The sequence below is a fragment of the Grampus griseus genome (assembly GCF_964374135.1).
Source record: "Grampus griseus genome assembly, chromosome: 1".
In the NCBI taxonomy this organism is placed as follows: Eukaryota; Metazoa; Chordata; class Mammalia; order Artiodactyla; family Delphinidae; genus Grampus; species Grampus griseus.
In genome coordinates, this window is record NC_139017.1 from 67,828,063 (window position 1) to 67,900,151 (window position 72,089).

Here is a 72,089-nt window from a genome sequence, read left to right on the forward strand (position 1 = left end):
TGTTTCTCCTTGGATTTATCCCGTATGGGACTCTGTGTGCTTCCTGGACTTGATTAACTATTTCCTTTCCCATATTAGGGAAGTTTTCAACTATAATCTCTTCAAATATTTTCTCAGTCCATTTCTTTTTTTCTTCTTATTCTGGGACCCCTATAATTTAAATGTAGGTGCGTTTAATTTTGTCCCAGAAGTCTCTGAGACTGTCCTCAATTCTTTTCATTCTTTATTCTGCTCTGCAGTGGTTATTTCCACTATTTTATCTTCCAGATCACTTATCCATTCTTCTGCCTCAATTATTCTGCTATTTATTCCTTCTAGAGAATTTTTTCAATTTCATTTATTTTGTTGTTTATCATTGTTTGTTTGCTCTTTAGTTCTCCTAGGTCCTTGTTAAACGTTTCTTGTATTTTCTTCATTCTATTTCCAAGATTTTGGATCATCTTTACTATCATTACTCTGAATTCTTTTTCAGGTAGACTGCCTCTTTCCTCTTCATTTATTTGGTGTGGTGGGTTTTTACCTTGCTCTTTCTTCTGCTGTGTGTTTCTCTGTCTTCTCATTTTGCTTAACTTATTATGTTTGGGGTCCCCTTTTCGTAGGCTGCAGGTTCGTAGTTCCCATTGTTTTTGGTGTCTGCCCCAAGTGGCTAAGGTTGGTTCAGTGGGTTATGTAGGCTTACTGGTGGAGGGTACTAGTGCCTGTGTTCTGGTGGATGAGGCTGGATCTTGTCTTTCTGGTGGGCACGACCACGTCTGGTGGTGTGTTTTGGGGTGTCTGTGACCTTATTATGATTTTAGGCAGCTTCTCCGCTAATGGGTGGGTTGTGGTCCTGTCTTGCTAGTTGTTTGGCATAAGGTGTCCAGCACTGTAGTTTGCTTGTCGTTGAGTGGAACTGGGTCTCAGCATAGGGATGGAGATCTCTGGGAGAGCTTTCACCGTTTGATGTTATGTGGAGCCAGATCTCTGGTGGATCGAAGTCCTGAACTCAGCTCTCCCACCTCAGAGGCACAGGACTTACCTGCCCAGAGCACCAAGATCCTGTCAGCCACATGGCTCAGAAGAAAAGGGAGAAAAAGAAAGAAAATAAAATTTAAAATTTATTAAAATAAAAAATAATTATTAAAAATATAAAAAATTAAAAAGTAATAAAAAAAGAAATAAAAAAGGAACGAAAGAGGAGAGCAACCAAACCAAAAAAACAAATCCACCAATGATAACAAGTGCTAAAAACTATCCAAAAAACAAAAACAAAACACAAACAATAACAAAAAAACTGACAGACAGAACCCTAGGACAAATGGTAAAAGGAAAACTATACAGACAAAATCACACAAAGAAGCCTACACATACACGGTCACAAAAGGAGAAAAAAGAAAAATATATATATTGCTTCTTCCAAAGTCACCACCTCAATTTTGGGATGATCTGTTGTCTATTCAGGTATTCCACAGATTCAGGGTACATCAAGTTCCTTGTGGAGGTTTAATCCGCTGCTCCTGGGGCTGCTGGGAGTAATTTCCATTTCTCTTCTTTGCACAGCTCCTGGGGTTCAGCTTTGGATTTGGCCCCACCTCTGAGTGTAGGTCACCTGAGGACGTCTATTCCCGCCCAGACAGGACGGGGTTAAAGTAGCAGGTGTTTAGGGGACTCTGGCTCATTCAGGCCGGGGGGAGGGAGGGGTACGTAGTGTGGGGCGAGCCTGTGGTGGCAGAGGCCAGCGTGATGTTGCAACAGCCTGACGTGTGCCGTGTGTTCTCCCAGGGAAGATGTCCCTGGATCATGGGACCCTGGCAATGGTGGGCTGCACAGGGTCCCAGGAGGGGAGGTGTGGATAGTGACTTCTGCTTACACACAGGCTTCTTGGTGGCTGCAGCAGCAGCGTTAGCGTTTTATGCCCGCACTGATAGCCGTGGCTTGCGCCCGTCTCTAGAGCTCGTTTAAGCGGTGCACCCCGAAACAATGAATCCCCTCCCCTCGCGCACCCTGAAACAATGGTCTCTTGCCTCTTCGGTAGGTCAAGACCTATTCCCGAACTCCCTCCTGGCTAGCTGTGGAGCACTAGCCCCCTTCAGGCTGTGTTCACGCCGCCAACCCCAGTCCTCTCCCTGGAATCCGACCTCCGAAGCCAGAGCCTCAGCTCCCAGCCCCCGCCCGCCCTGGCGGGTGAGCAGACAAGCCTCTCGGGCTGGTAAGTGCTGGTCCGCACCGATCCTCTGTGCGGGAATCTCTCCTCTTTGCCCTCTGCACCCTTGTTGCTGCGCTCTCCTCTGTGGCTCTGAAGCTTCACCCCCGCCATCCCCACCCCCGTCTCCGCCAGTGAAGGGCCTTCCTAGTGTGTGGAAACCTTTTCTCCTTCACAGCTCCCTCCCAGAGGCGCAGGTCCCATCCCTATTCTTTTGTCTCTGTTTTTTCTTTTTTCTTTTGCCCTACCCAGGAACGTGGGGAGTTTCTTGCCTTTTGGGAGGTCTGAGGTCTTCTGCCAGTGTTCAGTAGGTGTTTTGCAGGAGTTGCTCCACATGCAGGTGTATTTCTGATGTATTTGTGGGGATGACGGTGATCTCCACGCCTTACTCTTCCGCCATCTTGAAGGTCTTTCCATTTATGATAAAGGGATGAACAGCCAGAGAAAGAGGTGGAGGGCGAGGTCTGGGAGGGTCCAGAGTCCAGGAGCTTCTGTCACCGTGGAGTTTAGGGTCCACCACTCTCCCAAATTGTGGACGGGTTCCCCAACCCAGAAGTTCTTGGAACCCCTTCATTTAGGGTTTTTATGGAGCTTCCATTAGGCACTACTGATTAAATTCTTGTCCATCGGTAACAGCTCAATCCCCTGCCCCTCTGCCCTCCGTGGAGGCTGGATCAACAGATATTTGTAATGGAGTTCCTGGCAGGACTTTTCCAAATGCCTCTCATTTAGAGCTACAAGAAAGAGACCTCACATTCTAAATAGAGCTGCAAATAAATCATGGATAGCACAATGTCTAGGTTTAGTCATGGGTGACTGAACTGACTTTGCTACCCCAGCAATCACCCCAGCACTCTTCATCCCCCTTCTATATAAGCAGAAGACTAGGGAGAGAAGAGAAAATCATCAGGATCAAGATGGTTGGAGTTTGGAGAGACCTGTGACTTTCTCCTCCCCTCCTCAGGAGTGTGGTCCCCTTTCCACAATGCCAGATGAAGGGGGCCCTGAAAGTACTACATGAGAGATTTAAGATGTGCAAAGGAAGTGTAGATTAACATCTTACTCTCTAGTTGGGCAGTAGGTCCATTGATCTTCCCTGAGGTAGAAACACGACATTGGAGCTAGATGAAGAAGCAGCCTGTACACTTACTCCTTGACATGTATGAGCTTCCACAGTGGACTCTGCAGACAGTACCAGGTTTCAGTTGTCTTGGCCACCAGGAAGGCAGGTCTCAGAAGCAGGAGGTTGTATGGTACATCATCAGTGGGAGTTGAGTCGGGGGAGGGCAGGAAGAGGCGAAGCCAGAGAACATCTCCCACATCAGCACTCTTCTGTGGAGAACTCCTCACCCCCACCACTGCCAAGACTTTCAAACCCATGCTCCACCAAAGAGCCAATATTCAGGTATCTGTCAGAGAAGGCATCTACAGTGGATTAGTATTATCCGGAGAAACAGAGATAACCAACAGAAGCCAAGTAACTAAGGAAGAGTTTGACCCTTTCCTCCCTGACCTAAAACCACTTGAGAAGCTGGAAATGGGCGAGGTAAAATAGGAGGGGTGTGGGGGAGTTTAAACCATATCCCCCTCCCTATTATAGACTTTTTGGACCATGAGGCAAGCCTGAGCTGGAGTGACAGGAAGAGGTTAAAGGGGAGTTTTACATTGAACTGTACTGTTAAGTTACTAGAAGTGATGAAAATGAAACTGAGGGATTTTCCCAAAACATCCTTAAGTGACAGAAGGCAGTTTGACATAGTCCTGATGTAAATGGGGGGAAAAGCACATTCTTTGATGTTAGTGTCCAAACAACCAAGTTCAGACTATTTTAAAAAGTGGTTATATGTATTTATTGAGCAGCTGCTATGATTCAAACACCATTCTAGATATAGCATGTAGAAAGACAGACACAGTTCTTGCCTTCATGCAGATTACATTCTACTCTTAGTTCCCCACCAGGGATCATACCTGCGCCCCCTGCACTGGAAGTGTTGAGTCAGCACAAAGGAAAATTGGTAATTTAATTTCAATTATGACAATGCGACAAGTGTTAGATATGACAACTGCTAGACAGATGAGCTTGTGAGAGCTGAGCATATGCAAACCAGGATGACTGGATCTGGTTTTGAGGGTCAGAGAGAGCTTCCCCTTGGAATCAGAGGCTGAAAAATGAGCAGACATTAGATAGGTCAGGGACGGGTGTGTGGAGGAGCCTTTAAGAAAGAGGAAAGGAGCATGAAGCAGGGATGCTCTGGAAGAAAAAACTAACCTGGCTGCTGGAGAGGTCTGAATTTAAAAGTATCTAAAATAAGCTATTGCCACATTTCTAGGTGGAAAATAGAGAGCTATCTTGGGCGGTGGCTCTTGAAAAATAAACCCATTCTCAAAGAATCAAATGTTCCTTAGCACAATAATTCTGGGACTTTAATTTCACAAAAGTCAGGGTCAGATCAATAAGAAAAGTCTCATTTTTCTGGGACTTCCCTGGTGGTCCAGAGGTTGGGACTCCACACTTCCAGTGCAGGGGGCACAGGTGTGATCCCTGGCAGGGAACTAAGATTCCATATGCCACACAGCACCCCCCCCAAAAAAAATCTCATTTTCCTAATGTGACTGATGTCTGCATATTTCTTAGGAATACTAGTGAGAAAATCAGCTTCAAAATTTCACTGACAAGGCGACTCAATGAGAATGCAATGGACCCATTTTCTCCCTCACCCTTTAGACTAGAATTTACCTTTCTCCACTTCAAAATCAACTTTGATTGAGCAAAGGAGAATTTCAAGCAATGTCAGGGCAAAGCCAGGGCATTTGTATTTGCAAAAGATGAGAAAGGACTGAAAGGGCAGAAACTGTGCCTCATGTATCAGCTGGTTGTATGCAAGACACCCAAACAAAAAAGGTGGGAGAGAATCTCACTGAAGGGTTTTGGAGTAAATTGAAGAATCAAAAGAAAAGCTAAACACTGGCATCTAGGTGGCAAGATTTAATGGGCAAATTTTTAGGGTTCCCCACCAAGGTGAATCAGCTTCGCTTGCAGACTTTGTGACATTCTGCTTTATATGTAAATTCCTATGACTGCTGTTTTTGCTAAAGTTCCTTGGGCTTTTGAGATCCCGTGGACAATTCAGTAAAGAAATTTATATACATCCATAGTAGGCTGGGATGTTCTTTTTATGAGAAAAACTGGAAAGGCAAGAGGTACTCTGAAAAGAGCCAGTGATCCCTCTCCAATCTCTTGTGAGGGCTCTGGAGAGGTGAGGCTGGAGGAGAATCAGCCCCATCCTCTTATGAATTTCCAAGTAGAGTCAGAGATAGTTATTGGTACCATCGGACAGATCCATAGACCAGCACCTATAGAGACACTGCTCTAATTCCCACCTCCTCCTGCCTTGCATCAGCACCAAAGATACAAAACTGAATTCAGGAAACCATAATTCATGAGAAGTTTGCCACTCCTGAGATTCAGAATGAGAGAAGACCAGTGTGTCTGGGAAAGCTAGAGAAAGTGTAGCAGGAGACAAGACTGATGGGGTAACAGGGACCATATCATGCAGGGTCTTGGGAATTTTATCCTAAAAACATTAGCAAGCCATTGCTTGGCTTTGAGCAGGAAAGTTGCACAGCCAGTTTTGTGCTTTGATAGGTTGTTCTCGCTGATGTATGGGAAATTTCAAGGATGTTACAGGTATTGATAGAAGTGTTTCTATGTGAAATTTCTGCAGGGTGAGTTGGCAAGTTAGAAAATTGTGAAATTTGAAATATTTCATTGAAAAATTCTGAATATTAATTTGGGTTTATTTTATAAAATTTTTTCTAGATATGAGATAATTAATGTAATGCAATACCAAGGTTTTATAGGTAGATGTGTGGGCCTCAGAAATGATCCTGATAAATATATATACTTATATAAATTTTATTATGTATTTATATATGATAATAAAATAATATAAATATATTTATATGCTAAATAATAGTATATTTCTATACAAAGGGGAGAGAAAATAGGTTCAAAGTGTTGTGGCTCAAATGGATAAAATTAGGGAAGGATTTGAAACAAAACTTTAAAAGTCAGTATTTTCTCCCAGTCACTATTTCTCATTATCTTTCCTTATTGGAATATTACATATGTTCTGAAAAGTGCTTGGTAAATTTCTACAAAGTAAACATGCCTGTAAAATTAGCAGCCAGACCAAGAAACTTGCGTTTAACTTTTAATAAATGTGAGGGATAAATTCTATTGTGACACTGTTCTCAGAGAAAATGAGATGAGCACGTAATGTTGGTAGATGTCCTCCCCATTCTCCTTGACTGCCGAGCAAATGTTCATGCAAGCACGTACACCTTCACCTTCTTCCCATACATCTGATTACAAATATGTCCTCTCTTCCATGATCAAACCATTCTCTGGGTGGCAGAGACTCCTAATTGCTTATTAAATAAATATTTATCTTCCTTTTTTTTCTCAAACTAACAAACCCTGATGTTTAGTTGGATGTGTTCCGTTCATCTAAAGGGTGCATTTCCCAACTCCTTTACACATAGCTAAGTTTTAGCCATTGCTATATAAGCAGAAATTGTGTGGGATTTCTGAGAATGAATGGGAAAGTATTTTTCATTTCTTCCTTCATCCTGCTGCCTGGGACAAAAATGAATGGATGGAGCTTCAATAGCCATCTTGGACTATGAGAACAAGGGTTACAACATAAGGATAGTAGAACCACCATATCCTAGAGCTATCCCAGATATTCTAGAGCTATCCAAAGAATCACCATACTAAAATAAACTGCCTACCTCTTGTCTTCTTTTAGTTTATTTGAGGAAATAATAAACATGTACCTTGCTTAAAGCACTCTTTTTCAGCCTTCTTCAACTCATCTAATCCTAACGCTAACTGATTTGCCATGTGTAGCCTCAAATGGATGTACCTACTTCCCAAGAGGAACCAACTAAAAGTTACAGCCAACTCTTGTACACGGAAGTCACGTCATGGTTACTGACTTTTCTGAGTTCAGTTGTCCAAATGATAATTATTCTTCTTTTATTTCTCTGTATTATAGACCGAGCTCACCTGTGGATAGAAATTCTAAATAAAATATTAACAAATGGAATTCCTTAACCCAATAAGATATACCATAGGTTTATCCCAGGAATGCAAAGATGGTTTCACTTTGAACAATCTATTTATGCAGTTAATCACAATGGCTCATTAAAGGGGAAAAAGCATACAATCACTTCAATAAACAAAGAAAAGATGTAAAAATTTTATGACAATTAAAAAAATCAACCTAGTAGATGAGAATCCTCTTAATAGAATGAGAATTTCACACCCCCCCAAATAGTAGATGTTAGCAAAAATGGCAGAGTATGGACCTCCGAAAACTCTCTCATCTGTAAAAGCAATGAGAAAACTGGGGGTGGGGTGGGGGTGGGGAATGATCAGAATCAACTTTTTCAGAATTCTAGAAATTAACCAAAGGCTTACAACAATTCAAGGAATGTTTATTCAAGAAAAATGGCTGAATCCCAGTAAGAACAGTGAGCTCTGTGGCATTTTAACCTGCCCCGTTCCCACTCCACTCTAGCCTCTCTCTTGCCTCTAAAACCAAAAGTCCACAATCATGGTGAAAACTAACAAACAGCCTGGAAGCCACTGGAGGGGTAGAAAGGGATTGGAACTCTTTCAAAACTTCATTCCCAGAGAACTGTCATTATTTGATCTGTCTGGTGGTTCCTTGAAAGACCCCATCTGCAAGGCTGTCTTTATTAAACCTGGCTAGAAAATCACACAGTGTGAAAGTCTTTCCCCTGGGGGTGTTTGTCAAAAACAATAGAGGTAATTAATTAATTCTGCAGCTCTATGAGGTGTGGATAACAGTGTTCTTCTTACCATTTTTCTGTCAAATCAATCAAGAAGAGAAGAGGGCTGTCATGAATAACAGATAAGTAGGGGCTACAGGTTGGCTGTGGCTCTGGATGGTCTGTCCCACAAATGTCTTTCCATTCCAGTTCCCAGGCAATAGGAACAGCTCCTTTCTTTGCTGTGCTATATTCTCTGGTAGAGGGCAGAAATCAGAGCAGAAGGGTCTTTTTAAAACACAAGTTTGACTGTGACATCTCCATGCCTACAGTCTTCAAGGATAAACTGTTTAGAGGGCCTCAAGGTTACTAATTAATGTCTACATGACTTGGCTTCTGTGGATGTCTCTTATCTATTTTGTAACCTGGCTCCTCCCTTGCAGCAAGTGCTGTAACCTTCCTGAACTACTTGCAGTTCCCAAAACTCACTCAGCACCTTTGCTCAATCTTTTGTACTTCCTGGAATCTCCCCTCCTCCTCCTTGTTTGCCTAACAAACTCCTACTCATTTGTTAAGATTCAAACTAATTGTTGCTTCTCCAAAGCCCCCAAACCACTTCTTAGGGATGAGTTTCTCTCTTTCCCCATACATCACCTCTTTCCATACCCTGTGTGATGGAGATGATTATTACAGAGAAGACTTGGAAATCATCAGCAGGGAAGCCCAGAAAATTTGCATTTCCCCATATTTTCTTCAATTTTAGAAGACCAAGAGAGGGAAGTGATATACCCAAGGCCACGTAACAAGTTACCAGCAGAGTTGAGGCTAGAAGTCAAAAATGTTCTCTCCTTCCTTTGGGATTTCCTGATGCCCACTAGGCACTCCCTTGGGCTCGACCCATTACCTATTTTATGTTCATAAAGGTCTCCTGGATTCTCCCAGACCCCAGAGCAGTAAATTCTGCAGGGTCTGCTAAGATGGGAAAATTGAAGGGCCTATTGGTACCTAGAGAAAGCACTGGAATGGACATGTTTGGTATCCATGCTTATACTTAAGACCTGGAACCACACACGATGGGAGCCTCTGGAAGGCTGCATGGTATGAGGGAAAGAGCATAACTTTTGGAGCCAGACAGTCTTGGGTTTGAGTTCCAAATCCACCAGTTTTAGAACTTCAGGAAAAGTAAACTTTCTAGTCTCAGTTTCCTCATGTAAAACAAGTGGATGATCTTTTCACCAGGATTAAATAGGATAACCTCAATAAATCATCCAGAACAAGGTCTTAGCCTAAGTTTTTCCAAATGTAGAATAAAAAGGAATTGATTACATGATCTCTGTGCCCCCAAATAATACCTTCTTTCTATTCTTCTTGCTTTTATCAATTTTCCCATTCAGGTCTGTGGACTCCACAGAAACCCTGCCCATGGGTGTGACCTGCACAACAGAGATCTGGCTCTCAGAGGAAGTGAAGAGGGGTCAGGAGGTACCTGGGGAAATGTAAATTTGGTGGCTTAATAGGACTTCTCTGGGTCTGATGATTTCCAAGATGCCACTGAGGTAAAATTTCAGTGATGATGTGGAGGGGAGAGGCCAGCCCTACCTCAAAGAATGGTTGCAATTAGTATGTTCATTCCACAAACACTTTTAACACCTACTGTATAGTAGGCATTGTTAAATTGGGGAAACATATATATAAATAGAGCAAAATGAAACTCAGTTAAGGAATGGGTACACTGACCCAAGAGACCTGATTTCTGGTCATGGCTTTAAAAAACTGGCCACGTGGCTTCTGGCAAATCCTTCAGAGGTGGTAACCTCTAAACCTCAGCTTTCTGAGCGTGAGATGAGGAAGTTTGAAAGGTGGCTTCTAAGGTTTACTTGGTTTTGTTGTTTCTGTTTTTCTCCAGATTATACCTCTCCTCTGAAATTCAGCTCTATATATTCAAGTACTCCTTGGAAATCTCCATCTGGGTGAACCAAAACCACTTCAACTGTACCCATCCCAAGCCAACAAAGTAATCTTACGCCCTTGCTCCTAATTTTGATCCAAAGTTATCTCCATCTCCTATACTTCCTATCTTAGAGAATGACATTGCTATATGCCTGGAAACGACACCATAAGTCTAAACGTCACTTTAGAGGTCCTTCTCCTTTAGACCCCATATCCTAACAGTCACCAAACGCTACCAAACCCAACTATAAAATGTCTGCAATGGACCTCCTTCTCTCCCACCTCACTGCCACTTCTTAGTGGAGACCATTTTTTCTGCTAATCATTTCCCAGCCTCTAGTTTTACCTAAATTTCTCCCACACTATGGCCAAAGTAAGCTTTCTAAACAGAAATATGACCTGGTCACTGACCAACTTAAAACTTTTGGTGGCTCCCATCAAGAGAATGAAAGCCTTTCCAAAAATGTTTTTAACCCTTTGTATGTGAAAAGGAGCTTTGATCAGGTGGGAAGAGGGACATTGCCTCCTGTTAGAAGGCCTAGGTTCACTACGTCAAGTATCATTAGGAATCAGTGAGAGAAAAGAACAATAGGAAGGGGAGGGAAGTAGCAAATATTGAGTGACCATGCTATATCAAATACTGTGCTTTATATACCCTATGTTGTTTTAACATTCAAAAAATATATGCTATATCTTAGGTCAGTTCTTCCCAACATAGACTGAGATGGAGATGTGTATGCAGGAAGTTTGTTGGGGAGTACTTGTGGAATCAATGCCTGTGGGAAGCAAAGGATGTAGGACTGAGCAGACAAAGGAGTTGAGCTCTGAATGCAGTTACAGCAAAAACTTCAGCTGGCTCCATGAGGAACTCTTGACCTGGGATGCTCCTGAAGGGCTGCTCTAAACTGAGGCAGAGGGACTGGTCTTCTATATCCTTTCATTGACCAACTGACCAGTTGTTAGATGTGGGTGGCCTTCAGGGAAGGGACTGGCTGAGGGCAGCTCTGGAAGTGGGACTCAGCTGAGAGCTGTCAGTCACCAATGCTTCCAGCAACTGGGGAATGATTGCTTTTGTTCGAGGAGGTCTGAGCAGCACATTACAGTATATACTAGGTAACTTGTAGTGCACTATATTATAGGTAGAAAAGCTGCGTTCCATCAACAAGGTGACTTATCCTAGAGGTTATACAAGTAGTGAGTGAAAACTCTATGGTTCAAATTCATATTTTTCTGATCCCATTCTCCTTTGACTACATACACCTTTGCAATTTGGAAAAAAATTTCCACTAGTGTAAAGTCAAACTCGAACCCTCAGGTACTTGGGTGGCAGTATAAGCTGTCACACACATTAATCCTTTGAGGAAGAATTTGAGCAATAGTGAGGTCAAGTATTGAAAGTCCTAGATACAAATACCATACAATATCACTTACATGTGGAATCTAAAAAAATGCTACAAATGAACTTATTTACAAAACAGAAACAGACTCACAGACTTCGAAAACAAATGTATGTTTACCAAAGGGGAAACTTGGGGTAGAGGGATAAATTAGGAGTTTGGGATTAACATATATACACTACTATATATAAAATAATCAACAGGGACATACTGTATAGCACAGGGAACTCTACTCAATATTCTGTAAAAACCTACATGGGAAAAGAATCTGAAAAAGAGTGGATATATGTATATGTATAACTGAATCACTTAGCTGTGCACCTGAAACTAACACAACATTGTAAATCAACTATACCCCAATATAAAATAAAAATTCAATTGAAGGAAAAGAAAGTCCTAGATAGAGATTTCTGAGAAAAGACAGAGTAAGAATCAGGACCTATGGAGATTCGATGTGAAACTGAGGACAAGGAAAGCAGAACCATGCTTATGGCATGCCCAGAATGAGTCTTTGTAGAAAACTGGCAGCTGAAAAATGTTAGCAAGGCAGCAATCACAGACCTGGACCAGTGGCCAGAAATGTCCTGGGAGATGGAGAGCCCAAAGGGCTAATGGGAGTGGGACAGAGGGAGGGGGAGAAAGAGGGAGCCTAAGGTCAAAATGGAGGCAGTTCCTAAGAAGAGGACAGGAAGTACTAAGGAAGTCAAGAGTCATAGATACTTATGGATAAATATATAGAATACAGGGTACAGAGTCCAGAAAGAATGTGATAGAATGAGGGCATAGGGTCATAGCCGTTCTCTTCCCCTGATCTCTCCTTATGTGGCCTTCTTTTCCCTAGACATTAAGGGCTTTGATAATGGCTTTGCTAGGAAGCATGTATTCCAAGCCAGTGTGGCAGGAGGTGGTAGAACTTATATTCAGGTGCTATACTTGTCACTTATTTACTGTGTGACCTCAAGCAAGTTATTTAACTCTCTAAGCTTCAATTTCCTCATCTGTCAATTGGGGATAATAATTGTAATGTCTAGGCCTGGTGCAGAGCTCTTAGGAGAAATAAGCTGTTTCTATTTTAGAATTCTCATATTCTTCCACGCCCATGACCTAACACACCTGTGTGGACAAACCAAATTTAGAACCCAGGCTCTTAAGTAGATTCTTGTATTTTAAAGAGTTCAGTAAACAACACAGGAAGCAATATGATTGCCTGTCTTTCTCCCAGCCTTCTGTCCCAGTGTGGGTCTCCCCAAGGGGGAAGAGTGGACACTTTGGGATTCAGCGGGGAACATCTGCAGAAGTTCCTGCTGTCGGCTCTAGCTGGTGGGAAATTTGAGAAGGACAGCTGGAGCTCAAGTTGCCATCTGAGCAAGTAGGACTTAATATCTCAGCCACTTGAGGCCCAATGAGACCAAGATTTAGCATTTTAATGTTTGTTTCCCTGCTCTGTCATCAGAACTGGGAGCTATGAGCCATGCTTCCTAAATATAAGACAACATAGATAGAGGCCTCCTCTTTTTTTTTCTTTTTAGAGGCCTCCTCTTAATTGACTTATTCATGCCCAGAAAAATATCATAGGATGGGAACTTCTCCTTACTGTTTTAACTCTGTTATCTTGCTTAACAGCACAAAGTTTAGAAACAGAAAAACTAAAGAAGGCAACCTCTGTCTTCGGGTACAGTCTGTACTTCTTTTACCCCATAGAATGCCTTCCAAAACCTAACAATTTAAACAATCCTTTGCTCTTCCTTTGCTCTCTTTTCAAGGCAAGATAATTAACATGAAATTCTTTAAGAAATCTCTGTTCATAAACTAAACAGCACATATAACAATACATTTTATGTATTATGTTAAATTAAAAAAACACAAAACTGTTTGCACACCAGTCGTTTTAGTTACATATGTGCTTATAGAATAAGTAGTCCACTGAGGCAAGAAAGTACTTAACTTAAGTCACTGCACAGTAAGGAGTATTCCTCCCACTGTCTCCACCCTGTCTTGACTGTAATTATTTGGAAGTAGCCCAACTATCAGACGTTTACTTATGATGATACCCAAAGGCATTTTTGACTTGAAATTGCTTAATACAGCAAAAGAATAAATTAAGTTGACCAACCCACACTACAATGAGAACTCTATAGGTATTTTATACAGTTACAGTTAAAATAAAAAATAAATGCAATTATTATACTGTGTGATTTTGATACGGACTTCAAAACCTCCCACACATGAATTTTGCAAAACTGAATCAGGTGTGGCTATGGGTTCAGTTCATATTTTCATTCTGCTTTACATTTTCAGTTCTGATTCATATTTTATTTTATTGTTCTTATTCTGTTTTATACACTGATATTTTTCTTTATCAAATGTGATGGTCTGTGCTGAGAATTTTCAATTGTTTTATAACAGGGCTTTAAAATGCTGATTGCAGAAGATCTACATTTCTGTCTTCAATTGCTAAAAGTTCTTAATGGTCCATGATGTGCTTTGTCTCTAATTTATGCTGCAGATTTACCATTGGTCTTATGAAGAAACCCAGGAATGACATCCCTTTCTGGGGTGCCTGAGGCATTCTGTTCCAGGTGTCTGAGTATTGCCCTTGATCTTGACCACAAGTAGTACTTCCTGTGCATCACCTGCTGCAGCTACATGAGGTTTGTCATTTAATCACTTATGCCTACTTTCCAGAAATAATGAAAATGACAGATGCCAAATGCAGTATGGTCATCATACTCCAGACACTGCACTGAACACCTTACTTGCATTAGTGTCATTTAGTTCTCCCAACAATCCTATGAGATGGTTCATCTTAACTCTGTTACTGCTGAAGAAAGAAAGGCTTAGAGAGATTAAACAGCTTGCCAAGGTCACATGACCTATAACTAACAGACTGGGGACTTAACCCCAGGTCTCCCTGACCACAGAGCCAGAGTTCTGAACCAGTCACTCTAGTACCTTATAAACAAAGATTTACAAACTTGAAAACAGTTGTGACAAGATTGGAAAACTATGGAAGATTTTATTTTCTTTCTTTTAAAATTTTCTTCACTGCTGTATTACATTTGCAATTTTTAAAAGAGGAGACAGAACCCTAATATTTAAAAATCCCATATTCTAAATGTCCTGCTCTTAACTAGAAATGATATCTGATAAAGTAATTTGAGTGGTGGATAATTAAATGTGTTAGTCCTTTTATGATTACATCATTAAAGGATGTTTGGAGTCATTATGTTTTAAGCCAACAGAATGGTTTTCTCAGGGTAGTGTTGGGGCAGGCAAGTGGATGGAGCAAAGGAAGTTACTGGACACTTCCTCTACCATGTTTCATCTGGGGCTGTCCCCACAATTCATTGCACTCTCCAGTGATCCCAGCTAGAGTTCTTCACTGAAGCTTATTAGTCTACAGCTTGTTGTTTTGTTTTTGATTGTTTGTTTTCTTGCCTTTAAGAGCCCTTCTTTTATTGGGAAATAAATACAGAGTCAAATAGGTGGGCCAGGCAACATCTGTATTTCTGGGGGCTAAGAGGAAGGAGTCTGACTTTCTCAGAACTCAGTATCCTAGTTTCCCTATCCCTCTTCCCTGGACTCACTTCAAGTCAGCCCACTTCTTTGGCATGACAGCACAGGAATCCCTGTTCTGGGCTGCATACATGACCCATGAGCATCTCAGAGGATCATTGAATGACTTCGTGGAGCATGCAGTCCTCATTCCCCAGCTGTCTCTGTCTCCCAGGGAAGGTTTGGTTGGTTGGGGACTGGAACTATTCAGAGACAAAGGAGAATCCAGCTCTGTGCCAGCCTTTTCAGGAAGAGTGTTCAGTGGATATACCAAAGAGTCTTCTAGAATGGCCAAAGATGCAGCCTTGGTTTGAGCTTTGTACAGAGGGAAGAACAAGGCTGAATGTGGTTAGTCAGGGTTTCTAGGGTACTTCGCAAATTGTCATATTTACCACTCTTGTCTAAGAAGATAGATCAGAGTTATGGGAGGTAGTTTTTGGTGCACAGAAATGGTTTGAGGTTGGTGGCTCAACAGTCATGGTTACTGGTCCCTAAACGCTGTTCCTTCCTAGAACGTGTGGAATGGTAAGGACGCTTCCCTCTCTCAAGTAGCTTATGGCAGCAGAAAGCAAGCTAGCAAACTACGTGGCTTGCCGTGCAGGGTAATTTGAGGGACATTAAAAAGTACCCCCAACCCTACCAAGAATGTTTCTCAAAGAGCTGTGGAGACTGCGGGGACATGAGAAGTTCAGGGTCAAGTCCCAGGAAGGCCCCATAAGGGGAGAGATTCCACATATTGGCTCTGGGGTCTGGAAGGATGGCAGGAGCATCAGGAAAGTGACAAGTGTTCGGAGAGAAAATCCTCAGATTACAGATGCTCATGAATCTCTCTCCTTAACCTCCAAACTCCAGTGTTCTGAACCAGATCTGAACCCTGGAGGAGGCACTGATGTGGGAAACCTGATAAAAGCCTTGGAGTGGGCTTTCTGAGTAGTACAGATTGGGTAAGGTCCGGAAAGCACTGCCAGTGGGCATCATCACAGGCCATACTGGGCTATGTCCCCAGCTCCCCTCCTTGAACCTGGGCACAGCTATCTGCTCAGGAAGGTGACTTCCTGAATTCTCAGGGGAAAGATGCTGGATAAAACCTGGGCCTAGATCTGAGAGAGAGCCACCTCATAGTCTCATTTTCGCCCCCATCTCCGCTCAACCTTACAACCCCAGCCCACGGCAGGGCTGTTTGGTACACTGGTCTGCTCAGCCTCCATATCAGACACCTGTCCCCATGGGCTTCCTCATCTCACCCAGCAGGGTTGACCCCAGGGTATTTTTCCCAGTGCTTTCCCCAGGCCAGTTTTAGACTCTGCAATCAGATCTCCTAGGAGATGTTTCAGAGTTTGGGGGAATTTTATACTTTCATTTTGTTTTTGTGGGGTTTTTGTTTTTTGATTTTCTTTTACTTATCCAGATAAGTGTACTCATCATGGGCTCCAAGTGGCCAGGTGGTCTGGACTGCTTCTCAGTGACCCTTCACTGTGGGGCTGGCCTATATTATAGGGACCTTTGGTCAGAGACCGTGATGAGAACCGTCATTGGCTGGGAAGATGGGATGCTCAGGGGCAGCCCAGACCCAGGCACCTTCAGGCAGGTCACTTTGCCATCCTAGGCCTTAAAATGTCAGAAGAGAGAGCAGAAAGTCTCAGGGGAATATTTAGACTCTCTTGTTTAGGAATAGGAGATGACCTCATTGTGCAGCCCACCTGAGATTGTTTAGGGAGGGGTTTTTCCCACAGACACACGTCCTCTTTGCTCTCAAGGAGAGGTTCCACATAGCCAAAGGGAAGGAAGTGGTGCTTTGTCACAAGTGATGAAGATGTGGGTCAGGAAATGGTGCTCACCCGGGATGCTCTTGTTGCCTATACATTTCTCTGTGCCAGATGGAATGTTCCACGGATAATGGGTTGTTGACCAACACAAGTTTGAAGATTGGTTAAGGTTCTTGCCAGTGTAATAAGTGGTATGGTGAGTGGATAGAGCACAAACTCTGGAGTCAAATTAGGATTGAATCCAATCCTCCCATTTTTTTGGCTATGAGCCATTAGACAAGTTATTTAACAGCTCTTTTCCTCAATCTGTAAAATAGTGATAAATATGCCTGCTTTTTACTATCACAAAGATTAATGGAATAATGTATGTGGAGGCCCTGGACATTTAGGAAGTTGAGTTAGCAGAAGTTTCCTCTTCCTACCCTCTTGAATATTCATGGGGGAAATTAGTACACTCCAGGGGAAGAGAAAGATGTCTTGACCCAGAGTCAGGATTCCCAAGTTTGGTTCAGACCGTGCCTTACACCACCACCAGCACTGCCTCCTTCATAGGGCTGCTGTAAAGATCAAATAAGCCTTTGAAAATGGCTTTGTAAATTCAAGGCATTGTCACCTGTGTATCTTTTGTTGTTTGGCTGCCAAAATCTGTTCTTTATAGCTGATGAAGCAGCTTGATGTACCAAGTATAATAACTGCAAACCTCAGGTTAGTCACCTTGCCTCTTAGGTCCTGTAACTGTTCCCTGTGGCTGCTATAACAAATTACCACAAACTTGATGGCTTAACTGTAGGATTTTGTGGATATTCTTTATCAAATTGAGAAGTTCCCCACTGTTTCTAGCTGGTCAAGAGTTTTTATCAAGAAAAACTGTTCAGTTGGTAAATGATCTACCTGGGTGCTCTGGAACTTTAATCTTCTGTGATCTCTAAGAGGAAAGGAGAAAAAAGAGCTTTTAGATTTGTGCAGGAGGACCTTCAAGATGGTGGAGGAGTAAGACAAGGAGATCACTTCCTCCCCACAAATACCTCAAAAATACATCTACATGTGGAACAGCTCCTACAGAACACCTACTGAACGCTGGCAGAAGACCTTAGACTTCCCAAAAGTCAAGAAACGGCCCACGTACCTGGCCATGTGGCTGACAGGGTCTTGGTGCTCCAGCCAGGTGTGAGGCCTGAGCCTCAGAGGTGGGAAAGCTGATATAAGAACATTGGTTCACCAGAGACCTCCCGGCCCCATGTAATATCAATCGGTGAGAGGTCTCCCGGAGGTCTCCGTCTCAATGCTAAGACCCAGCTCAACTCAATGACCAGCAAGTTACAGTGCTGGACACCCCATGCCAAACGACTAGCAAGACAGGAACACAACCACACCATTAGCAGAGAGGCTGCCTAAAATCATAACAAGGTCACAGGCACCCCAAAACACACCACCGGATGCAGTCCGGCCCACCAGAAAGACAAGATCCAGACTCATCCACCAGAACACAGGTACCAGTCCCCTCAACCAGGAAGCCTATACAATCCACTGAACCAATCTTAGCCATTGGGGGCAGACACAAAAAACAATGGGAACTATGAACCTGCAGCCTGCGAAAAGGAGACCCCAAACACAGTAAGTTAAGCAAAATGAGAAGACAGAAAAACGCAGCAGGTGAAGGAGCAAAGCAAAAACCCACCAGACCAAACAAATGAAGAGGAAGTAGGAAGTCTACCTGAAAAAGAATTCAGAGTAATGATAGTAAAGGTGATCCAAAATCTTGGAAATAGAATGCAGAAAATACAAGAAACCTTTAACAAGGACCTAGAAGAACTAAAGAGCAAACAAACAACGATGAACAGCACAGTAAATGAAATTAAAAATTCTCTAGAACGAAAAAATAGCAGAAAAATTGAGGCAGAAGAATGGAGAAGTGACCTGGAAGATAAAATAGTGGAAATAACTACCAAAGAGCAGAAAAAAGAATGAAAAGAATTGAGAACAGCCTCAGAGGCTTCTGGGACAACATTAAATGCACCAACTACGAATTATAGGGGGCCCAGAAGAAGAAGAGAAAAAGAAAGGGATTGAGAAAATATTTGAAGAGTATAGAGTTGAAAACTTCCCTATTATGGGAAAGGAAATAGTCAGTCAAGTCCAGAAAGCACAGAGAGTCCCATACAAGATAAATCCAAGGAGAAACATGCCAACGCACAAATTAATCAAACTATCAAAAATTAAATACAAAGAAAAAATATTAAAAGCAGCAAGGGAAAAGCAACAAATAATATGCAAGGGAATATCCATAAGGTTAACAGCTGATCTTTCAGCAGAAACTCTGCAAGCCAGAAGGGACTGGCAGGACATATTTAAACTGATGAAAGGGAAAAACCTACAACCAAGATTACTCTACCCAGGAAGGATCTCATTCAGATTTGACAGATACATTAAAATCTTTACAGAGAAGCAAAAGCTAAGAGAATTCAGCACCACCAAACCAGCTTTACAACAAATGCTAAAGGAACTTCTCTAGGCAGGGAACACAAGAGAAGGAAAAGACCTACAAAAACAAACCCAAAACAAGAAACTGATAATAGGAACATACATATCAATAATTACCTTAAATGTAAATGAATTAAATGCTCCAACCAAGACATAGAATGGCTGAATGGTACAAAAACAAGACCCGTATATATGCTGTCTACAAGAGACCCACTCCAGACCTAGGGACACATACACACTGAAAGTGAGGGGATGGAAAAAGATATTCCATGCAAATGGTAATCAAAGAAAGCTGGAGTAGCAATTCTCATATCAGAAAAATAGACTTTAAAATAAAGACTATTACAAGAGATAAAGAAGGACACTACATAATGATCAAGGGATCAATCCAAGAAGAAGATATAACAATTGTAAATATTTATTCACCCAACACAGGGGCACCTCAATACATAAGGCAACTGCTAACAGCCATAAGAGGGGAAATCAACAGTAACACAATCATAGTAGGGAACTTTAACACCCCACTTTTACCAATGGACAGATCAACCAAAATGAAAATAAATAAGGAACCACAAGCTTTAAATGACACATTAAACAAGAAGGACTTAATTGATATTTATAGGACATGCCATACAAAAACAACAGAATACACTTTCTTCTCAAGTGCTCATGGAACATTCTCCAGGATAGATCATATCTTGGGTCACAAATCAAGCGTTGGTAAATTTAAGAAAATTGAAAGTATATCAGGTATCTTTTCAGACCACAATGCTATGAGACTAGATATCAATTACAGGAAAAGAAAACTGTAAAAAATACAAACGCATGGAGGCTAAACAATAGCTAAAAATAACCAAGACATCACTGAAGAAATCAAGAGGAAATCAAAAAATACCTAGAAACAAATGACAATGAAAACATGATGGCCCAAAACCTATGGAATGCAGCAAAAATGGTTATAAGAGGGAAGTTTATAGCAATAATATCCTACCTCAAGAAACATCTCAAACAAACAACCTAACCTTACACCTAAAGCAATTAGAGAAAGAAGAACAAAAAACCCCAAAGTTAGCAGAAGGAAAGAAATCATAAAGATCAGATCAGAAATAAATGAAAAAGAAATGAAGGAAACAGTAGTGAAGATCAATAAAACTAAAAGCTGTTTCTTTGAAAGATAAACAAAATTGATAAACCGTTAGCCAGACTCATCCGGAAAAAAGGGAGAATACTCAAATGAACAGAGTTAGAAATGAAAAAGAAGTAACAACTGACACTGTAGAAATACAAAGGATCATGAGAGATTACTACAAGCAACTATATGCCAATAATATGGACACCCTGGAAGAAATGGACAAATTTTTAGAAAAGCACAACCTTCAGGCACTGAACCAGGAAGAAATAGAAAATATAAACAGACCAATCACAATCATTGAAATTGAAACTGTGATTAAAAATCTTCCAACAAACAAAAGCCCACGACCAGATGGCTTCACAGGCGAATTCTATCAAACATTTAGAGAAGAGCTAACACCTATCTTCTCAAACTTTTCCAAAATACAGCAGAGGGAGGAACACTCCCAAATTCCTTCTACGAGGCCACCATCACCTTGATACCAAAACCAGACAAGGATGTCACAAAGAAAGAAAACTACAGGCCAATATCACTGATGAACATAGATGCAAAAATCCTCAACAAAATACTAGCAAACAGAATCCAGCAGCACATTAAAAGGATCATACACCATGATCACGGGGGGTTTATTCCAGGAATACAAGGATTCTTCAATATATGCAAATCAATCAATGTGATACACTATATTAACAAATTGAAAGAAAAGACCATATGATAATCTCAGTAGATGCAGAAAAAGCTTCAGACAGAATTCAACACCCATTTATGATAAAAATGCTCCAGAAAGTAGGCATAGAGGGAACTTACCTCAACATAATAAAGGCCATATATGACAAACCCACAGCCAACATCATTTTCAATGGTGAAAAACTGAAACCATTTCCACTAAGATCAGGAACAAGACAAGGATGTCCACTCCCACCAATATTATTCAACATAGTTTTGGAAGGTTTAGCCACAGCAATCAGAGATAAAAAAAGAAATAAAAGGAGTCCAAATCAGAAAAGAAGTAAAGCTGTCGCTGTTTGCAGATGACATGATACTATACATAGAGAATCCTAAAGGTGCTACCAGAAAACTACTAGAGCTAATCAATGAATTTGGTAAAGTGACAGGATACAAAATTAATGCACAGAAATCTCTTGCATTCCTATACACTAATGATGAAAGATCTGAAAAAGAAATTAAGGAAACACTCCTATTTACCATTGCAACACAAAGAATACCTAGGCATAAACCTACCTAAGGAGACAAAAGACCTGTATGCAGAAAACTATAAGACACTGATGAAAGAAATTAAAGATGATACAAACAGATGTAGAGATATACCATGTTCTTGGATTGGAAGAATCAACATTGTGAAAATGACTACACTACCCAAAGCAATCTACAGATTCAATGCAATCCCTATCAAACTACCAATGACATTTTTCAAAGACCTAGAACAAAGAATTTCATGATTTGTATGGAAACACAAAACACCCCGAATAGCTAACGTTATCTTGAGAAAAGAAAAACGGAGCTAGAGGAATCACGCTCTCTGATTCAGACTATACTACAAAGCTACAGTAATCAAGAAAGTGTGGTACTGGCACAAAAACAGAAATATAGATCAATGGAACAGTATAGAAAGCCCAGAGATAAACCCACACACATATGGTCACCTTATCTTTGATAAAGGAGGCAAGAATATAGAATGAAGCAAAGACAGCCTCTTCAATAAGTGATGCTGGGAAAACTGGACAGCTACATGTAAAAGAATGAAATTAGAACATTTCCTAACACCAAACACAAAAATAAACTCAAAATGGATTAAATACCTAAATGTAAGGCCAGACACTATAAAACTCTTAGAGGAAAACATAGGCAGAACACTCCATGACATAAATCACAGCAAGATCCTTTTTGACCCACCTCCTAGAGAAATGGAAATAAAAACAAAAATAAACAAATGGGACCTAATGAAACTTAAAAGCTTTTACACTGCAAAGGAAACCATAAACAAGACGAAAAGACAATCCTCAGAATGGGAGAAATATTTGCAAATGAAGCAACTGACAAAGTATTAATCTCCAAAATTTACAAGCAGCTCATGCAGCTCAATATCAAAAAAACAAACAACCCAATCCAAAAATGGGCAGAAGACTTAAATAGACATTTCTCCAAAGAAGATATACAGATTGCCAACAAATACATGAAAGGATGCCCAACATCACTAATCATTAGAGAAATGCAAATCAAATCTACATTGAGGTATCATCTCACAGTGGTCAGAATGGCCATCATCAAAAATTACAAACAATAGAGTAAGCTGTGACAAAGTGAGAGAGTGGCATGGACATATATACACTACCAAACGTAAAATAGATAGTTAGTGGGAAGCAGCCACATAGCACAGGGAGATCAACACGGTGCTTTGTGACCACCTAGAGGGGTGGGATAGGGAGGGTGGGAGGGAGGGAGACGCAAGAGGGAAGAGATATGGGAACATATGTATATGTGTAACTGATTCACTTTGTTATAAAGCAGAAACTAACACACCATTGTAGAGCAATTATACTGCAATAAAGATGTAAAAAAAATTACAAACAATAAATGCTGAAGAGGGTGTGGAGAAAAGGGAACCCTCTTGCACTGTTGGTGGGAATGTAAATTGATACAGCCACTATGGAGAACAATATGGAGGTTCCTTTACAAAGTAAAGTTAGAACTCCCATATGACCCAGCAATCCCACTACTGGGCATATACCCTGAGAAAACCATAATTCAAAAAGAGTCATGTAACACAATGTTCATTGCAGCACTATTTACAATAGCCAGGACATGGAAGCAACCTAAGTGTCCATTGACAGATGAATGGATAAAGAAGATTTGGCACATATATACAATGGAATGTTACTCAGCCATAAAAGGAAACGAAATTGAGTTATATGTAGTGAGGTTGATGGACCTAGAGACTGTCATACAGAGTGAAGAAAGTCAGAAAGAGAAAAACAAATACTGTATGCTAACACATATATATGGAATAAAAAAAAATGTTTCTGAGGAACCTAGAGGCAGGACAGGAATAAAGACGCAAACATAGAGAATGGACTTGAGGACACGGGGTGGGGGAAGGGTATGCTGGGACGAAGTGAGAGAGTGGAATGGACATATATACACTACCAAATATAAAATAGATAGCTAGTGGGAAGCAGCTGCATAGCACAGGGAGATCAGCTTGGTGCTTTGTGTCCACCTAGAGAGGTGGGATATGGAGAGTGGGAGGGAGACGCAAGAGGGAGGGGATATGAGGATATATGTATTCATATAGCTGATTCATTTTGTTATACCGCAGAAACTAACACAATAATGTAAATCAATTATACTCCAATAAAGATGTTAAAAAAATAAAAGATTTGTGTAGAGGGAAGAAAAAATCTGTTCAGTTTTGTCAAATTATTTTTCTGTGTCTATTAACGTGATCATGTGATTCTTCTTCTTTAGCCTGTTGGTATGATGGATTAATTGTTTTTCAAATGTTAAACCAGTCTTGCATACCTGAGGTAAATCCCACTTTGTTGTAGTATATAATTCTTTTTGTACATTGTTGGATTGGAGTTGCTAATGTTTTGTTGAAGAGTTTTCTGCCTATGCACATGAGAGTTATTTGTCCATGGGGTTTCTTTCCTTGTATAGTCTTTGTCTGGTTTTGTTATTAGAATGAGTTAGAATATGTAAAATAATGAGTTCAGAAGAATTCCCTTTACTTCTATCTTCTGTAAGAGATTCTAGAGAACTGGTATGATTTCTTCCATTAAATATTTGGTAGAATTCACCAGTAAGCCCATCTGGAACTGATGCTCTGCTTTGGAATGTAATTAATTATTGATTCAATATATTTAATAGATGTAGACCTATTCAGATTGTCTATTTCATCCTGTGTGAGTTTTGGCAGGTTGTGTCTTTCAAGGAGTTGGTCCATTTCATTTAGATTTTCAAATTTGTGGGCATAGAGATGTTCATAGCATTTCTTTATTATCCTTTTAATGTTTATGAGGTTGGTAGTGATGTCCCCTCTTTCATTTCTAATATTAGTAATTTGCATCCTCTTTTTTTCCTTATTTAGCCTGGCTACAGATTTATAGATTTTGCTGACCTTTTCAGAGAACCACATTTTGGTTTCATTGATTTTCTCTATTGATTTCCTGTTTTCAATTTCATTTCTTACTGTTCTAATATTATTATTTCTTTTCTTCTGCTAACTTTGGATTTAATATGCTCTTCTTTTTCTAGTTTGATGAAGTGGAAGTTTCAATTACTGACTTTAGTCCTTTATTCTTTTCTAATACATGCATTCAATGCTATAAATTTCTTTCTAAGCACTACTATTGCTATATCCCACACATTTTGATAAGTAGTGTTTTCATTTTGTTCAAAATATTCAAAAATTTCTCTTGAGATTTCTTCTTTAATCTATCTTATTTAAAAGTGTGTTGTCTAATCTCCACATATATTGAAGTTTTCCATTTTTTTCTGTTGATTTCCAGTTTTATTCCATTGTGGTCTAAGAGCAGACATTGTATGACTTGTATTCTTTTAAATTTGTTAAGGTGTGTTTTATGGCCCAAAAGGTGGTCTATGTTGGTGAATGTTCCATGTGAGCTTGAGAAGAATGTGTGTTCTGCTGTCGTTGGATGAAGTAATCTATAGATGTACATTTATACAGTTGATTGGTGGTGGAATTGAGGTCAATGATGTCCTTACTGATTTTCTGCCTGTTGGATTCGTCTGTTTCTGATAGAAGGGTGTTGAAGTCTCCAATTATGAGAGGATTTATCTCTTCCTCCTTGTAGTTCAAACAGCTTTGCCACACATATTTGAAGCTCTGTTGTTAGGCACATACATGTTAAGGCTTGTTATGTCTTCTGGAGAATTGACCCCTTTGTCATTATGTAACATCCTTCTTTATCCTGATAACTTTCCTTGCTTTGATGTCGGTAGATCCGATTTTCTGACCTTTATTATTTTCCTTCTCTATAAAGAACTTCTTTTAACATTTCTTACAAGTCAGAACTACTGGCAACAAATTCCCTCCATTTTTGTTTGCCTGAAAAAGTCCTTATGTCTCCTTCACTTTTGAAGGGTAATTTCACAGGGTACAGAAAATTATAGGTTGGTGTTTTTTTTCCTCAACACTTTAAATATTTTACTCCACTCTCAATTCTTGCTTGCAGTTCATTTTTTTAAGTTAAATAAATGTGGAGACATTTTGAAGACATATATCATGACCTCACTTGTTCTTCAGCGACACTACTGACTTTATGCTGAATAAGATCATAGTTTTTAAGTACTAGAAAATATTTCCTCAATTTTTTATGCATTTCACAGTGACCTGATATTTTATTTCCACCACAGAGATACAATAGATGTAAATGTTCTCAAGAGCATAGAGAATAGTAAAATGTAAAATAATTAAGAAGTAATGAGTTTTTATTCCCTTAGTTTTTGATATAATTTATTTAATTGTAAGTTTATGTAATTCAATTTTTAATAATGTAATGTGTATCAATAACCAGCTCATAAGGTTTCTGAAAATTTAACAATTGGCTCTCATGAGTTGGTAGGTGCTGGCTCCAGCACACCACCGGGTAATGCTGTGGGGAGGATAGTTGGGTGTCAGGTGTTTGAGTGTGTGTGGGGGGGCGATGAGAATAAAGAGCACTTTCGCATATATCACCAGTTCTTATTACCCTTGTCCTCTTAGGGAGGCCCATTGGAAAGTGCCTTTGACCTGTTAAAATGGACCTTCAGTTTCCTTGTGAGCCAATAATAGCACCTTTCCCATGTTTCATATTTATAGCTTAACTTATGGAAAAGCACAAGATCTTTCTTCTGTCAACTCTAGTCCCTTCTCCTCAACAAAAAATTAGTTACAAATTCTAAACTAAGGCAGCCCCTCCAAACACAGCACAGGGCTCACTAAATTCTACCACAATGTACCCAGCAGGGAAATTGGGTTTCTGCCAGCTGACCCACCCTTGCCCACCCCCATCTCTCTGTGACTTTGGCACCAGGACCTGACTGCACGGAGAGGTGTTCTCTGAAATTATGGAACAAATCAGAAGTAAAAGGTCCATCAGCTCATTAAAGGTCAGTTATCCAAGTTCAGCTTTGAACTAACACATCCAAATTTGGGGTGGCCTGACATGACTACATCTTTTTCTTTGTATAATGAGAGTTACCAGACAGAACCACCCAGAGAGTCTTAACATCCCTTTCCAGAAGACAGCTAAGAAAGGGAGTGGGGAGCACATTTCTGCCCAAGGCTGGGGCTTGACCACAGCCTTGGGTGATTACCCAGCTCCCTTCTCGGCTCTTGCAGTCTAAGCACCTGATTTTGACTTCTTGGGAACAGCAGAGTGACTTAAAGCCTGAAAGGAGATGAGCAATCCTCGAGGCACAGGCAGAAAAAGTCCCAGTGAGACAGGAAGCCTACTGGTTCCTGATGCATAAACTAGACAGTAGAGGCAGCACTTGCCTGACAAAGAGCTCACTCTGCCGTGGCGTCTGCAAGCAGCTGCCCGGCTCCTCACAGGGCTCCCTTCCCTCTCCTCACTGGCTGATGGATCCCAAGGGGCTCCTCTCCTTGAACGTCCTGCTGTTTTTCTCCCTAGCTTTTGAGCTGAGCTGCAGAACAGGTGAGTGCTCATCTGTCTGAGGGCTTGGGTCCCATGATTACCTGCCAGGAATCAGCTGTAGCCCATGGATGGAGAGAAGAGGCAGGGGTGGCGGGTTGTTTTTCGGCTGCCTCTTCCTCAGAGACTGACTCTGAGTTCTTCCTGCCTCTTTTAAAGAGGAAGGAACATTGTGAGTTACTGGGGTCCTGGCTTCTGAGGCTAAGCCCCACCAGTCCTAGTTTCCAAGGAAACCAGGAGCTCTAAGCCAAAGGCACTGGTCACATTCTAGACCAGCCTCTCTGGGTGAGAGGCTCCAGTCAAAGTCCTGGCTGAGTGGTTGGTTTTGCATGAGTATCTTTCTGGCAAAGACCCAGGCTAAGGGAATGAGCTGTAGGGATGGAGCTCTGGGAGAATATTACTCCTACAACCCTGTCCTGGATGGGGATCCTCACACACGCAAGCAGACAAACGAAAAACATGATCCACCTACATGAAAAGGCTGTAGTGCGAAGAGAGGGTAGAAGTGAAAACCCCAGGCACTGGTTGAGAACAGATAGTGGCCACAGTGTGGTCATACTGGTGGCTACTTTCCTGGAAGAGAAGGCTCCAAGGCAGCAAGAGGGGGAGAGGCCAGGATTTTTGGAGCCCAGGGCTGGTTACAGTAAGTGAGAAATGCAAATCGGAAATGCTCAGGGTCAGGGCAGCTCCAGTGTAAGGCCAGACACAAGACAAAGTGTTTGAAGCTGGGCTCTACTCCTGTCTTTCTGGTTTGCTGGTATTCTCTGTTTAGTAATAGCTGAGCTATGAGAAAAGGTGTTTGAGAAAGAAAAAGCCAAGCAAGGGGCAGACTTTGGGCTCACTGTGGAGTGGGTGAGAATCTCCTTTCTGCTTAAATGCCTTGGGACTGTGGGAAGCAGTCTGGAGTGGAAGCGGCATTAAGGAAGGGGGGACGTCCTGAGGCTCCGGATGTTCTGTTCTTGGGGTTTTCAAGACCACAAGTCCATTATGGACTTTTCCAGGAGAAGCCCAGAGATATGCTAGGATTGTCAGAGGGGCTGCACTTGGGATCTGTCTTTTGCCAGATTCCCAGATGAATAGGCCTTCCTTGGCCCCACTTTTCCTCAGAATCAGGCAGACCCATGGCTCTTGCTACCCAAGGTCTCAGAGAGCAATAATTGAACTGAGGGCTCAGAAAGCCAAACGAAACCACTTTAAGCCATCACAGGGAGAGTCAAACTTTCCTGGGTGCACCCCATTTGTGACTCCACCATTTTTGGAATTCTTCTTAGTGACTATCAGGCGTGATGGGTTTGAACAGTGAGCTGGACTTTTCTGTCTCTGTGCTGGCTTGCCTCCTGGCCAGTCTGGCCCTGGCATTTCAGGTTCTGCTGACAGCTGCTGCGCGGAAAGCTTTGGAGGTCACTGGTCAGTGAGAAACAGCCCAGCCCCACAGGCATGGCTACCCAATCGGTAGTGTCTCCCTTCCTTCCTTTGTCTGCTTTGAAATATGTACAAAAATTTTAGTGTTTTTATTTTAAAATATGCACCCTTTTGTGAAACCCCAATAAAACCCAGAAGGAAATGCTTTGCAAATGAGACAGGTCATTCATGACAGATTCACCCAACCAAGAAGCCCCATTCTTGTAAAATCAGTACCTACTCCCTTTCCCATCTCTACTCAGCTCGACTTCCAATTCCCAGTCAAAACTGTAAAAATCAAGAAGTCCACATGTCCCTCCCCCAAGTAAAGTGAATTTTCCATTTCCCCCAATGATACATCTTTTAATAGACTTCATTTTTTTAGAGCTGTTTTGGGTTCACAGCAAAAGTAAGCAGAAGGTACAGAGATTTCCAACTACCTCCACACATGAACAGCCCCCCCGCCCTTAACAACATCCCCCATCAGAGTGGTGCATCTCTTACAACTGATGAATCTACCCCAGTGGGATTTTTTATTCCTTCATTCAGGTCCTCCTCACATCCTTCACACACATGAGGGGAGAGGTGAGGGACAAGTGGGGGCATCCTAGACTTGGCCCAACCTTGTTGTTCACTGGCCCATTGTACCCCAAGATGCAGATCTAGGCACTTCCATCTCTCAAAAGCTTTAATACTGTGATATAATGCCACTACCTTCACTGTCTCCAGTGCTGGACTGGAAATCAGAACCTCAATGCTATTTGGTTTTATCCATAGATTGCCTTTGAACAATCCCATTCAGCAACGGTCTACTAAGGACACACGATGTGGCTAGCACTATGTGAGGTGTGGGGGAAGTAAAATGAAGAACCACAGCCTCTGCCTAGCACTTGACACAGTATCTGTGAGAGCCCTTCCATGAATGTTTGTTGAATGAATAATAATAGTATGTACAGCATCCTTGCTGTATACCAAACACCGTGGTAAGTGCTTTGTGTGTATTATTCATTTAATTATCATACCAACCCTATGAGATATATGTAGTTATTGTCACATTATGATTTTATAAAACAGGAAAAAGAGGTACAGAGCAGTTAGCAATTTCTCTTTAATCACCCAGCCTGACTCCAGAGGCCTGAATGAATGAAACTAGATAAGCTTATGTTTAGGGAGGAGGAGAATCCTAAAATTTGTTTCCAGGTACCATGGTAAAAATTAGAATATGCTGTCTATAATTGAAGGATATGAGTTGATTTTAATTGAACTGAAATGAAGTATAGGAATTTTCAAAAGGTGAGAGAAGTTGACAAAATCAAAGAAGGAAGTACAAGGCATATGGAGGTATTTGATCTGGAATTTGAAAAGTGGATAGAAACATCTTTCATCATGTAGCTTTCATTTAATTTTTTGTTAACTAGTTTGTTTATTGGAAGAGTATCACATGTATGTCTATAAAACTTCAACAGTGTAAAAGGGTACAGAAAGGAGACAAATCTCCCTTCTATACCCCTCCCTACTGTTACCAGTTTCTTGCATGTCCTTTTAAATGTATACATCAGGTAGGTTGGATTCTTATATAACTTGAAAAGAGTACTCTAGATGAAGGCACAGATGCAGAGGTAAAGTGCTGTGAGTTTTCAGGGGGAACTGTAAGTGGCCTGCTGCACCTGAAACAGAGGTTTCATACCTAAGGCACTTCTAGCTCCTCACCTGGCAAATAGGGATAAGGGTCCCCTTCATCTCCCTACATAAACAACTCTTACGGATGTTATAAAGATAAAGGAGAGTACATTCAGATTTTGGAGAGAGAAGAAATTAGACTCTGTTTTGTCATTTGTTCATTCATTCATTCATCTCATTCAGTTTTTTCATTCTCTCGGGCAAAAAGGATTTTTTGAGTTCTTACCATGTCCCAGGTGGGTATTAAGATTACAACAGTGAACAAAACAGACACAGTCCCTACTCTTGGAAACTTATAACTGAATAAGGATGACAAGCATTGAACGAGAGTTAAAAATGTCTTGAGCGATATGAAAGGAGAGATGCAAAGTGAACTGGAAGCATATGGCAGAGAAACCGAATCTAAGCCAAGGGTCAAGGGCAGAGGCCTGAAGGACAGAAGGAGTTAACCCGGCAAATAAAGAGCAGTGACAGGCTTTCAGGCTGGGGAACAGTGAGTGCAAATATTCTAAGATAGAAAGACCCAGCAGCGTCAAGGAATGGGACTAGGAGGACAGCTGGTAGGACTTCTGTTTAAAAATGAGACTTATTAAAGACACATTATCTTTTCTTTGTAAGCCTAGATTTCGCATAAGAACTGTGAGGGCTCTGAGTCCTACCTGAAAGAAATGTTGTAACAAGATGCCCAGTAACAGGGCTGGGCCAAAAAATTGTTATCATTAGGTAGAATCCCATTTTGTGAAAAGTTTGGCTAAATGCTACTGATTTCAGGAAAATATCCACGGGCCCATGTGAATCACTCTACTTTCTAAGTTGAATTTTCCTGGAAGGAAAGTGAGTTGGTGTTAACAGCTACAAATGTTTCCTCCAGACTCTCTTAGTAACCAGGGGCTGACTGAATCACAGACCTGCTGGAAAACACTCATCAAGCAGTAGGATGTTTCAGGAGCTGGGACTCTACTTGAAGTGTTTTATGAACCACTTTAAAGTCCCCACTTATTTTTCCACTCTTGCTTAGGTGGCAATGAGTTCACGTACCCCCTGCAGACCTGGCCACTCACATGCTTAGTTGTTACATCATCATTCTTTATGTGGGTTGTAGCGTGTGAGGGTCTCTTCCTGATGAAGTTTTGATTCCACTCCCCATGACTGAGTCTGCCTGAACCACTCAGCCTTTTCTTCTCATCTGCCCTCTCTTTCTTTCCCTCTTTACCCTCTTCTTTTCTTTTTTCAAAACTTTTTTTCTTTGATTTTTTTTTTTGACTACTCTCTGCCCCATCCTCTATTTCCTCTTCCCCCTGACTCCCTTCCAATTCCAAGTTCTGAAAACAGCCATGGTGTAAAGAGTTTGTTGGGTTACATGGGCAGAAGGGGCACACAGGAGACATGGCAGGGTGGAGACTTATGGTCTATGAATGGGTATAATTTCCATTTCTTCTTTCTCTATATTAAAATTGATCCAAAAAAATCAACAGTATGATGGCAATTCTCAACCTTGATTTGAAGCCCAGACTCCTTTGAGAGATGACATTTATGGCTATGCTCCCAGAAAAATGTACATATGCTTATTTATACCGCTTTTGTACACAATTTCAGGGGGCCTATGTACCACATGATGTTTCTCCTTGCATGGATGGTTCTAGTTTTCTGTCATCCCTTTATTGGTAGAAGTTTAAGTTCAGGATTCAAGAGGTTACTCTCTTGGGTACTGTACCTACCACATTATCTGGACAGTCAGGCATCCATAAGTGTGGCTGGAAGGAATTCCAACATGCCCTGCAGTTTATCTTTATAAAAACAGCAACACCAGCACCATGAACAGCAGTCCTTATTGAATCAATTGAGCAACAAGGGAGAGCGCTCTGTTTTAAGAGTTGATGTATTGGCAATATGTAAAAGAGCAAATGCCTAATTGTCTTTCTCACTATTCCTTAATAATTATAAGTGTCAGGAATTCTCTGGCAGTCCAGTGGTTAGAACTCGGGGCTTTCATTACCGGGGCCCAGGGTTCAATCCTTGTTTGGGGAACTAAGATCCTGCAAGCTACATGGCATAGCAAAAGAAAAAAAATACTATGTGTCCACCACTCAAATCCTGATTTTTCTTTTTTCCCAACCTCTGAATCTCTAGTCTGATATCAGCTGGGCCCTTTACAGGATCTCAGAGCATGTTGCTATCAAGAACGTCTGAATCAGTTTGCCCAAATTTCCAACATCCATCTTAACCACGAGTTATTGTGTCTTTTCTAGATGGCTGCACTACTTAGGCAAACAGTTTTATTGTACTCTTCTGACTTTCTTATCAACTAGAACAATTTGTGCTCTCTCTGACTCATGGGCTCCTTCTTTTACAAACATTAGCTTATGGTTAAGTTCAATTATTAAGTTCAGTCACGTATTGGGCAGAGCTAAATAAGAGAGGTTTTAGTCAGGTAACATGGCTTTCAGCATTCATAAATTGAACAGATATTTATTTAAAGCCTACTATGTGCCAACCACAATTGTGAGTCCTAGGGACAAAACAGTGAACAAGATCAAATTCTTCCTCTTGAGAAGTTGGCATTCTAGTGTTTAACACTAGAATAAAATAAAATAAATAAAATAAAATAAAATAAAATAAAATGAATAATATATACAGTATAACATCAGACAGTGATAAGCACAACAAGAAGGGATAGGATAGGATAGGTAGGATAGTCAGAGCAGGTCTCTCAGAGAAGATGATTTTTTGAGCAGAAATCTAAAATAAAATGAGGGAATGAGCTCTTTAGATATGTACGGGAAGAGATTGCCAGAAAGAGAGAGAACAGCAAATGCAAAAGCTCTGAGATGAGAATGTTCTGGATGAGTTACAGACCAGCCGGAGCCAGTGTGGCCATAGTGCAGTGAGGACAGGAGAAGGAGTTGGAGAGGTACCAGGGATTGGGTTATTCAGTCTTTGAAGCAATAACAGGGACTATGGATTTTATTCTATGGGTGCTTAGAAAGCCCTGGAAGATTAAAAGCAGGAGAGAGACAAAATCTGATATAGTTTTAAAAGGTCACACTGTCCATTGCATGGACGCAGGGAGATTAGTTGGAAGACAATGGCAGGGCCAGGCTGGTGATGATGGTGGTTGAAAGTCCTGAGATGCCAGATATATTTTTAGGGCAGAGTCAACAGGATTGCTGATAGATTGAATGTGGAGTATCAGAGGAAGAAAGGAGTCAAAGATGATTCCAGTGTTTTGGCCTAGGAATTGTAATGTTGTTTGCAGAAGGGGCTATAGAATCAAGAGTTCATTTGCTAAGTTTGAGATGCCCTTTAGACCTCCAAATACCAATACCAATCAGTGTAGGCAATTTGGAGTACTGTGAAGGGTTTGGGTAAGAGATATATCTCTGTAAGCATTCCAGAAACATGTCAAACTATGCAACTAGATAAGTGTGGCTGAGAAAGAGAAGAGTTCTGAGTACTGAGTCCTGGGATGCTCCAGTCTTTAAGAGCAGAAAGTTTCAGGCAAGGAGACTGAGAAAGGGCAGCCAGTGAAATAGGAAGAAAACCAGGAGAGTGTGTTGTTCCCCAGGCCAAATGAAGGCAGTGTTTCAAAGGAGGAATGTGAACAATGCCAAGTGAAAGCAAGATGAGAAAGCAAGGATGAAGATGGAGAAGTGACTTAGTATCATGGAATATACAGTGACCTTGACAAGAGTGGTTCCAATGAGTAGTAAGGAGAAGGCCTGTCTGGAGTGGGTACAAGGAAAAATAAGTCAGAAAATGGGGACAGAAGGTATAAACACACATTAAGGGACTTTGGAATAAAAGAAAACAGAGAAATGGGGAGGTGGCTGGGGATGGACCTGGCACCAGGGGAGGGGTTTTTAAGATTAGGGAAATTACATGTTGGTATGTTGTGTGTTAGTAAAAATAACCCACAACATACCATAACAATAACAAAGTTGATGATGCAAGGGGTGGGGGAAGTTGCAGAAGCAAAGCCTTGAAGTGAGTGAGTGCTCCATGAAGGAAGAGGTTAACCTTATCTGGGAGCAGAGACCATCCATCCAAGTAGGTAGGTTGACTTGGTGGTAGAAACAAATGGAAGTCCTCTTTTATTTCTTCTCCTTTTTCAGTGAAATGAGAAGCAGGGTCATCAACTGAGGTTGTGGGGGTTTTTTTGTTTTTTTTTTTGGTTGTTGTTGCCTCAGCTTTTTTGAAAAAGAGAAGTAAAATAATTTTTCACCCTTGACATTGTTAAATATCTTAGCTTTTTGGGGAGTTAGGATTCCACAGTTTGAATATGAGGCTCATCTCCTCCTGGACTCCACATCCCTCAGACTTTTCTCTTTCCTCCTCATCTGAAATGATGTTTCTTAACCTTGGTCTCTTGGGCTCACAAGCTCAGAATTAGTTTCAGTTACTCTCCATTCTTCATGCTATATATCCAATGGTGGTGGGAAGTCTGGCTGAGGAATTAATCCAGTTACTAGTTATATGACTTTAGGCAAGTCATTTAACTTCTCTATGCCTTAGGTGCCTTAACTATAAATCTGAGTTGATAGAATTCCCTCCTGGATCAAAGAAACCCAGAGTCCTAATTAGTCTATACAGCTCTATCATAAGTGATTTTAAGATTTCCACTGCAATTTTTGAAAACTGAGAATATAGTGGGAAATACTGAGAATATAGTGGGATCCTCATGACAGTCCTTATAAACTACTAAGGACCTGGCAACCCCAGGGATTGGCCAAGAGGAAGAGGGAGATCATCCAGTCTATTATTCCTGATCCACAGACAGGATGTGAGTCTCAAAGGCTTCCATAATAAGGGACTTCGTTCTCCTTCCTCCTGCAGGTGAGGGCTCAACGAATTGCCAAGTGATGATCCTTGGGCGGCTGGGAAGCAGTGTGCTGCTGCCCCTGACATCTGACGGGATAAGTAAGAGCATGAATAAGAGTATTCACATCCTTGTCACAATGGCAGGATCACCCATAGACACCGTCAAGAAGAAAATAGTGTCTCTGTATCTGCGGAAAGGTGACTCTCCACACCATCTGGAGAATGGCTATGAGTTTCATCCAGAAAACCTGAGCCTGAGGATCCTGAAAAGCAGGAAGGAGGATGAGGGCTGGTACTTTATGAGCCTGGAGGAAAACATTTCAGTCCAGCAATTTTGCCTGCAGCTGAAGCTCTATGGTAATGATGGTGGCTTCCCCAGTCCCCACTGGAGGGATGAGATAGTTCCTTGCCTAAGAATTTAGGCCTCTCTCAGAAGCAAAGGGTATTCAGAGTTGGAAGCAACTTGAAAGACATCTCAGTCCAGGGGTAAACCGTCCTTCAGGAAGAAGTTTTAGAAGTTCACAAATCTTTTTTTCATCCAAATTGCACGTTAGTGATAGCTGATTAGCACAAGTTACCTTTAACCCCATTTTCTTGGGGCTCCAGGCCCTCTTGCCTACAGCCCCTCTGCCTGTTGACAAGAGGGTCTGGAGCCCCAAGAGTCTCAATTTACAAATAAGATTTTATTTGAAAAAAGGTGTTTTTTTAATAAAAAAAATTTTGAATACCACTGATCAAGCTCAGTCTCGCTTTCATAGATGAGGACACTGAAATCTAGAGATAAGTGGTTTGCACGTTCCTACTCACATCTGCGTAGGTGGGTTCACTGCACTAGGAGTCCTGGGAGACGGAGGGCTGAAATTCAGCCCACACATCACTCACCAAGCCCCGCATCCTGGCAGAGGATTGCATCTACCTGGTGGAAGAGGCATATTTTTCTCATTTAAACAAATGCTCTGATTATAAAATTGCTCAGTTGCAGAACTTAAACTAGAACGTAGGTCCACCTAAATCTAAGGCCAGTGCATTTTTGAGCCTCTTTAACTGCCAGCCCCTCTTGAACACACCCAGAGTTTGTCTCTTAAGTCCCAAGGCTCCCTTGAATTCCCAGGGATCCTGGCAGCCATGCGGGCTACCCTGCTTCTTCAACAGTGAGTTTCTTATCTCTGAGGATGGGACAGGAGCCCCAAACAGCCAACATTTCTTTAAAATCCTCAGGTACCAACAAGAGAGACAGAAATACCCTCCCTGCCCTTCCCCTGGCCCTAGCATTCCCTTCCCTCCAAACAGTGTATGCAGAATTCCCACAGCCCTCCACCAGGTATCAGTGTGTCCTGATCATTCCAATAGTGTTCCCGGGGCAAGGCTGCCATGAGCACAAAGATTACACATGCATTTTCTAGAACAGTTCACTGCCTTTGTCACATCTTCTCTTTTATGATCAAATTCTTACCTTAGAAAATATGGTTCCTGCAACCATGGTGTTCTTCTCAAGTCAAAGAAAGAGTCTGGATCTTGGAGTCAGAAAGACGTAGTTTCAGATCTCAGTTTGGCTGTTAGAAGCTGAGTGGCATTATGTAAGACACTCCACCTCTCTGGGTCTCAGTTTCCTCATTTATAAAATGGGAATAATTATAACTAGGTTCATAATTGTTGAGAAAGTTGTTGAAAAGATTAAAAAATATTACAAATGTGAAATTCTAGCATTATGCCTGTCCTATAGTATGTACTGAATAAATAAGACTTTCCCTTTTACTTTGTCTATTTCACAGCATTAGAGTGAGATAAGTTGGTGAGGCCTGTGGCTATCCCAATTTCAGACACCCTAAAGCACTTGCTATAACACACACACACACACACACAAACACACACACACACACAGAGTATAGATGAAATCTCACCAGTAAAAAGTCATTTTTTTCGATCTGGAAGGTAATAATTTAGCCAAAGACAGTTAAAACCCATGGGGGAGTTAGCTGACAGCAAACTCCACAGGTAGAATACAGGAGAGCAACCTAGATGAGGAACAACAGAAAGGCAAGGGGAGCCCTAACAGTACTGGTTGGGGGGAACTAAAAGACAATGTTTTCTTCTCTATTTTATCCCAAGGTGATCCTGGAAAGAAGTATGGGGGAGGGGCATATGAGAGAGGGATGGTGCGAAGCAGTAGGTCCCCACAGAAATAAATCACACTACAGATCCACGGGCGGGGCGGGGGATTTGCATTTTCTTCTAACAAGAAGGTTAAGTCAGCATTCCAGAGGATTCATTTCAGTGATGGCTCCCTTTCTCCTCCTCCTGACAGAGCAGGTCTCCACTCCAGAAATTAAGGTGTTGAACTCCAGCCAGGAGAACGGGAACTGTAGCCTGATGCTGGCCTGCATGGTGGAGAAGGGGGACCATGTAGCTTACAACTGGAGTGAGGAGGCGGGCACCCCTCTGCTGAGCCCCACCAAGAACTCCCACCTCCTGTATCTCACCCTTGGCCCTCAGGATGCCAACAACATCTACATCTGCACCGTGAGCAACCCCATCAGCAATGGCTCTCAGACCTTCATCCCGTGGTCCAGATGCAGCCTCGGTTCCTCAGGTGAGTGCCCTTGTGGCGGCTAGTGTGCCACATTAACGATATGGGTTCAGTCCCCACCTGGACCAATTGCTCTTCTTCCATAGCCATGGTCTTCACCTTGGGAACAACACTTTATATGTTCTCTATAGTTTGTAAAAGCCTCCCATGTGCATTCAGTGAGTGGTTACTGTTCATAATGACCAGGGTGGCATTATGCTCAATTCAGAGTTGAGGAAACCAATGAGAAACGATGGAGCCAGACCCGGAGCCCAGGTCTCAAGTTATGATCCTTCCTCTCCCCTCCTGCCGTGGCACCAACCTGAAAGGCTGGCCGGGTGAGGGAGTGCAGGTGGCAGGTCCTGACTCCCAAGTCCATGCTCTACCAGTGGTGGGATTGTTCTACACCATCAATAAGAATTTATCAATCACCTATGCTGTAGAAAATTGGGAATAGACATGATAAATGACCTCTGCTCTCCGTCAACATGTTATAAAGATAAGACATGAAACATGTGCTCAATAATGAAAAGCAGGATGTAATAAAGGGCCACATTTCATGAAATGTACTGTGAATCCCATAGCAGGTCAGAGGGCCAGGGTAGTCAGTTCTCTGACTAAGACCTAGACTGTGAAGCCTGGGAAAATGATAAGTCATAGAGCACTTTATTATTGGCAAAGCGCTTTCAACTGTATGATCTCTTTTGATCCTCACAATGGTCTTATCAGATAAATGTTGTCATCATCTTCATTTCACAAATTAGGAAGTTTAAGCTCATAGCATGTAAGTACCCTCCTCAAGTTTCTTCAGCTTATAGATGGTAGAGTCAGCACCTAAACCTAGATCTTCTGACTGATCTTTCTCTGGAAAGATAAAGCATCATTATTCTGTTATCAAAAGGAACGAAGGGCTGATTAAGTAAGCTCAACTAACCACTTGAGATTGGAAACAGGATAGACCACTGAGCTTTTTCATTAATCGATCTTGTGTCCATGCCTCAGGTAGGCTCAGGGACAGAAGAACCAGGGTGCTGGCCCTGCAAGGTATTACCTGTGCTCTGACATTCTTCCCTCTGCAACCACTGGGGGGAAACAAGAGTCATTCCAAGGGGACTCCTGCCCACAGTAGACTTGGTGTATATGTGGAGGGCTTTTCCAGATGACCAAGGATCCAGGGACAGGGGAATGCAGCCAGGTCATGCCCTTCAGCATAGCATGTCCAGTCAGCGACTCCCCTGAGGTATTCCAGAGGGACTACTGGGAAAATCTACCTGGTCTCTTCATCTGAAAGTTCGTTGGTGAGCCTAACCAACTGCCTGTTTCCTCCCCCAGCCATTCATGGCAGAGTTGGCCACCTGTCCACCCACTCAGTGTGTCTGTCTGCTTGCCCACCTTGCACACAAGCCACATTCACAGGCTCCTCCCCCAGTTCAGACCTCTCTCTCTGCCCACAGCTATTCAGAATGTGCCGGTGGGATCAAGAAAGCAGTCTTGCATGAGTGCGGAGTTTAAAGAATGTGGCCCCAGTTGTCCTAGATCCAATATTACCCTTTTTACTCACAAGGATAAGCCACTTAACCTGTCTAAGACTTAGATTCTTTATCTAAAATACTAACAGCTGAAAGGTCTTAATTGTTTACTATGTGTCAGTATGTGGCATCTCATTTAATCCTCCCAGCAACCAAATAGTATTAGTATCCCCACCTTACGGATGAGGAAACAAAGATATGGAAAGGTCACACACAGAGCAAGGGGCAGAGCTGAGTTGTCTGATTCTGAAATCCTCATAGGTACTAGTGGAACAGATAATACACTTTCTAAATGCCTTATAAATCATAATAAAAATGTGTGTATTTCCCCCAGGGCTGAGGAAGTAGTAGCCCTTACCCCTGCCCAGCCTTCTCTGGTCATAGCAACCCTCTTAGAGTAAAGACAGGGCACCAAATGTTTTACCCTGACCCACCTCAGAAAAGAGGAATAATTCTCTTCATGCTCCTCAATATAGTTTAATGAGAATTTAATCAATGTTTTCCAAAGTCTTGTCCATAAAGCTTCGCCTAGGGGCATTTAGCTCAGGACATTCTTAAGAAACATATAGGGACTCCCTGGTGGTGCAGTGGTTAAGAATCTGCCTGCTAACGCAGGTGATACGGGTTCAAGCCCTGGTCTGGGAAGATCCCACATGCTGTGGAGCAACTAAGCCCATGCGCCACAACTACTGAAGCCCGCGTGCCTAGAGCCCGTGCTCCGCAACAAGAGAAGTCACCGCAATGAGAAGCCTGCGCACCGCAACAAAGAGTAGCCCCCGCTCGCCACAACTAGAGAAAACCTGCGCACAGCAACGAAAACCCAATGCAGTCAAAAATAAATAAATTAATAAATTAATTTTTTTCAAAAAGAAAGAAACACTTAACCACTGGTGGTCCAGTGGTTAAGACTCTGTACTTCCACTGCAGGAGGTGCGAGTTCGATCCCTGATCAGGGAACTAAGATCCCGCATGCCGTGCAGTGCAGCCAAAACTAAAAAAAAAAAAAAATGCTCTTACGCATCTAAGCCACTTTGAGGACCAAGTATGCCCTAGTGTGACCAGATTTACTGGGTATGGAGCAGGCTTTTGCGAGATGGGGAAGGAAAAGAAGAAGCGGAAACATGGCACCATGGGAAAGCCCTGTCAGGACCTCAGCCCAGGCATTAAGACAAATACCCAGCAGCCACTGCACTTTCTTGGGCCTCTGTTTCATTACATGTGAAATGAAAATGGTGAACTAGTGACATTCTTTCCAGAGTAAATATTCTATGATTCAGTTTGTATGTACCTGAATAAGAAATGCTAATAAAGCGTTACCAAGGTATATTAGTTTGCTAGGGGTGTTGTAAAAAGATTCCATAAACTGAGTGGCTTATATAACCAAAATTTATTGTCTCACAGTTCTGGAGGCTAGAAGTCCAAAAGTAAGGTGTCGGCAGGGTTGGTTCCTTCTGAGGGCTGTGAGGGAAGGATCTGTTCTAGGCCTCTCTCCTTGGCTTGGAGATAGCTGTCTTCTCCTTATGTCTCTTCACGTTGTCTTCCCTCTATGTGTATATCTGTCCAAATTTCCCCTTATTATAATGACACCAGTCATGTTAGATTAGGACCCACCTGTACTTAGTTTGCTAGGGTTGCCATAACAAAATACCAAAGACAAAGTGGCTTAAATAACAGAAATTTATTTTCGCAAGTTCTGGAGGCTAGAAGTCCAAGATCAAAGTGCCGGCAGGGTTGAGTTTTTCCTGAGGGCTCTCTCCTTGGCTTGTAGATGTCTACCTTCTTGCTGTGTCTTCACACAGTCTTTCCTCTGGGCATGCTCGTCCGTAGTGTCTCTTTGCGTGTCCAGATTTCTTCTTCTTATAAGGACACCAGTAAGACTAAATTTGGGTTCACCCTAATGACCTCATTTTAACTTGATTACCTCTGTAAAGACCCAGTCTCCAAATAAGGTCACATTCTAAGGACTTCAACATATGAATTTTGGGGAAACACATTCAACCCGTAACACAAGTAAAGATCCCCTCCCCTGCCTCCAGGGATGGGGAACCACAGCATGTCAGAAACAAATCACACAACTAGTTTGTGGCATGCCGTTCGCAGTAAACCAGGTTGCCTAAATATGGAAAACAGAGTTTTGTTAGTTCATTGATTTGTGTTTGCAAATCAATGTCACTAATTTTTAAAATACTGTGCTTAGTTAGACAAAACATTTACTGAGGTTCTACTATGTTCCAACATTGTGTTAGGTGCTGAGAACACAAAGACCAAAAAAGACACAGTCCTTGCCCTTAAGGAAGGAATAGTTCTAAAAATAACTAATTATCCCAGGTCTGGTAATGCAACAGGTGCAAAACAGAAGTACGTGCAAGTTAAGCAAGAGGAGGGAATGATTGACACTGTCTCAGGGAATCAGAAAGAGCATCACAGAGGATGTGACATAAACAAAGTTTTGAAGAACAAGTAGAAATTACCCAAGCAGATAAAAGAAAGACATTCCAGGAAAAGGAAAAGGCAGATATAACTGGGTCTTGTTCTGTATTATCCTATAGTATCCTGATGGGAACTAATAGATAGTTTTAGGTAGAGGAGTAACACGATCAGCTTTGCATTTCAGAGAGAAAATTCAGTGGTGTGGAGAATAGATTGGGGTGGGGAAGAGGCAGAAGAAAGAGAAACTAGTTATGAGGCGGGCCCATTATTTCAGTCACCCATCAAGGGTTGATGAGACCTGAACCAGAGCAGTGGCTGTTTGTTTAACAAAGACTCCATTCAAGGGAAACCCCAGCCTTGGGCTGAAGCGGTGGGGTGTGAGGGTTTATTAGAGGTCACTTCACCATCTATAATGAGGACAGTGATTTTAAGATATTTTTCACTTTCATTAATGAAAAACTCAAAGTGGTTAATGATGTGATGAGAGCAAATGAGACATGATGTCAGCACTGCTTCTCATCAGGACTCAAACTGAAGAGCAAAAGAACATATTTGGGTCTTCCCTGGTGGCACAGTGGTTGAGAGTCCGCCTGCCGATGCAGGGGACACGGGTTTGTGCCCCGGTCTGGGAAGATCCCACATGCCGCAGGAGCGGCTGGGCCCGTAAGCCATGGCCGCTGGGCCTGCGCGTCCGGAGCCTGTACTCTGCAATGGGAGAGGCCACAACAGGGAGAGGCCCGCGTACGGCAAAAAAAAAAAAAGAACATATTTGTTCCTCAAAATCTTTTCTTTCTTTTTAAAGGAAAATCTATTTTTATTTTATTTATTTATTCATTCATTTTTTGGCCACACTGCATGGCTTGTGGGATCCTAGTTCTCCAACCAGGGATGGAACTAGGGCCCCCTGCAGTGGAAGCGTGGAATCTTAACAACTGGACTGCCAGGGAATTCCTGTTCCTCAAAATCTTTTCTTTCTAACAACTGTCTAGGCTCTCCATCATATATAAATCTTTATTCCAACTGTTATCTCAGTGTTTTACAGCAAGAAACACCTTCATGTCTATTGTTATGATGCCTCTTTACTGCAAAGTCCATTTCCAAGGGTGCTACTAAGCATTCTCCTAGGTCATGCAGCGTGTGTCGATGTGGGTCAGCACTGGACAGTGTGTGACATGCTGCCGTCCTTCATGACATGTTCTGAAATAGTTCTCTCTGTGCAAGAATGAGTAATACTAAACCTTAAATAGCCCAACTCAAAGGGAATACCCCTGGAAGCTCATCTTGAAAAGAGGACCCCTTTCTGCAGATTAGCAAAAAGTTGGCTCAGCAAGTCTGGGTTAGCTCAGTGGAAGGAAAGAAAAGCTGACACCTGCCAGTATGTTCTGGGGGCTCCCCCTTTCTAAAAAGGCCATTTCATCAAAAGGGAGCTCCCATTGTTACAGAGTCACCTAGCTGTTCCATGCACAGAGCAGGTCCCTCTCCCTGGTACTCCCAATCCAGGAAGCATGGCAACAATCTTGGAAGGATGGAACCTGGACACTTCTCATGGACCAGAGCCTTGTCACGTGGCCACACCTGCTACACAGGATGCTGAGAAATGTAATCCTTAGCTGGGCAGCCATGTGACTGGACAAGACTTGCATTGTCGTGGGAGAATGAAAATGCCCCTGGAGGCACACCTACTAGCCCCTGCAACACAGTGCTGGGTAGGATAGGCAGTTGTAAGGGATTTTTCTGGAAGCTGTGAACTCTGTAATAATTTTTACCTCGATGGTCCCAGATCTTAAATTAGTGTATGGTATGGTTTAGGACCACCCTTCCCCCACTAACAATTCTGAGAGGAAACTTCCACCAACAAAAAGATGTCTCTTGAAGATGGTTGACTTCTTCAAGTTGATGTGCTCCAGGCAGGCGGCCTTTCTGACAGAACCACATGAAAGGCAGGAAAGAGATCTGGCACTCTCAGACGGTTACGTTAGCATCTCAGTAACTCCTGGGGTGAGCTACATTTGTTTCTCAGATTCTTTTTATTTTCTTCTTTACCTGCCTTAAAGAATAAAGGTTTGGGGACTTGAGAGACAGGCGCTTTTGTGTTTCTGTGGCAGCAGATTTCAGAGATAAAAAAGGCCCTTCAGCATTTTCCTTGGATGCATGTCTATGTGCCAAGTTATCAGGTTTAAACCACAGCCAATCTAATAGAAGACCAGGGGTGGAGACTTGTGCAAAGAACTCTTCATAAAATGTACTGGAGTTCTCAACCAGCCTGCTCAGCTACCTCTAAGAGGCTCCAGGGGAGAAAAAGTCCCAAACCTCCTGTTTAAGAATGTTAAGATAACATTTTTTTGTGGACGAAGAATGGGACCTGTGGACTCCAGAACAATATCGGCCTGATTTTCGAGCATTGCCATCCTGAGGGGCCTCACTACATGACTGAGCAAAAAGCAGGAGAGCTGGAGATTCTGCCACAGGAAATGGTGGTTTGAAATAGGAGCACAGATGGTGCTGAGAGCAGAGAGGCACACCTTCTTCCTGGTTCCATTTTGTTATAATAAAACACATGCCAAATAGGTCATTGCTTGTTCCTTTCTACTCCTGCCTTGGGCCATTCAGAAGGTGACTCTGCATTCCTTCCCAGACTTTCTCATACTTAGTGCTCTGATAATTCTTAACAAAAGGGACATGACAGAATTCTCCAAGCTTCATTCTATTGCCTCTAAGTTAACTTAGTCCATCACAGTTATGTTGAGTGCCCTCCTGCCCTACCCTGTGTCATGTGGAAGGGGTAATGCATATGAAGCGTAAGGTACAGCATCTACCTTCAAGGAGTTTACAATCTAGACAGGACTCAGAAGCTACCAGGTAGAAAAACATCATCATATTAAGGAAACTACTGCTAGAATTCCTCTTTGGAAGGCAACAGAGTTTGTTTAGGATGGTAGCTTCATAAATGCTAGACTGCAGAAGGTGAGACCCCTCCCCCTAAGAATCCAGCTGTAGGTTAGATAGTTCTGTATTACAATGGGGGAAAATGTTGCTTGTGCAGAGATAGGAAGAGAAAGAGAGGGTCTGAGCCTGTCAGAGGGTGGGAAGCTGCCTGGTTCATGATGGAATCTGCTCCTTGTGACCTTTCAAATCTACACTAGAGGATTTGAACCCACAAAATTCTTAGTGTAGGTTTTTTGGTTTTGTTTTGTTTTGTTTTTTGTAGAAACTGATGAAGACACTGTACCTTGCACCCAGGACAGCTGAGACTAGAACAAGTAGAGCTGCAGGAGAGAAAGCTCAGAGGACCATGAGGAAGTTATTCCCAGAAATTACAGGAATCATGGGCAGCCTGAACCCACCAAGCTGTAAAAGTAGCATTTTGTCCATATTTACCCAAATTCCTGACAGCCTAGAGTCTCTGACATTTAGTTTCCATTTACATATCATAATTGAATAAGAGCACCAAAAAGATGATCACCAAGTGTAGAAATATTTGGACCTGGTAGACAGATAGAGAAATTAAGTCGTAAGCAAATGACATGATGGTTCTGAAGCATCCATCCTTCACTGATGTTCAGGGACCCCTCTGGACTTGCGATCAAACCTATCTCCTGTCCTTAAAATCAACCAGCAAGAATTTACCAAGGACCTCTATGTGTCAAGTAGTAAGAGAGCTGCAAAAGAAGTAAAGAGGTGGTCTCTGGCCTCCAAGACCCTAGCAGCTAGTTAGAGAATTGAGGCAAGTGGAGTTGACATTTATTCACCACATGCTGGATTGCAGGCATTGCTCTGAGCACTTTCCGTACATTATTTCATTGGTTCCTCAGAACAACTCTGTGAACTGAATATTTTTATGTTCATTTTGCAGATGAGGAGACAGGGGCCCCAGAGAGTAGGAGCAGCCTATCTGAGGTCACAGAGCTATCAAGTGGTAGACCCAGAATTGGAATCCATCTGTCTGGCTCCAAATGCTCTCACTGAAAATAGTCTCCACAGCAGACATAATTCTAAGATGTAGGACATAAACCAAAGGTGCTTCAGAGTCCAAGGAGGAGGGAAGAATGGGAGCTGGAATGGTCAGGAAAAGTCACACAGAGGAAGGAAGATTGGCCTGGGGGGTCAGGACTCGGCAGTGGTGGCGGGGGGACCGCTGAAGGTGCAGCGGGAGGGAGAATAGAGGACTGAGCATATGCACAGGTGTTGGATGGAAGATGGTGAAGGGACTAGTTGGCACCTCAGAGGGCCTTTGACTCACGAGGTCTCCCAGGCAACCCAGTCTTCTGCTGCTTTCCATGTGGAGGCCTCACCACCACAGGCTAAAACACAAACTATAAATTCTGTAGGTCTTATGTCACCTGGCTCGACCATCACCTTCTCTGTGACTCTAAGTACACTTGTCTGAGTCTCAGTTTCCTCAACATAAAATTAGTGAGCTGGGTGAGATAAGCACTACAGTTCCTTTAAGGTTACAAAAGTCTATGGTCCTGTAACTTAAATCCTCCAGTAGATTCATATTACTTTGTATCCAAAGACTAGGAGAAAACTTGGACTTCTGAAATATCTTTCAGGACTGTGGCCAGGTTGCCTCTCAGATCTGGTTGGACTGGCCGAAGCTGGTCATGTATGTCATAGGACAAGTGGAACACATAGCTTTCATCCTCCTGAGACCCTGAAAAGAAAGAGAGGGCTGGTGTCATTGTGTCCCCTGGGCCAGTTATATGTCCCCGTCGTCTTTAGTTTATGTGAGTAGGTGGGCAGCTGAGCTGTCAGCAACAGGAAAAAGTCTCACTTGGCAGAAGTGTTACAGATGCACTTATGTCATCTGCTGTTTCCTAACTTTATTTTATGTATGTAACTATGTATTTATTTATTTTGCTATTCTCTAGTTTTAGATGCACCACCTTGTTGGTTTTATTTTATTTTTATCTGAATGAAATTTGAGAGAACTAGTATTTTTTAAAATGACTTAAATAGTCGCAGTGTTTGTTCTTAAATTAACCATTGATTTAGAAGGTCTCAAAATACATGAAGGAAGAAAAAAGAGGAAATAGTCTTGAAATACTAAGTGCTACTATAACTATTTGCTGGGTCAGTTCCATGGACTGATGAAACCTGGTGGTACTTAGGCTTCTAGCTCTGCTTCTTTATCTTAGGATCTGAAAGCGTTCTCTGTGGGTTTCTGGTGTTGGCAACATCAATCTGAATAAACAGTCTCTCACTGTTTCTTGGACAAAACACACACACACACACACACACACACACACACACCTGTGAAGTGAGTTCTCAGCAACCATAAGCCATTCAGAGTGGTTACTCAGGGTACAGCTGCTCACAGGGCAATTCTAGCCTCAGCAGTGATTTTGTACTCATATTTCATTCTTTATATAAATTCAGGAGTCTTACTACAACTCTCTGCTTGCCCTCTAGCTTTTTTGATCAGGGGTCAAATGACCGCTGAAGTTGGTATCTGGCAGGGTTAAAACATGTTTAATTCTGGGAAGAGACTCTATCATCAAGATCTTTACAAAACCAGTTCAGTGAGATTCCCTGGGATGACGATGTGTGAAAAGCCTAGAAAGAAAAAGAGAATATTTTCAAACCCAGGAGGCAACCTCTGGTTATCCGTCAGGCTGAAGGCCCACTTGGATCTTGGTGGGGTGCGTTTTCATCAATTTGTTGAGACTTCAGTCTGTGTCTTTGGTTAACTCTGTAAACATCTGAATTGTGTCTGCAAGCACTCTACCCCTTTGTACCCTATCTATTTCTTCCTTTCAGTTTCTTCCCAACAAATCCATCATAAGTTCAACAACAAGCAGGCTGATTCCACAACCATCCTTATAAGTTACCTTTACACATTAATGTTACCTCCTGGTATTTAGAAGGTACAGGCTATTACTTAGAACCCTAGTGGTGCTTCGGGTTGTCCCTCACCGTTAATTATCCTGGTGTATCTTACCCCAAGCCCATAAGTCTCCCTGACTCTCCAAGAAGTCTGTCTTCAGTATTCAGCCATGTTTCTACTCCTAGACCAACCTCTAGTTCTTGAGGATCTCTGTGCCAGCTTCCTTATCCATAAAATGGGAGTAAGAAGAGTATCTACCTCATAGGATTTTTGTGAGGATTAAATACATTACTAAACAAGATACACTAAAAAAAAAAATGCCTGGCCCATTGTAAATGCTCAATAGTTGTCTGTTATTATCTTATTGAGCTAAACATCTTATTTACTGGGGTAAGAGGTCTCGTCCACTGTTTTCCAAAGTGCTGCTCCTGGTTCAGAAGGATTTGGTAAAGGGAGCAAAGAAGAAAAAATGAAAATTGACTCTCTGATTTTTAGTCTGGGTGATGTACTCTAGTGCTAATATTAAACACAGGACTGATTCAGAGTAAAACTACATACCTTTCTTTCAGTTCAGGTCTAGTGGGTTCAATACAGTTATTTGCATGGAAGGACAATAATAACACATTATGTTTATTTTTAAAAAAGCATAAGTAGATCCTCCTTCCTCCCAGTGTCTCATGAGAATGGTGTGGGAGTATGGGGACAGCACATGCAGCCATCAGGCTCTTTCTACCAAAATGGATACAGGACACATTAGAAATTTAAAAACAGAGAAACTGAGCAGAGAAGTTGACTTAGAAAAAACAAAGATAAGTTTAATTTTAGTCATGTGGTAGACTGTCTAAAGTGAAGTGAAAAATAAAACATTTGAATAGAAGAATCTTTAAAGAAATTAGGAGTATGAAAGTCAAAAGTAGTGAGAGAAATCGGGATAAGAAAACAGATCTGGAACTCTTCAGTAGTCTAAAGCTGATCTCTAAAACCATAAGATCGAATGTCTCCCTTGAGGAAGAATGTAGACAGAAAACATGAGGCTAGGTCTCCCCACTTCTGCGTGGGATGTTTTTAAACTCACAGCACTTTTGAGACTGCCCTTTGACTTTTTTTTCAGAAGCAAGACAATGGGCACTGTATGCTGGGCTCTTCTTAGGGGTCATCGTTGGTGTCATCATGATTCTGCAAGTGGCAATACTACTGTTGAGAAGAAGAGGTAGGTGACAATAGATTCTTATCAGACTCCCTGTGGTAAGCAGGGGACCTCTCCCCACAAGCACTTGCTCTCACCACTGGGGCTTTCTGCAGGCAATGCCTTTGCAAAAACACTACATAAACATATTCTCGGATCTTGTTCAATTCAGTTTCATTCAACATGTCTTGCTTGATCCCGCCACACTAGGCTGTGGGGATAAAAAGATAGATGAACCACAGGTATTTAATATGGGAGACATGACACAGATAATTTAAATTCAGTATATATGACAAACACTGCAGCAGAGGTGTGTACAGGATGCTGAAGGGATCCAGATAAGAAGCTTAAAATATTCACTAGGAGCAGAATACAGAGGACCCTTGAATCTTGTTCAACAGAAAAGTTATAACTACTGACTAATAATAAAAAGGATGCTTTTACCCAAGGGTTGAAACCTTTCTATAATTTCTTCTTTTTTAATTAATTATTTTATTTATTTTTGGCTCCGTTGGGTCTTTGTTGCTGTGCACGGGCTTTCTCTAGTTGTGGTGAGCGAGGGTTACTCTTCGTTGCGATGTGTGGGCTTCTCATTGCGGTGGCTTTTCTTGTTGTGGAGCACAGGCTCTAGGCGTGTGGACTTCAGTAGTTGTGGCTCACGGGCTGTAGTGTGCAGGCTCAATAGTTGTGGCATGCAGCCTTAGTTGCTCCATGACATGTGGGATCTTCCCAGACCAGGGCTCGAACCCATGTCCCCTGCCTTGGTGGACGGATTCTTAACCACTGTGCCACCAGGGAAGTCCCTATAATTTCTTTTTATGCTTACAATATCCCTCTGAGAAAAGGAGGGTATAGTTGTTTCTATGTGACTTAGCAATGGGGTAACCAAGGCACAGAGAGGCTGACTCCTGCAAAGTCACCCAGCTGATTGGTGAGGGAATCAGAACTGCAACTATGTGTCCCAACTACCGGGGCGTGTTCCTCTAGGAAGGCCCACAGCTTATCAGAAGACAGCAGAGAGAACACACTTTACTACCATTTTAGCACAAATTCTGACTCACCTTGGACAAGTGTGCAATTCATGAGGTCACTTAAAGCCAAACTAAATAGTTATGGAAAGTTACCCAGGGTAGACTGAAACCATTAGGGCCCAATTACTCCCTTGCAGTTTCAATGTCTAGAGTTAGTATCTCCTGGCCTCCCCTCCAAGTTGTCCTATGATTCAATATCCTGGGCAGTGTGCTCCCCTCAGCGACACTACCCACCACCCACTCACATTAGCATCAGAAGGTCCTGCCCCACGATCAGGACAGATCCCTGGGCTGGTCTTCCCATGGGGAGAATAGAACTTGATCCTCACACCACAGATCTGATGGCCGATCTCATTCTCAAGTAGATCAGTGTTCTCCACATATAACCTTCTTGGAAAAGCCCTGTCTCAGCACTCTGATGTTGGTTTTGCTTATGTAAAAAAATCTAGGTCATAGCAAGCCGCCTACTTTGTCTCATTTCCTCCATTTAAGAGGTAGCTGGGGAGGAATGGGGGGAGTGCGGCAATGCAGACAGAAATCACGATGAGAGTCCATGGGGATGGGCCAGGGCAGCCACATTTGTCTTAGACAATAAGGAAGCAGTGAAATACCAGCGATGAGAAAACTGAGATTAACATACCTGCATTAACCCAGCTGGTGAAGGTCCTGGGATCCTAACCTGCACTCTTTCCTCAACTACATCCTGCTCATCACATGGTTGTCTCTGAAGGGAATAGCGCTCCCCACCCCACTACAATTCTCTACTACTTTTCCCAAACACGTACCCATCCTTGTTTCTAATCACCGTGTATTCCTTGTAAGCCAGGAACATACAAAGCCCTGCCTTAAGTCTGTGGGAAAAGCTTATACTTAATTGCTGTACCCCCATAAGACTTTGCTCAAGAGATTCTGTTGCCAACTTCTATTGGTGTCACCTCCAGAATGCAGCCTGACTCTGAAGGTTTTCAGAAGGACTCTCTGGAAATTTCGTGTCCAGGAGACACACTAGATAAGAACATAGATTTTTAGCATTCAAATGCAGACTTTGCCACTGACAAGCTCTGTGATCAAACGAAAGGCAAACAAATCTGCAAAATGGGGATAATATTATGTACTTCATGGTATTGATGTGGGGATCCATAAGTCAATATACTGAAAGCACTGAACACGATGGCTTCCATGGATAGATGATGGATGAGAGATGGATAAATAGATGAATACACACACACACACACACACACACACACACACACACACACACACACAGAAAGACTAATCTCTTAATGTAAGCATCAATAGTTAATCTCTATTGCCAGCAGAGGGCAGCGCTGGAAGGATCTGGGAAGAGCACCTAGAACAGATTTAAAGTACTTGAGGTTAGGGTAACATAAGACAACTTTATGCCTCAGATGAGAGCTGAAAAGGATATTAGACCGACTATGCCTTCATTTTACAGTCATGGTAAGAGAAGAGACCCATTGAGATGACATGTTGTCCAATGACACACAGCTAATGAGGGCTAGAAGGGGGATGCCCCAATGCTAAGGTCAAGACATTTTTCATTAGATCTTAAGGCCTCAGTGACTAGAGTTGAGCTGGCTCCTGAAAACCTGTTTCTGCATTGGGGAAGAAAAGCATGAGACTGAATTATCTTGGTCCAGTGGTCTTTTTGAGAAGCAACATTCAGCCTTGCCTTTTCCATCTCTCTGACCCTTTGGGACTTTCCCCTCAATTGTAATTTTCAGCTTGAGCTGACCTGAAAGACTGAAAGTCCTTAAGGACCGAGGTCTGTTCTCTACACTATTTGTTCCCCTACAACACCTAGGACAGTGCTGAGTGGGGGCTTCTAACTGTGCAAACATTCATGGTTTTGAACCGAAGGATGTATTTCACAGAACTAACTTGTGCCCCCTCTGTTATCTCCTCTGATCACCCCAAACCCTATCCTCCCTCCCTATCCCCCCGCAACACGCATCCTCAGCCAGTTATCAACCCTGACCAAAAAAGTGAAGTTGGAACCACCAGGCAGGTACTCCCTGCCCACACATGCACAGGAAAACCATACGTTGGCTTCTTTGAATTCTTTGAGCTTCCCAGCAGCTGCCCATCACTTCCTTCCCAAGTGTCACACCCTCATGCAGCACCTTCCACCACTTTCATCACGTACATACATACAAGGCCTTTCCCTTCCAAGTAAAAATATACCTCTCCTAAGTGCTATTCCCTCAGAGACATGCTCCTAGATTTTTAAAAGAATAAATTAATTGGTGTTAAAATAAGTCTACCCTAAAGACTTCACGTGATTTCCTCTGAATCAAGTCTCCATTGTTTTTGCCTGGACTTTGCAATAGTCTCAAAACAGGCCTCCCTGTTCCCATCTGTTTTTTACCCTCCATCCTTCTCACTGCTACATGATATATCCAAAGAATACCACAAAACATTAGAAAGAATGAGATAGGTCTACTGCACTAGCATGGAAAATGTCCTCAACACATTTTAGCTGAAAGGGTCAAGTTACAGAGAAGTGTATGGAATGACTGTATTTGCAGAAGAAATATCTGTATAAGTATAGCAAGTGTCCAGAGCTGCACCGTCTAATACGGTAGTCATCAGCCACGTGTGGCTGTTTAAATTTAAATTAATTAGAATTAAACACAATTTTAAATAATTTTATTGAAGTATAGTTGATTTACCATGTTGTGTTAATTTCTGCTGTACAGCAAAGTGATTCAGTTATACATATATATACATTCTTCTTCATAGAATTAAAAACAATTTAAAATTCAGTTTCTCGGTTGCATTAGTCACAGTTCAAGTGCTCAGTAGTGACTTGTGGCTTGCAGCTACCATAGTAGACTGCAAATATGGAACATTTCCATCATCGAAGATGATGTTGTATTGTACAGAGCTGATCTGGAAGGATATACATCAAACTGTTAAAAGCAATTACTTCTGAGAATGAAATTGTACTGGTTAATGGGGGAAAGAGGACATACTTTTTACTCTCTATTATTTAAATTTTTGTAACAAGAATGAATTATTCCTACAATTTAAAAAGAAAAAATTTAAAAACTGGTTAAAAATTTAAATGTTCTGCAACATATTAATTTCCAGAGATCCTAGGCTCTGAGCAAAAAAAGATGGTAGGCATTAGAATGACATTGCAGCTTTATTCCAAATAGTCCCAGGCAGATCATCCCTCTTGCATCCCTTCCACCTACACATACACCGTCCCCCAGAAACAGGGAGGTGAGAAAGCTGTGAATGAAACAACATGCTATGAGCTGAAGAATTCGAAAGAGGTATAAATAACTTGCCCTGCCCCTAAAGAACTTAGAATTCTATTAGGAGATCAGATATATACATCAAACAATAGAGATCAAAATAATTGAATGGCATATCAATTACACCTAACAATTGCACCTAACACTATGTGCCAGGCACTGTTCTATACACTTTACAAGTAATATCTCATGTAATCATCACAACAGCCCTGTGAGGCAGGTATTTCAATCCCATTTTACAGATAGGGGAATAGGCCAAGAGAGATCAAGTAACTAACCTAATGTCATATGACAAATGTACACGGGGTTTGGGACTCAGTGCTTTGTTCCTGTGGTACTTCTGGGGAAGGTGGGTGTGCAATGGGGGGTAAAGACCAGACAGGTCTGAGCAGAGAGTTCATGCTGGGGACCAGAGGGAGATAACCACTATGGTTTCTTTTCCCCAGGTAAAACAGACAATTACCAGCCAACAATGGAAGCAAAAAGCCTTACTATCTATGCCCAAGTCCAGAAATCAGGTGTAAGTCCTATACTGTCTTTGTCTGGGGTGGACCTGTCATGTTTCCCATGGAATCCCTGGCCATTCAGTTCACTTTGCATGTCTGACATTCATGGTTCTACGTGGGTTCTGAAGCAGAGGAAATTAAGAAAGCAGAAGTCAAGAACAAGAGCTCTCTAAAAGGACATTAACTTCGGTGTTAGATGGGACTATTTATTATTTGAAATAATGGGAAACACTGGGTAATTTTCTGGTCATCTGTTTCTTCGTAGGAAAAATTGAGGAAGCTAGAAACACGTGATGTATGACTCCTTCCAGCTCTGGCATTCTAGGAGTCTACGGTTCTCTGTTATCAAACTCTTTCCTTCTCTATGGAAGAGGGTGCCAGCTTGAGGAGAGAGGGGAAGATTGAGAAAGGCTATTGTGTGACATGTTGGTCTGATCCAAGCTTAAGAGTTTGCAAACATCAAAGAGACAAGGAAGGAAGATCTTGAGGATTCTGCCTAGAGAGTGGTTGGTGAGATGGAAGATGATATGTAGGCAGCAGATGAAAGCAAAACTGTGACAGAGTGATGGTTGGGCTGAAACAGAAGAGATGGATTTAAAAAACTAGAGTCATGATGAAGTTGAGGATCAGATAAGTTAGAAGTAAGAGGGAGGTTAAAGAATGATGGCTAGATATGAAGATATTATAGTTTTTCTGACATGAAGGCAATTCTAGGTAATGTATAGGCCAGAATACGGCCATTCAGGATGTAGGGGAAGGCAAATTCTTGAGTAAAAGATGTGAAGGTAAAGACAGCTTTGATTAGCACCTTGGAAAATTGCATCAGATGACAGTAAATGCATTTCTGATAACCAGAGATAAACTCTTGGACAAAGCCCTTCTTTCTGCTGTCCCCTAGTGGTCTGGAGGGTGTATTACACAGGCCATGACCACCGTTGAGAACCAAACTCCATTTAAATATATGAGTCCCAAGAGCAACCTCTTTTGCATATACATATTTAGGTAATCAGGTTCAACTTAACCATGGTGCCTTCCCTATCTATTCTATCCCATGTTGCTAGCACCCCTCTTTTTACTGTAAAGTATGACATCCATACCAAAAAGTGCACCATGTATAAATGTCAGCTCAATGAATTACCCCATCTTGATACCTAGTAAAGCAAGTCTCTCCAGCTTGTTTTTCTTCAAGAGTTTTGGCTATTATGTCCCTTTGTACTTGCATATGTATTTTCGAATCAGCTTCTCAAGTATCACAGAAAGGGGAAAAATCCTATTAGGATTACATTGAATCTGCAGATCTATTTGAGGAGAAATCATATCTTTCAGTATTGAGTCTTCTAGGACCATAAAACTACCACCCAGATCAAGGAACAGAACATTGTCCCCACCCCCAGAAGACCTCCTTGTGTGCCTCATAATCACTATCTTCTCTCTCCTCCCCAAAGATTCCCTATCCTTACTTTCTGAAAATATAGTTTACTCTTTTTTTTTCCCCTTTGGACTTTATAAAAATGGAATCTTATAGCATTTTTCCTCCTGTGTACAGTTTATTTTGCTCGATATTACCTTTTATGAGATTCAAGCATGTCTTTGAGCTTAGATATAATGCATTCATGTTCATTGATTTATGGAATATCAATGTATACATATACAAGAGTTTATTCTTCCAGTTGACTACTGATGGACATTTGTGTTATTTCCAGTCTGAAGCTATTATGAAAATTGCAGCCATTCATATTCATATGTGTGCTTCTTGGTAGATATGTGCACATATTTTTGTTGGGGATATATCTAAATGTAGAATTGCTAAGTCACAGAGTATGCATATCCTCAAATTGATTAGATAAGGCCAAACTGTTTTTCAGAGTGGGTGTACCAGTTTACTTTTTTGCAACTACATACAAGAGTTTCAGTTGCTACACATTCTAATCGAAATTTGGTGTTATTGGTCTTTTAAATTTTAGTCATTCTTTTGGATGTGTCTTTTTATAGTTCTATTTTGCATTCCTCTAATTATTAAGAAAGTTGAACAATTTTTCATATGTTTATTGGCTGTATAAATATCCTCTTTCTTAAAGTGACTGTTAAATCTCTTGCCAATTTTCCCTTGCATTTCAGTCTGTTTTGGGTGGGATTATTAGAAGGCTTTTAAACATTTTTAGCAGTTATATTTTAGCACATACCTTCACCCATCTTGTGGCTTGCCTCTGCAATTTCTCAAAGATACATTTTGATAAAGGAAAGTTCTCAATTTTAGTGTAGAACAATTTCATCATCTCTTCCTTTGTGTTATAAAAAGATAACACTTTTTGTATTCCAGTTAAGAAATCTTTCTTTACTCCCAGGTATGAAGATATTCTTCTACCATCTTCTAAAAACTGTATGGTTTATCTTTTCAACTTATATCTGCTATGCACCTGAAAATGATTTTTTGAGTGTGGTGTGAGATGGGTCAAGTTTTATTTTTTTCCATATGGATATCCTATTGACTATTTATATTTAAAAACTGTCCTTGCCTCACTGCAGTGCCACCTCATTATAAATCAAGCGTCCATCGGTGTGTGGATCTATTTTGAAGTTCTCTGTTCTGCTCCATTGGTTTATTTCTTTACAATTGCACCAGAACCATACTGTCTTAACAAATCTGTGATTGCAGATTTATTACAAGTTTGATATCTGGTAAAACAAATCTTTTTACTTGTTCTTGTTCTTCAAGTTCTTGGCCATTTTTGATCCTTTGCATTTTCATCTATATATTTTAGATTCAGTTTGTAAAAATCCTCCTTAAAATCCTGCTGGAATTTTAATTAGAACTGCATTGATCAATTTCAGAAGATCATATATGTTTTCCTATTGAGTCTTTCAATTCATAAAATGATATATCCTTTATTTAGATCTTCTTTAATTTTACCCTATCACTCCTTGAATTATCTTCTGCAACATTACTTCCAAAGTGCTGGCTAGCTCCTTTTTACTAAAACGACATTTTTACTAAAAGGACCTTTTATTAAAAGCATTACCTGGGACCTAATTAGAAATGCAAAAAGTCAGGTCCCACCCCAGATCTTCTGAAATAGAACCAGACTTCTAACAAGATTTCCAGGTAATTCATATGCACATTAAAGTGTGAGAAGCCCTGCTCTACCCCAAGCACTTCCAGTAATGGGAAATTCACTGCCGCTCAAGGTAATTCATCCCACATTTGAGCACTTCCTACTATTAGAAAGATCTTATTATATTGAACCAAAATATTACCCTAAACATTCCAACCTTGGTTTAAAGCTGACAGACTGTACAGAACAAATGTAATTCCTCTTCTACATGGCAACCCATCAGATATATGAAGAGAAAGATCATGTCCCATCTTGAATCTTCTTTCCTCCAGTAAAGTTTTCCAATTCCTTATCTCTTCCACCAGATGACAAGATTCCAAGTTCTCTCCCATTATAACCCATGTGCTTCCGTTTTAAGGCTTGTTCTATGTCCAGGAAAGGCAGAGAATAGCATTATCCTACACCAGTGCCCCCAAGTATGTTGAAAAGATGACTTTCCAGGCATAAGATATGTCGTCTCCCTCTTAGAGGGACGGGGTCTCAATTTATGCCTACACTGACTTCGTCCTGGTATTGTGGATTTTAATTCATTCTAAGTAACATTAACAAACAACAGCTGAAGGTTTTTATGTGCCTAGCACTGTTACATGGGGAATGCAAAGAAAAAATAGGCTATTTCTCAAGGAATTGATGGTCTGTTTGGAGAAGCGATGTGTAAATACATCAGAGTGTCTTAAATACAGTGTACAGTTAAGTGCCGTAATGTGTGAATTAGACTTTAGGTACCTGAGGAATTTAGGGGAAGGAGAGGTCATTATAAGTTGGGGTAACCAAAGAAGAACAGTATAATGGAAAATACATGCGCTTTAAGTTAAAAGATATTTTAAGTTAAAATCCTGGCTTTGATACTTCTTGCATGTTCACATTAAGAAAGTACTAAATCTTTCTGGGCTTTAGCCTCTTCCTCTGTAAAATGTGAGTAACAGTCTTTAACATAAAGAGTGGTTGTGAGACAAATGGGAAGATATATGTGAAGAACTTGGTAAACTTTAACACACTCGCACATGTGTGGTTATTATGAAGTTCAATGTTTGGACAGGAAAGAGAATTGATGAGAAACCATATTAGAGTGAGTAATAGCAGGACTTCATGTTGTGGGTGATATGAGTGAGACTAAAATACTATAAAAATCGCGTTCCCTTCAGCTGCCTATGTAAGAACCACACCAATTTTAGTTCACTGTGAGCAAGATGTTTAAAACATCTGGGAAGTGATGATGATGAATCAGGCTGCCTCACAAGGCTGTGAGCTCCATGTCACTCGGGGAGTCTGAGCAAAGCCCAGAGAATTGAGTTCCAGGGAATCTGGGGGAGAATTTTCACCTGGGAAGGAGGCTGGACCAAATGACTCCAAGGAGCTTTCTAACTCAAAACTTCTTGATGCTACGCTTCTCCGTGGGGAAAGTTGAATGGGAAATAACTTGCTGCTCAGCTAATCTCCTGCTGTCTTTGCTTCCCTTGTAGTCTGTTCAGAAGAAACCTGACTCTCTGCCAGCTCAGGACCCCTGCACCACCATTTACGTTGCTGCCACAGAGCCTGTGCCAGAGCCCGTCCAGGTGAGGCATTGCTCTGTGCCTCCTCTCTGTAGAGAGGGAATAGGTGGAGGAGGGGAAAGGGTGGAACCTGTGTAGAGCTGAAATGGAGGACGTAGGCCCTTGCAAGCAGGTAGCAAGGAGCATCTGCAGCCTCAGTTGCAGGGCTTCCGGGAAACCCCTCGTGGCTGCTTACATGGGGTCTCTGCTCACTCTCTGCTCACCAGGCTTTCTCTGAGAGCTGTCACGTCAGAATCAACTGGCATATTTGTTAAAAATAAAGACTCCCGGGACCTTCTACCTAGGATTCTGTTCAATCAGAATGTCTATGGTGGGTAACCAGGCATCTACACGTTAAAAAACAACATCCTCCTGGTGATCCTGATGCACATTTAAGTTCAGGAATCGCACCTTGAGTCCAGGAGTTCTCCAGTCCAGCTGCATAACAGAATTGCCAGGGGAGCTTTGTAAAAATGCTCATGCCTAGTCTCCATTCATCCCTGTTTAATCAGAACATTTAGGAGTAGAACTCTGCATAGGTGTAAAGCCTAGAAGACAGTATGACACATGGCCCGCCTGTTCTACCCCATTGCAAGATCAGCATGGATTAAGTTTACTTGACAGGAATCTTTCCTTTTACTAAACGAACAGAAGTAAATTCTGGGCTAAAATCTTGGCTTTAGTTGGACCCTATTAAATAAAGCATTTTAGGAGACAATGGAGGATCAAAAGGCCACAGAAATGCCTACATTTACCCATTTTCCTCAAAGCTCCTACTGTACACATACTCAGCAATGCTTGGGAGGATGCCTCATCTTCATCTTGAGGTGTATTCACAGACCACTCTCCTATCCAAAGGGAAGTAAAAACATAAATCTAACTTTAAAAGCTTTAAATAATGTAGATTTTTAATGATGTTTTCTTGGGGAAGAAACACAGCACTCGGTATATTTCACATTTTACAGCAAAACCACCTGAATTCCCTCATTCCTGTCTCTTTCTGTCTCAGACTCTTGAATCTCCTCTCCCTGCGAGAAGTCTTTGCCCACAATCTTCACCTCTTCCCCATCCCTCTCTTGCAGGAACCACTTCTTTCTTCTCCCTTTGGGTCTCATTAATCCCCCCCTTTTTAGAGCTCAGTAATTTAGAACTCTTTTGGCTTCTCTAAACTGAGTGCAGGTCCTCAGATGACTGGGACAGGTCTCCCAGTCTCCCTGATGACATGCGTATGCTTGAAGGGAGCTGTAACCCATCTTGTGGGCGAGCAGGCAGTCTGGGAAGCTGAGTGCTACCTCTAGCAATACCCAGCTGTGGCAGACCCTGAGCAAGCTGCAATGCTACATGATTCTTGAGACGCTTTCCTTTTTTTAAGCATCACTGCTTCCATTTGTAGCCTGTGAACCTAGTGCTGGTCCCTCCACCCACAGACTTGTTCTCTTTTGCCCCCAGCAATCAAGCTCCATCACAGTATATGCCAGCGTGACACTTCCAGAGAGCTGACACCACAGATCCAGTGAAGGGACTTTCTGAAGGAATACGGAGGAGCCAAAATAAACACTGAACTTGGTCCCAAGTCCCAAGTTTCTTGTGACATCTACACGTCTGTACTCTTCTTGGATCGACTCCCTGGTGATGTTTCTCCCACATCTACCCGCGAAATAGATAAGGAAGCGAGGTTTCCCAAGCACTTAGCCTGCTCTGTGGGAGGCACAGGCTCAGAACAGAGAGCTGCTTGGAATAGCTTTCCATCTCTGTGGTGTAGCAGATGAAATGGATAATGCCGGTCCAGTGAGGTGTCTCGCTCTTTGCTGCAATTGGGTAATAAAAGCCAAAGGCAGAAAGTCAGGACAGGACATCTAGTACCTATCTCAGACAGCTGACCACCAGCCACAAAGTCTGGAACAGCGTACCCTTGGGCTGCCTGTCCTTGGTCTGGGAGCTGCTCCCGATCACCATGCAGACTTGATCAAGGCTCTGGGCCTCAGTTTCTCTCTCTGGATAGACAATGAGATTATTGTCTCAATGAGATTAATAAACACTCTGAGATTATTCCATAAAAGAAGCTAATAAAGTATTTTATTTGTAAAACCTGGAAGCTAAGAGTCAATAAACTGAAAATATGACTTTGAGGTCTCTGGGCTTTGAGTAATGGAATGAAAAAAAATCTAAGATTCTTAAAAGTACAGTTTTGTGCAAATGATGTTCAGATTTAAAGAAAAGGCTTCCCTGGTGGCGCAGTGGTTGGGAGTCCGCCTGCCGATGCAGGGGACATGGGTTCGTGCCCCGGTCCGGGAAGATCCCACATGCCGCGGAGCGGCTGGGCCCGTGAGCCATGGCCGCTGAGCCTGCGCGTCCGGAGCCTGTGCTCCACAGTGGGAGAGGCCATAGCAGTGAGAGGCCTGCGTACCACCAAAAAAAAAAAAAAAAGAAAAGTGGTAAGTGTTTTGTGATACTGCTACAGAGGAACTTGGGATAATCAGAACTTGTCCCAGAGTGACTTTTCACTTCCCCAAATGATTTTTAAATCCTAGTTATCTGCTTACTCTGTTGAACAACAAACCTGGAGCCTCAACTAAGACTCTTCAAACTGATTCTGAGTCCATTTTACATCCATGGCTTCACATCCCCAGGGTCTCTACCAGACACTTCTTAATCCTTGCATACCTCTCCCCGTCACTAAATGTATCTTGAAGTAGACAATAACATATATTGGCCCAACAGTTTCAAGTAATTGAATGCTTAATAACTTAAATTATTGGCTGCAGACAGAAAGAGCCTCTTCTATTAAAGTCCTATATCCCTTCTATTCTCGCTTTCATATAGGCCTTCTTCAATTTAAGCACTTCTGTCTGATAGGGTCTTGTGTGACCCTAGTGAGCACTTTAAGAAATCACCATAAAGAAGATGTGGCACATATATACAATGGAATATTACTCAGCCATAAAAAGAAACAAAATTGAGCTATTTGTAATGAGGTGGATAGACCTAGAGTCTGTCATACAGAGTGAAGTAAGTCAGAAAGAAAAAGACAAATATCGTATGCTAACACATATATGTGGAATTTAAGGAAAAAAATGTCATGAAAAACCTAGGGGTAAGACAGGAATAAAGACACAGACCTACTGGAGAATGGACTTGAGGCTATGGGGAGGGGGAAGGGTGAGCTGTGACAGGGCGAGAGAGAGTCATGGACATATATACACTACCAAACGTAAGGTAGATAGCTAATGGGAAGCAGCCGCATGGCACAGGGATATCGGCTCGGTGCTTTGTGACCGCCTGGAGGGGTGGGATAGGGAGGGTGGGAGGGAGGGAGACGTAAGAGGGAAGAGACATGGGAACATATGTATATGTATAACTGATTCACTTTGTTATAAAGCAGAAACTAACACACCATTGTAAAGCAATTATACCCCAATAAAGATGTTAAAAAAAAAAAAGAAATCACCAACTGTCTTACACCCATATAATAAGGGTCACCAAATTTCCAGCTCAAAACTCTGAGCTCCTTATAGCCTTGTACTTTATCCCCTCTTTTCAATCAGTTCACATTTTAGCTCTGTTGTTTGGAGCATCCCACTTCCTGGAACCAATGCATTAGTATTCTTTTTTGTGAAGATAGAAACTGACTCTGCATTTTTCTATGTAGAAAAGGAATCTACGGAAAAGATACTGGTTGGTTCAGATAACTGCTAGGAGGTTCTGTAAAATGATGGTTTGAAAATGAGCAAGCAAGGGGAGACTTGGACTGTGACTAGGGCCACAGCCCAAATCACAAACCCAGCCCAGGGATGACAATGCTGGGCACCAGCTGTTTTGCTATTGTCCTCCCAGCACTAGACCCAGACTCCATCATTCCCTCCCTGCCTCAGCTGGACTTGAAAACTCCAAATTGCTGTTGTACTATCTGTACCAAAGTGACATCTCCAGGGTCCATTCTTCAGCTTTTCATCTCTAGTTTCTAAATCAGAGTCCAGGACCAAGCGGCCAATCCTAGGTCACACATCCATGTTCTACCTCCAAGGGAGGCTGGGAATTGAATACATGGCATTTTCCATGTTCATAGTGGTGGTAGTGGTGAGGTCTGTCTCTTATGAATTAGGGAATTCCCCAAACACAAGCAGTGAGATTCCATGCTGGACAGGCACACACACACACACATACACACACACACATACACAATGTCCACTATACCACCCTTGTATAATCTTAGGCTCATTAGCTGTCTATACTAAAAAACCAAGGAGCTACTAACCAGGATTTGTAAATCCTGGGGTTATGAGCAATCATTCTTTTACTATAACTCAGATTGTTTTAACAGCTCAGTTCCCAACATTTGGGTTTTTCCTGTGGCTGAATCCTACCTGATGGAAGGGCAGAAACAAAGGGGGAAAGAAGAGGCTATCCCCTCAAAATTCCCTGACAAGACTCAATAGCTCACTGCGAGGATGCCTGTGATTAGGAGTCTTTGGAGCCATTCTTCAAACAACATTTGATGTATGTCCTGCATCACCAGGTCCCAGGTTCAAGTGGGAAAGCAGAGAACCCCTCAGATTATTCTCTTACCATTCTCCAATTTTCCCCTAAGGCACTGTGCATGAGCTGAAGTTTTCTTCTTCCTCAGGCTTAAAATAAAACTGATACTTCAATTTCTGGTTTCCCCGTGTTTCTTCTCTGATGTTTTCTTTTGACTGAGCATATCTGAATTCTGGAGAACTCAGGAGGAACAGGCCCATTCTCAGTATTAATGGGTTGGGGTTCTGAAATACAGCTGGGCATAACCTTGAGCTTCCTTAGGACACTAACTCTAGTCACACGACCAGGATGTGATTGGTAAAGGGTCCATAAGCTGACTAAGAAACCACTGATTACAGTAAGTTACTTCTCTTCCTGAAGATTTTCTTTCTACCTCCTGGAAATGAGTAAAATATGGACAGTCCATCCAAGAAATTGCCCTTTTGTTTTTGTGTTGCCCAGAGAACGCGTAACATAGCAGTGTGGCAAAACATGTTTCATGACCTTGTGTCTCTATAGCTATGGTGTGAAGCACTGAAGGTGGCTGATTTGATTTGATGAAGTATGAGGTTGTCCTTATCCTAGGCGGAAGGTCAGAAGTCATACTCCACATGGAGAGGATAACTTGTGTTTAAAGGATTGTTTAATTTTTGTCACTGCCAAGGTAATTGCCTTCCCTGAATTTCTCCAAATTCCCCTTGTGGAGCAAATCTAAACTGGGTTTCTCAACTGCAGCACTATTGACATTTTGGTCCAGATAATTGCTTGACATGGGGGGTGTTCTGTACATCATATGATGTTTATCAGCATCCCTGGCCTCTGCCCACTAGATGCCAGTAGCACATCCCCTGTCCCTGGTCAGTACAATCAAAAATGCTTCCTGACATTGACAGATATTCCTTACTGGGCAAAATCTTCCCACTGATTGAGAACCCCTAAATTGAGAGCTGATGATCTAGAAACATACTGGCTCCCTAGTCATCTTTGCATAGACTAAATATCCATCAATATACCAAGTAGTAGATCTATCAAAAATCATATTTTGAAAGTGGCCACCTAGTCACTTAAGCATGACCCACATCTGCCAATATTACCAAGGTTATCTAAATATTAGAGCTCCCTGCCCAAACCCTACCTCAAACACAAATAAAATCTGGGTGAAGATCTATAGCAGAAGTCCCCAACATTTTTGGCACCAGGGACCAGTTTTGTGGTCCTGGGATGGGAGGGGTGGGAGGTGGGTGGGGGGGAGGGGTTCAGGCGGTAATGCGAGCGATGGGGAGCGGCAGATGAAGCTTCGCTCACTCACCTGCTGCTCACCGCCTGTTGTGCGACCCAGTTCCTAACAGGCTGCGGACCAGAGCCGGTAGGTGGACCGGGGGTTGTGGACCCCGATCTATAGAACCACCAACTTAGAGGCTATGGTTATAACCAGAGGATTTTGTGAAGAGTTCCACACAACAACCACAAGAGGGAGATGTAGCAATATAGTCCATCCCACACCAGCATCTCCAACACCACTTCGCTTGCATCTAAAGGATGTGGACTTAGTCATAGACTTGCTGAAATGGTGGCTGGATTCTCATCAGTTCACAGCACTTACAGGCTGGAAGGAGAGTTGACCCCTCCGCCTAGAGATAAGGAGGCCCAATGTGAGTTGATAACAGACTGTAATCAAAGTTAACTGCAATAAGTTTCTTTCACAGAAGACTCCTAATTCTACTCAGTGCTTCACTCATTTAACAAACAGTTATTAAGCTCCCACTAAGCATTAGGGGTTGTCATCCAGTAGGAGATACAAAAAATACAGGCAATTAAAATACTACAATATCCGATAGCTGGAGAACACCATAATCCAAAAAGATACATGCATCCCAATGTTCATTGCAGCACTATTTACAATAACCAGGACGCGGAAGCAACTAAATGTCCATCAACAGAGGAATGGATAAAGAAGATGCGGTACATATATACAATGGAATACTACTCAACCATAAAAATGAACAAAATAATGTCATTTACAGAAACATGGATGGACCTAGAGATTATCATACTAAGTGAAGTAAGTCAGACAGAGAAAGACAAATGTCATATGATATCATTCATATGTAGAATCTAATTTTTAAAAAAGATACAAATGAACTTATTTACAAAATAGAAACAGACTTAAAGATATCAAAAACAAACTTATGGTTACCAAAGGGGAAATGTGGGGGGAGGGATAAATCGAAAGCTTGGGATGAACACACACAAACTACTATATATAAGATAGAAAACCAACAAGGACCTACTGTATAGCACAGTGAGCTCTACTCAGTATTCTCTGATAACCTATATAAGAAAAGAATCTAAAAAAAGAATGAATATATATATAACTGAATCACTTTGCTGTACACCTGAAACTAACACAACATTGTAAATCAACTATACTCCAGTAAAATTAAAATAAATAAATAAATAAATAAAATACTACAGTAGGTAGACAACCATATGCTCTACTGGGACTGCTTGAAAGTAAAAGGAGGTGCTGTTAATAATTATACTGTGGCAATGGCTGGGCAAGTCAGAATGTGTAGTCCCCCTAATGACAGAGAGGGTAAGGGATATTCAGTAAGCACAGAGGAGGTGCACAAAACTCAGACTTCAGGAGTGAGGAGAGTAAGCTTATTTAAGTTAAAATGTTTTAAGTAACAATGGAAACGAAGACCTCCTTCTCCTAAGATTCTATTGTGTCTAAGTCTCCTTTTTTTCAATTCTGTTACATGACACACGCCCCTTACATGTCCCTCCCACTGTCCTGACTGCTCTCCTCTGAACACAGTCCAGTTCGTCAATGCCTCTTAAAATTTACTGCTCAAGATTGAACTCTGCTTCAGATGTACCAATGCAGACAAGAATGGAACTGTTATCTTCCATGATATGAGCAATATACAGTCATTTTGGTTTTTAAGTTGGACTCAGGTCTACAGAAATGGATGAATACATTTAAGCATATTCCTCAATTCATGGCATATGATCATCACTGGCCCATGTACCACACCTCTTTTATCTCATTTTAATTTTATTCTTATTTTTCCCCCTTCATACCACATCCCTGTTCTCTTTCCCACCTCCATGTCCCTGAATAGAATTTATCTAATGTGTGCTCTTTTAGTTCATTATCTATATATTTATTTATGTGTGTGTTTATAAGTATACATGAATATCTATAATTGTTTTCAAGTTACATATATAGACATCTCATTCTGCTTCTCAGCTTCATTTTGGTTTTGTTGCTCAATGTTGTGATTTTTAGATCTTTCTAGGCTGAAACATGTAGCTTTAGGTCAACTTTTTCAATGCTGTATAGTATTACATCCTCCAGACATGCTACATTTTCATCTATCCATTTCCCTATTGATAGACATTGAAGTTTTTCTAACTCTCTGTTATTTCAAACAATGCTATTATGAATGACCGTATATCCATCATTTTATATCTCTTTTGCCACCCATATAAGTGATTTTCTGGGTAGTGACAGGGGTAGAATTGCTGGGTAGTAAATTATGCAAATACTCAGCTCTCTAGATATGTGCAATTGTTCTGAAAAATTTATACTCTCTCTGAGAGTACATTAGAGTTTCTCCTTTCCCCCTTCCTCAACAGCACTTGATATTATCTGTTTTGTTTGTTTGGTCACTCAAGTATGTGATATAGCATAGTTGTTTTAACTTTCACTCCTCTGATCCCTATTCAGGGGTACTGCATCTCTCCATATGCTTGTTTGCTGATCTAGTTTCCACTTTTATGAATTGCCTATGCATACTATGGACTCAGTATCATGAGATATTCTGTTTTGTTCTTGATAATATGCAGGTTATTCCTATATGTTTGGGATATTAAGTCTCAGTTGGTTATGTATACCTCTCTTTTAACACTGTGCATAGTGTCTTTCTCTAACTATAAAACTTAAATTGATGTAGTTATAAATTTTCACTTTTTTGTTGGTGTAACTTGATTTACAATGTTGTGTCAGTTTTGGGTGTACAGCAAAGTGAATCAGTTATACAGATACATATATCCGCTCTTTTTGAGATTCTTTTCCCATATAGGCCATTATAGAGTACTGAGTAGAGGTCCCGGTGCTATACAGTAGGTCCTTATTAGTTATCTATTTTATATAAAGTAACGGGTATATGTCAATCCCAATCTTCCAATTTATCCCTGCCCACTCCTTATCTCCTGGTAACCATACGTTTTCTTTCTACAACTACAATTCCATTTATGTTTTGTAGATAAGTTCATTTGTAACTTTTTTTTTAGATTCCACATATAAGTGATATCATATGATATTTGTCTTTCTCTGTCTGACTTAGTTCACTCAGTATGACAATCTCTGTGTCAATCCATGTTGCTGCAAATGGCATTATTTTGTTCTTCTTATGGCTGAGTAATATCCCACTGTATATATGTACCACATCTTCTTTACCTATTCCTTTATTGATAGAGATCAGTGGAACAGGATAGAAAGCCCAGAGATAAAATCAAGCACCTATAGTCACCTAATCTATGACAAAAGACGCAAGAATGTACAATGGAGAAAAGATAGTCTCTTCAATAAGTGGTGTTGGGAAAACTGGACAGCTACATGTAAAAGAATGAAATTAGAACACTCCCTAACACCATACACAAAAATAAACTCAAAATGGTTTAAAGACCTAAATGTAAGGCAAGATGCTATAAAACTCTTAGAGGAAAACATAGGCAGAACACTCTTTGATGTAAATTGCAGCAAGATCTTTTTTGATCCATCTCCTAGAGTAATAAAAATAAAAACAAAAATAAACAAATGGGACCTAATGAAACTTAAAAGCTTTTGCACAGCAAAGAAAACCATCAACAAAATGAAAAGACAACCCTCAGAATGGGAGAAAACATTTGCAAATGAAGCAACTGACAAGATACTAATCTCCAAAATATACAAACAGCTCATGCAGCTCAATATCAAAAAAACAAACAATCCAATCAAAAAATAGGTAGAAGATCTAAATAGACATTTCTCCAAAAGAGACTTACAGATGGCTAAAAAGTGCATGAAAAGATGATCAATGTCATTAATTATTAGAGAAATGTAAATCAAAACTACAATGACGTATCACCTCACAACAGTCAGAATGACCATCATCAAAAAAATCTTCAAACAATAAATGCTGGAGAGGGTGTGGAGAAAAGGCAACCCTCCTACATTATTGGTGGGAATGTAAACTGGTACAACCACTATGGAGGACAGTATGGAAGTTCCTTAAAAAAATAAAGCTACCATATGACCCAGGAATCTCACTCCTGGGCATATATCTGGAGAAAACCATTCAAAAAGATACATGCACCCCAATGTTCATTGCAGCACTATTTACAATAGCCAGGACATGGAAGCAATCTAAATGTCTATCAACAGAGGAATGAATAAAGAAGATGTGGTACATATATATAATGGAATATTACTCAGCCATAAAAAAGAACAAAATTTTCACTTTAATATTTGCGTTTTTTATATCTTGGTTAAAAATTTTCCTCACTCTCAAGGTTATAAAGATATTGTTCTATTTCATCATCTAATAAGTTTAGTATGTCAAATTAATTTTTTAATAGACTCAAATTCTCTGTTGAAATTCTCCATCTTTTCATCTATTGTGTACATCTTTTCCTCTATTTTATTCAAAATATTAATCACAGTTGTTTTAAAATATTTATTTAATCTATATCTGTAGGTCTGCTTCTAATGTCTATTTACTCTCTTTATTATCAATCATAGTTTTGTCTGCATAGAATTTTTTCAATATAATGCCATATATTATGTATAAAAGAACCAAAGAAGCTTCAAATTATGTTATCTTTCAGCAGAAAAGGTTCCCTTTTTTTTTCTGTTAGGCAGATAGGGTAAGAGGCTGATCACCTCAGTGCAATCAGAGAGTTTGCTTGATTGGGCTGGGCTTCAATTTAAACAAGACTTAATTTATCTCTGCTTTACCCTGTCCTTTGGGTGTGGCTCTCATGGGCCTTTTTTTAAGGCATCCATCTCCTCAGATCTGAAAGACAGTGGAAGATCTAACTCTTCAGTCTCCATCCCACACAACTTCAAAGTCTAGCAATGAATTAAGGGAAGGACCATCACGGTAGGTCTCTTTCACAGGGCTGCAGGACTGTGAAAGATTTCACTCTTCTCTTAGAAGATGTCAGTCTAGCTCGTTACCCTCCTTTGTACTCCTGGAACCAAGCAAATGTCTGTTCAGAAAATCAGCCATGTGTTAGAGACTGTCTCAGGTTTCCAATTTTCCCTCTAGATTTTCACAGTCAAAAATCCTTGTTGTCCCTCCCTTACTCAACCTGGACCAAGTTCAATATTCAGCTAATGAATAGAGTAAAGCAATTTCCCCTACCTCCAAGTGTAAAAATGGCTGGTGATTGTTAGCTTACCTCAGAAAAGTTTTGCCTCTCTGGAATTTTAGGTCATGGGGTCCCATCCTTTCCACAGTCCTCTGATGCCTTTAAAAATAAGAATTTGTAATTCATCTGGCCTTTTAAAATTTGTTTAAAATGTTTTCAGCATTGACCTGGTGTAAACTGTTACATCCCACTTGGAAGTGGAAAACTTATGCTTTGCAATATCTTGACTTCTGCAAAGAATTTCTGAATCAAATTCTTATTTTTTATTGGTCACATTTTTATTCTGTACTGGATTTGAATGCAATTAATAAGGCTTATAATTTTGTAGCACTTAAATTTAGCAAAATAACCAAAGAATTATAATTAGATATAATTTATTTGACAAACATTGTATCATAAATAATATTTGTAAAAGAAAATATTTTGAATGGAGGTACTAATATGGAATTTGAAAATATTTGGGCTAAAATGTTCACAGGTTTTCATATAAAAATTTAGAATTCAGAGTATCCACTTAACAGAATTTTCTCTGAGTTTACCATGAACCTCAGCACCTATGGAGGGATCAGCTTCTTAACTAAAAATATTGTATTTCTAGAAAAGTCATTTGAAGGTGCCAACAATTCAAAATAATAATAAAATGTAAATTTTAGGAAGCTTACAGGTCATTTTATAAGAGAATTAGCCTAATATGAAAAGATAAATGTTAGCTTAAAACACATTTTTCTTAAAAATTCCAGAGACCTGGCCTTAAAAATCTAAAAATAGAACCAGCATGACCCAGCAATCCCACTCCTAGGCATATATCCAGAGAAAGCCATACTTTGAAAAGATACATGCACCCCAGTGTTCATTACAGCACTATTTACAATAGCCAGGACATGGAAGCAACCTAAATGTCCATCAACAGGGGAATAGATAAAGAAGATGTGGTACATATATACAATGGAATATTATTCAGCCACAAAAAAGAACAAAATATGCCATTTGCAGCAACATGGATGGACCTAGAGATTGTCATACTGAGTGAAGTAAGTCAAACACAGAAAGACAAATATCATATGATATGGCTTATACGTGGAATCTAAAAAAGTGGTACAAATGAACTTATTTACAAAACAGAAAAAGCGTCACAGATGTAGAAGACAAACTTATGGTTTCCAGGGGATAAGGGGTGGGGGGAAGGATAAATTGGGAGATTGTAGTTGACATACACACTACTCTATATAAAATAGATAACTAATAAGAACCTACTGTATAGCACAGGGAACTCTACTTAATATTCTGTAATGGCCTATATGGGAAAAGAATCTAAAATAAGAGTGGATATATGTATCTGTATAACTGATTCACTTTGCTGTACACCTGAAACTAATACAACATTGTAAATCAACTATACTCCAATAAAATTTTTTTAAATGATAAAAAATTCCAGTGACCTGATATTAGAGATAGATACAACTGAAAAACTAATGAAACTCTGTGACTATATTCCAGGAATAATTATTCTATTTATGTTATTAAAAATTTTTATTTTATGTTATTTTTGATGTTCAGATGACCAATAATATAAATATAATTTAATGTATAAATAGTAATAAAGTTTTTATTTTACTTCAATAAACATAAACATGTCTTTTTAGAAAAAAATTTCACTTTGAAAATATTCTTACAAAACTATTTTACCAGTTCACCATTATAATAAAAATCAATTTGTCATCCAAAATACTAATATTTCAAATAATTGAATAGTATTAAAGTGCCCCTTTAAATCTCAAACATCTGGTTTCGATGATAAATTATACAATTATTTTAAAAAGAAGAGAACAAAGAATCAACCAATACAGTTCACAATGTGGAGGTTACAGATTAACTTGACAGGAAGAGTTTTAGTGGAGCCGAGATTTATTGGAGACGGCTGAAATAAGAAAGTAAAGTAAGGGCATGAAGACAATGACAATATTTTCATAGTTCAATAAGTCTTGCTTTTAATAGGAGGAAAGAAAATGAGATGGTATATGGTAGAGCAGTGGCCCCCAACCTTTTTGGCACCAGGGACCAGTTTCATGGAAGGCAATTTTTCCACAGACTAGGGTGGGGGCTATTGTTTTGGGATGATTCAAGCACATTACATTTATTGTGCACTTTATTTCTATTATTATTACATTGTAATATATAATGAAATAATTATACAACTCACCATAATGCAGAATCAGTGGGAGCCCTGAGCTTGTTTTCACTTGCCACTTACTGATAGGGTTTTGATATGAGTCTGCAAGCAATTGATTCATTAGGGTCTCTGTGCAGTCAAACCTCTCTGCTAATGATAATCTGTATTTGCAGCCACTCCGCATTGCTAGCAACACTGCCTCAGCTCCACCTCAGATCATCAGGCATTAGATTCTCATAAGGAGCGTGCAACCTAGGTCCCTCACATGTGCAGTCACAGCAGGGTTCAGGCTCCTATAAGAATCTAATGCTGCTGCTGATCTGACAGGAGGTGGAGCTCAGGTGGTAATGCGAGTGATGGGGAGCAGCTGTAGATACAGATGAAGCTTCACTCACTCACCCATCACTCACTTCCTGCTGTGCGGCCTGGTTCCTAACAGGCCGCGGACCAATATCGGTCCATGGCCTGGGGGTTGGGGACCCCTGTGGTAGAAGATGTGAGGTTAGGATATAATACTGTGGGGATTAGTTTATAAAGCATGTTTGTGTATTTACATTGCTGTCCAGTGATGAGGTAGAAATTGGTGATGCAGGATAGAGAGAGGGAAAAGGGTAAAGTCCAAATAACAAGGAGGAAGATTGACCTTTCACTCAGAGCCACCATACTGTCCCTTCTGAAAAGCATATTTGTTTTCTCTTCTTTATTCCACTTAATTTCCATGATTATTTGTCTTTTTTTAAAGTCACATAAATAGAATAACATAAATAGAATAATTATACCTGGTACATAGTCACAGAATTTTTCTAGTTTTTCATTTGTATCTGTCTCTAATTCCAGGTTACTGGAATTTTTTAGAAGAATATATTTTTTAAACTAACATTGATCTTTCTGTTTTTAAGTTAGTTCTCTTACCTTCTCTTCAAATAATTTTTGATAAAAAAATAGGAGAGAAATAAGAGAGATGAGGAGAGAGGAAGAAAATAGTGAGTTGTATTTAAAAACTGAACCTCTCCCTATGCACAAAAGATATGAACTAGATGTTAATAATGGACTCTGAGCAAATAACTTAAGGAAGATATGCACTTGAGTATGTGTGTGTGTGTGTGTAGGGGGGCTTACTGTTCTTCACATGATTTTTT

At 41.1% G+C, this 72,089-nt stretch overlaps 1 protein-coding gene across 1 annotated transcript; it reads left to right on the forward strand.

Annotated features, from left to right (window-relative positions):
- Positions 1 to 26,848: 26,848 nt before the first annotated feature.
- Positions 26,849 to 59,398, forward strand: SLAMF1 (signaling lymphocytic activation molecule family member 1). The gene is made up of 7 exons (XM_082665406.1): positions 26,849 to 26,942; positions 34,854 to 35,195; positions 37,144 to 37,428; positions 48,302 to 48,400; positions 53,138 to 53,211; positions 57,774 to 57,866; positions 59,292 to 59,398. The coding sequence occupies exons 1-7, from the start codon at positions 26,867 to 26,869 to the stop codon at positions 59,340 to 59,342; spliced, it is 1,020 nt and encodes a 339-aa protein (XP_082521532.1). The 5' UTR covers positions 26,849 to 26,866; the 3' UTR covers positions 59,343 to 59,398.
- The last annotated feature ends 12,691 nt before the right edge of the window (positions 59,399 to 72,089 follow it).

What these genes read in the sequence shown, in the direction of transcription:
- SLAMF1 (XM_082665406.1), top strand. Translation starts at nt 26,867, where the DNA reads ATGGATCCCAAGGGGCTCCTCTCCTTGAACGTCCTGCTGTTTTTCTCC. An exon ending in CCTGCAGCTGAAGCTCTATG is followed by an intron (nt 35,196 to 37,143) that starts GTAATGATGGTG and finishes TCCTCCTGACAG; the next exon opens with AGCAGGTCTCCACTCCAGAA. An exon ending in ACTACTGTTGAGAAGAAGAG is followed by an intron (nt 48,401 to 53,137) that starts GTAGGTGACAAT and finishes TCTTTTCCCCAG; the next exon opens with GTAAAACAGACAATTACCAG.